General features: G+C 37.8%; 1 protein-coding gene and 3 pseudogenes across 1 annotated transcript; 3 read left to right on the top strand and 1 right to left on the bottom strand.

Moving 5' to 3' along the window:
- Positions 1 to 16,360: 16,360 nt before the first annotated feature.
- Positions 16,361 to 18,318, top strand: LOC115924517 (annotated as a pseudogene).
- A 4,141-nt stretch (positions 18,319 to 22,459) lies between these two features.
- Positions 22,460 to 36,811, top strand: LOC588909 (annotated as a pseudogene).
- A 1,238-nt stretch (positions 36,812 to 38,049) lies between these two features.
- On the bottom strand, positions 38,050 to 41,693 carry LOC115924681. Its single transcript, XM_030987411.1, has 4 exons — positions 41,615 to 41,693; positions 40,846 to 40,965; positions 40,197 to 40,304; positions 38,050 to 38,058 (listed from the first exon to the last, which is right to left on the bottom strand). The coding sequence occupies exons 1-4, from the start codon at positions 41,690 to 41,692 to the stop codon at positions 38,050 to 38,052; spliced, it is 315 nt and encodes a 104-aa protein (XP_030843271.1). The 5' UTR covers position 41,693.
- A 27,699-nt stretch (positions 41,694 to 69,392) lies between these two features.
- LOC586712 lies at positions 69,393 to 70,929 on the top strand (annotated as a pseudogene).
- The last annotated feature ends 1,160 nt before the right edge of the window (positions 70,930 to 72,089 follow it).

Genomic DNA, 72,089 nt, shown 5'->3' with positions numbered 1-72,089 from the left:
AGGCTTTATTACATGAAGTTATTTGTTTACATTTATTCGAGCATCCTTTTCTCAAGTTATCTTACCTTGACATCCACCACAATCTCTATCTGTCTCCCTTGGTGATCTGTAAACAACACCGAGGATCGCTGGCCTGGTTTGAGGGTGGTGGTGGTTTGGAAACTTAGACCACTTACTGACACTGATACCTGCCCAACATAACATAATTGAGAAAATATTAGGCAACTTCTCCCACAATATGAAAGCCTTACAATGGGAATAAGATACCCCCCCCCCCCCAATTGTTTACAAGAAAGTAGGGAGGTTTTCCAAGGGTATTTTCCACAAAAAGGATTCCCTCTAAGACAGTGTTGGCGAGCCCACCCCTATAACTCATCGAGTCTAAGAGTGCTGAGGGAATTCCCAAATATTCCCGAATAAAAAAATTGCTTCTACCCCCTCCCTCCGCACCCCCCCCCCCCCACAAAAAAAAAAAATAAAAAATCCAACCCTCGACGGCTTGCCCAAAGTGAGTGTCGAAGGACTAAAGGCTATTCCTAATGCTGGCAGCTGGTAGGATTATTTCCCCTTTCCGCTCTCCATTGCTTCTAATTTTTGACACCTCTCATTTTTACCTCGTATCTCTCCTCATGGTCGCTTCTGTCTATGTTACGGGATGAATCGCCCCTTCCTTGAAGCTTGGAGGTTGCCATTGTATGACTGAAATATAGAACATAATAAAGTTCAATCGATGATTATGTGATAGCAGATTTCATCAATAAAAAAATAAAATAACTAGCGGCGATTGACAAAATTGTATATTTTGTAACCGATTTAAGGTTCAGGACTTAGGCTGAAGCGGCGGAGCGTTATTAAAAGAAGGAAGGAGCACCGAACAAAAGTGTTTGTGTTTTTTTTTTTTTTTTGGGGGGGGGGGGAAGGAGCACCTGTATAAAAGAGCGAATATAAAGGAAATGAATGCTTTCTTCACAATCAGTGGAAAATTATCTGTTTTTGGTATGCTTTCTCTTGCTGCGTAGTAAGCTTCTTCAGACCTATGTCGTAGATGGCGCTGCTGTTGATGCAGTTTGACGAGGAAGTATATAGAATGGGACCGTAGTCAGTCTCTGTAATAGTATGTAAGTGTACATGTATATCTTTGTCACTTTCTGAGATTTTCGTTCTATCACATCATCGTGCTGCATCAGCAACAGCGCCAACCACGACAGAGTTGTGTAGAAGTTTTGTAGAAGTTTAGTTATTGGGTAGTATATTGTATCTAATGTTTATACCGTGTATACATGAATTACATAGGTATATAATAGTGTGTTTTTTTTGGTTTTTTAAATATTTTTTTTTAATGCCTTTTTATGTTCATGCCTTCTTTATGCATGGATGTTTCATGCTTTATTTGATGTAAATAGTAAAAGTTCTTTTGTATTATTTAGCTGTGAATGTAAAATCATATTCTACATAATAATATTAACATGCAGATTATTTTATGTATTGATTTTGTTATTGTTTATTATTATAATTTTGTTTGTGAAAAGCAATAGAGAAAATAAAATCTCATTGAAAAAAAAAAAAAACAAGGGAAGGAGGTTTCCACTGGTTATGAAGAAAACAATGATAAACCCTTTCAGTTATTTCGTTATTCAAAAAACATCTTTCATCACATCTCTCCATTTTGATTTGACACACTTCGGTAGTTTAAATGGACCTTTGGACTCTCCTACCCTAGACTCCATTGGTCTACAGTGTGATGAATAAAACACAGGAGCATGATAGGTAGACATAAGTAAGTGGTCCTAACAACAGATGAGAAGGACAGTAATAAAAGGGCAATTTTGGGGAAAATTGTAAAAACCACGGTGCACTGTGTCCCTTCGTCAAATAGGCTTATACATGTAGGTGGCGGAAATTTTCAAAATTTTCAACAAAAACACGTTATAAACGTCAGTGATTTTGGGATAAAATATTCTCTTTATGCGATGAGCAGAAATCGACATTTTCATAGTCATACTTGGGATCGATTCTCTGGATTTGAAACTTCTCCGAAATAGTGATTTAATAACCGTTTCAAGAGTGGATTCCATTATTTTAACACGGAATTATCCCAAATCTGTCTTCCCCAAAAGTGAATTTCAAGGACTGCATCTAAATATAAAATGTCCAAGATTCCAATGGCATGATGATCACTGGCGTATTGATGGGAGAGGGCAGGCGCGTACGCAGGGGGGGGGGGGGGGTCAAACCCCCCTTCATTTTTTTTTTTTTTTATTATGATAAAAAAAAAAAATATATTAATAAGAGCTAATGGGTGATCTAAAAAATGTGACCTAACTCCCCCCCCCCCCCCCCCCCCCCAACGGAACGAAATGTCGATCGGTCTTTCGCCCCCTTGATCCAACGACAATTAGTGACCTGCCCGTGTCACAATAGGTATCAATAATATGCTCATCTCACGTACCGTAATTAAATGCCTAAAACCCCTGTGCTTCCGGGGGCTCTGCCCCCTGGACCCCATTAGTGGCCCTAAGGCGGTCCCTGAATGCTCCTCTGACCGTAATACCCCTGGACCCCACGCCAATATACGCTCCACTCGCTTCGCTTGCTACGCTCTACCTGATCGTAAATATATAGCCCCCCCCCCCCCCCCCCCACAATGAAAAACGTCCCGTAGGGCCTGCACGAACATGTAAGATGCCGATGGTGATGCGGATTTTCGTTCAGCCCGCCCCCCCCCCCCCAACGTTTTTGCTCATTACGCCACTGTTGATGATATCATCGTCACATTTCCTTTTATTTTTGGCTTCCTGTTTCCAAAGACCAAAGTCCAAATTCACGAGCATACAAACTACAGCGCCACGTATTACATGTTATATGTTCAGGATACTTTGCGTTGCGATTCGTTGATACTTATCCATTTTATAGAGCTACACATTACTTTCTTCATTCCTTATCCAACATAAACCGGAGACATATATTGGAATACACAACAATGAAAGGTAATTAATTTTGGTGTATATCTTGAGTGTTATACATGTAGCATAGTATTGTAATCCGGAATCAGTTTTGCGTCACAGTTATGCAGTAGATAACTAGCTCTTTACGTGATCATGAATATAGTATCAGTTGCTTTCTGTATTGTTAGTACAATACTGATAGCCTATATTTTTTATATAAAGAATACTCGGCAGAGTCAAAATTTCGTTTTACGTAAATTCATTTGTAGGAAATTGATCAAATTATTGTTTAGAATTTTAGGAAAAGTCCACTGTTATTTTATCGGCACACTGCCTTCTATCCGTACCGCACCGTACCGTACCATATTTTCACCCCGGACAACTATCCCTAGTACAAGTAGGCCTAACCCCTAGGACAACATACTCACGGATAACTATCCTACAAAATAGAGGCCTATTATCAATCCCAGAACAAGTTTTTGGGGTGGAATTGAATTATGCGATAGTTTTTTTTTCCCGGGGTTAGCTCTCTGGGTGTAATAAGGGTAGTGTTTAAGAGGTAGACTATACGGACGACGATACCGCAGCAACCACTGCGTGCAACATACAGGAACCGAAGCGTGAGGAGAACTTCGGTCTGTTTTACGAGCGCTGACCATAGAGATTAAGTCGCTGACTACCGTTAATAGGGACTTTTAGATTCGCACGAACACAATGGGGATTGCTACGATCGACGTCCTTTTAAAGGGAAAGTCCACCCCCAAAATAAGTTTGTTTCGATAGAGGCAGAATAATAAGAAAATCAGGTGAGTGAAAGTTTGAGCAAATTCTGAATGAAAATAAGAAAGTTATGAATTATTGAAGTTGTGATCAATCAAATACAAATTGGCAACTCTGTGACTTATTATACGAGCTCTCCTTCATTTGCTTTGTGCATAATATTCCATAAAATCATGCTTTCTTCGTTATTGATGACGGAATATATATTTGTTCCTTGCAGGGGGAGTATAGAAACATATTTGCAATTATTATATTTAGGGTGCATGTATGGTTGCAATTTTTCTTGAGGGAAAATGAAAATTTTAGATTTTTTTAGTACTGAACAAATGGAAGTTGAGCTCGCATGATACGTCATAGAGTTGCCAATTTGTATTTGATTGATCACAACTTCAATAATTCATAACTTTCTTATTTTCATTCAGAATTTGCTCAAACTTTCACTCACCTGATTTTCTTATTATTCTGCCTCTATCGAAACAAACTTATTTTGGGGGTGGACTTTCCCTTTAATGCACTGCCTTGAATGGACGTCACACGTATCAGTCCACGCAAATCTAATGTCCCTATTCAAGTCCATTCGTTTACGTGCAGTTGTCCAGAAGGAGACGTAGATGGCGTTAACCAGTATTTGCCAAGCTACATACCTTTAAAGTCCAGGTGAGTGTTTCACAAAGATCCTAAGTTGGACTTATCTCTAAGATGGACTTAAAAATTATGGAAAGCCATTAGCATCTTTGAAAATATTTTGTAAAAGTTTTTTTTAAAGGCATAAAATGTGGATTCAAATCATTCATATTTTCTATGATCATGGGAGATTTCATGTTCTTGATCTGGAATTTATGAAAAGTCTAAATTACTTGTATTTTTACTTTTTAATATATTTCATTTTTAGGCTACAAATGGCTCTCCATAATTGTTAAGTCCAACTTAGAGATAAGTTCAACTTAGGATCTTTGTGAAACACCCCCCAGGAGTATGTAATTGTTCAAGACGATCTTTTCTCTCAAAGGATTCACTGTAACCACAAAATTAAGTTCATGGATAAATTGGAACTCTAACAATCTACGGGAAGCTAACACCCCTCCCCCACCCCCCCCCCCCCCCCCCCGGGCTCGTAGATATAGGCCGATTTATTTTCTTGCTTTTTTACACTACAAAAATTTTATTGAGGCACATTAAGGAGCAAATCAACGAGAATTGTACTTTTTAGTTGTTCAGGCAACTTGTTCTACAAAAAAGCGGCTGCATATGGAAAAGGCCTTTTCCTGTATGACTTTGTCATGGTTTGTGGAACACAAAGCAGAGACTTGGAACTGGAACGTAGCACTCTATCTGGTTTATATGGAGTTAGCGATTCGGTTAGATAAAAAGGAGCTAGTTGATGTAACATTGTTAGGTTAATAGAAAAACTTTAAACTGGATTCGAGACTTGATGGGTAGCCAATGTAAATCTCTTTTTAGACTGGAGTATTTATTGATTCATGTTTCTTTGTGCAACAAGTCGCGCTACAGAATTTTGAAGGAGTTGCAGTTTTTGAATTCGAGAAGAAGGGAGACCAGAAAGCAAACTATTACAGAAACCAAAATAGCACATTACAAAAGCATGAAATAATCGTTCAGTGGTTGATCTGTCTAATAAACTTGGAATTTTACCTATTTTGTGTAATACGATTGATGAGACAAAATTTTCAAGTGTGAACTTATCATCAAAAATAAATACCTAAATTTCTGCATGATTTAGTTGCATAAATAAGAGTGCCATTTATGTTCAAATACATTTTAACCTTCGTATTTAAGAGGGGCGCATAATTCTTAAAAAGAAATCCAACCTTAATAGCAAACTACTGAAGATGAAAGCAGAAAATTATCAATAAATCAATGCATTTTTGCCCCGGTCCCCAACAGGAAATATTCCTCTGTAGGGCCATGCATTATGGCTGAAGGCATGGCCACACAGAGGATTTTTTTTCTGTCGGGGATTGGGGCAAAATGCAATGAATTATTGATAATTTATTGCATTTTCTCTGTTATTTGTATTTGTTGGGGCGGTCTCGTACCCTAGCCCCCACTGCGTACAGTCATGATTCATTGGCTATTAAGCAATGGCCTCGTTACTGTGAGGCCCCAGGATAAAAATCGTGTCGATGTGCTATATTAGTGCCATTTTATGAGGCATTAATCCTCATTACTGTCAGTTATGAGTTAAGGACGTAGGTCCCCTAGTTGATTAGCATAGTAGCACACACATGCTTTAGCAGTCACGCAAAACAAATTATTATTCAACAATATCTGAGAATGTGTACTTTCTAGATCTATTAGGAATAAATCATTGTCAAAGTCATTCCATAAATTAGGGTGAGAATAATTATTCCACATTATGACCAACAGTGTATATTTGTTCAAAATAATTCAGAAAATGATTGTATTCTGAGCACAAATATTGATGAAAAGATGTTAATTTTAGTGATTTGAGTGTCAGCCTATTTTATACCTAATACTTAATAAGAACAAACGCATAAAAGTAATTAAAATACTTACATAATTATTGAATGCAGCGAGGATTAATAAAATAAATCAATGTGGCTCCAAAAAATGCTGTAAATGACTCTTCTTGATGAAGGTGTAAGAACAAGTGAAGTAAATTTCAAATCACGACTAAATACCGTGTAAAATCAAATACTAGGATCGGCCGGGTAGTAAACTTGCGTTCCATGTTGTCCCACAGCGAAAATAAATAAGTGAAAAATAAAAAGATAACGCCAAACAATAAAAGAAAAATGAGAAAGAATGTTGTCAATTGTTCCTCTTCATTGTTCAAGGTTAATCTACTTCAGTCATGCAAGATATATGTTCCGAGAGTGTTTCTGCATTACGACTAGTCTCTCATTTAACCCGTTTTAATATATATAGTACCACACATATTTATGCACTTTTTTCTGGTTAATGTTTATGGTCCAACACAAGCTCTGTTTCATAAAGCTTGATATCAATCATGAATGCTAAAGTTCTATAACAAATTTTCTTTTATTTATCAAATGCAAAACAATTAGTAGATAGATTGTAAGAACTATTTTACTTCATTATTGATAACAAATTTTATGAAACGTTTTTCCAAATAACTACATAATTTATGCTGTGTAATATTATAATCGATCCATAAATATAAATCCAATCGGTCATTGCGCATAATATAAGAAGAGATAATATGAGAAGATATACTTTTTGGATAACATTAATAATTGATCAAGGAAAGGAGCAACTGGTATATCATTTTTTTAATTCTGGTAAAGTATTTGATTTTCATGGGAAAAGAACGGAGTTTATCTATAACCGTGGATGAATTTAAACGCAGTTTCAAAGAAGATGAATTGGAGGATTTCCCCTGCACTTTGCATTTTGTTAGGCTTTTCGTAGAACTCGATTAAGAGAAAAACAAAAAAACAAAAGTAAAACTATCTTCTGCAGAAAAATCAACTACGAGTATCTCTAAAGGGTCTGAAAGTGACAACTACATAAGTGTCAATTCGACGGCAGGTTCGTTCTGTGTGTTCATTGGTTGGACGGCCTTTACTCTGGGCCTTTGCTGTGTGTTTTTGTTAAAGATAAAGTTGAGTTCTGGTTAAGCGATTGCATTGTGAAAGAAAAGGTGTGGGTTGGATCAGAAAAAGTTGATCATGTAGCATGTAAGTATTGGTGTGCACTGCAAGGTTCTGGAATCATCAAAATCATAATAATTTAGAAGTTAGGATTTTTGAAGTTGTGATCAATCAAACACAAATTGGCAACTCTATGACGTATCATGCGAGCTCAACTTCCATTTGCTCAGTACTAAAAAAATCTAAAATTTTCATTTTCCCTCAAGAAAAATTTCAACCATACATGCACCCTAAATATAATAATTGCAAATATGTTTCCATACTCCCCCTGCAAGGAACAAATATATATTCCGTCATCAATAACGAAGAAAACATGATTTTATGGAATATTATGCACAAAGCAAATGAAGGAGAGCTCGTATGATAAGTCACAGAGTTGCCAATTTGTATTTGATTGATCACAACTTCAATAATTCATAACTTTCTTATTTTCATTCAGAATTTGCTCAAACTTTCACTCACCTGATTTTCTTATTATTCTGCCTCTATCGAAACAAACTTATTTTGGGGGTGGACTTTCCCTTTAATTAAGTAGGTTACCAGTGAAGACTTTTTTTTTTTTGGGGGGGGGGTTGGGTCGTAGTACAAAATTTAAAACCTGTTCGTGTACTACCGATTAGTCTATTCCAGCTGGACTTCTATATCCACATGGTTTGATAACTATTTCGTCTACTTAGCTATTTGGTCTAATTTCCATTTGGTCTTACCTCCAATATGTTTACCAACCTTTTGCTCTAGTGTTCATTTAATCTAATTTCCAGTCCGTCTAATTCCCAGTTTGTGTAATGCCCATTTTGTCTTCTATCCATAAGATATAATATTCATTTGATGATTAAATGATTATTAGACCATGTACATGTATAGTAGACGGACTGGGTGTAGACCATATGGAGATAGACCGATTGGGTAGTAGATGAACCGGTTGTAGACCCAACGGCAATAAACCCCACAAACTAGCTACAAACGTACTTCGAAGCTGAGTCACGTCTTTCGGATGATGACGTTAAAGCTCGATCCCCAGATGTAAATATTTATATCTGATTGATACACATCTGTAAAAACCGAGTTACAAACACACACATGATAATAAAACAAATTAAGAAAATAAAGGGAAGATAAATTTGTCAGTGTCATCAATTTTTTTTTTAATAGATTCTACATAATAAGGTTTTGATATATTCATGAGGTGTAGAAAAGTGCCATGGACTCAATATTACATCATCTTAATCACAAACTCGTGATTGAGTATTTTACATCTTTTTCAGGGGTGTTGGCTATGAAAATATTCAACCTTTCATAATTTTATCAGCATATTCATACTTTGTAGACCGTTTTCGGCAAATCTTTAGATTATTCACTTTGATTATTTACTTGCTTATTTGAATTTGTTTGATGGAAAACTGTTAACATTTATCAACAAATTTGAAAATCTACCGATCATATATACATTTGCCGGCAAATTAGGTTCGACGTACCCATTCAAAATAATTTTATCTGACTTGCCTGTGCTTCAGAATTTAGATTGAATTTTATATTTTTTCTATTATCTTTATTAGAAAACTTCATTCACATGGAACATTTATATTTTGTTTGAAAACGTGTTACATTTGTTTTTTGTAATTTGTAATTCATTGTTATCCATTCCACTTATGTTATTTAGTAGAATTCTTGTTTGGCGTATGAATAGTTTTAAATCTATTTTTAGTTTTCATTTTAAGATTTGTCTTTGGCTCTGCCCCTTCTTTCACTGCCTATTTGAAAATATATAATCGGATCTATCAAGACAGTGTCCTGCCTGATAACAAGAAGAACACCAGCCTCAACAACTACAAGAACAAAAACTACAAGGATAAAACTACGGGGATATCTGGTTCAAACCGGTCCAAAGGGATTTCCCCTGATGTGACGTCAAGTAGACATAAAAGATATGACGTATCATTAGTTCTGCTGGGTTTGGCCAATCATCGTTTATATGCAAATTTAACGCTGGCTATCTTGAGCTAGCGCTACATTGGCGCTCGCTAACGTGCCCAATTTGACATAGAAATCTCTATGATTGGACAAGAAATGACGAATCATCTGTTGGGCCAATCATCGTCTATATGCAAATTTAACGCTGTCTATATTGAGCTTGGGTACATTGGCGAACCTATAGCGCTCGCTAACGTACATGCCAAGCTATATCTCATTTCAATTCAACGCATTGCTTAGAGTGGACAAGAGAAAAAGGCAGTCCTGTATTTCTACTTCATGGAGAAAATTTCGTTTTATGCATGTTCTTTTAGTGCAGTTTCACGTGGTGGGAGATAATGTTTTTCGTTAATTTTGACCATATTCTGTAGGCAGTGGAGACCTGGAATCTATACTTTGTGAAGATCTATTGACCTAGACCTAAATCTAAGTTGAATGTTAGTGTTATGGATTTGGATTGCCATGGAGTTTTTGATAAAGACTTCTCACTTGTAACATATGATCAAAAAAAGTAAGTATATCATTTAATTTTGAATATCTTAGAGGAAGTTTTGTCATTCGATGAAAGAACACAGTAATAAATTAATTGGTTAACATATATATTTCAGATTTACTACGCTCAATGGCACGAATCCACCATAATGCCTTTATTTTGAAGTGAACGGTTGTTGAAGGTTGATGAAAAAACTGCGTTATTTTTGTATTAAATGTTACTTATTATATTCCATCTACTGTACTAACTCCCCATCATGCAAACAATCCTGAAGAAAATTCTCAAACCAGAAAGATATTTATGGTTTTCTTAGAATTTGAAGGCGTTAACGTGTAGCCCCTTCAACAGTATATTTTCACAACCGTTTTCCATGAAAACATGACGTAAAACAGGCGTTTAAAAATCTGTCAACATTGAATTGTTTGGAATGGTTCATAGAGCCAACTCATTTCTCTGTGACGATTTACATTCACCTAAGATTAATATATAATTATAATAATATAGTTGGGAGAATTTAGGAATCGATCAGATCATTTTTGTTCCCATTTTTATTATCAATAATGGTCTCTATTCACTCAAACTCTAAAATTGAAGTCACTACCTTAGCACCATTGTCTCTCATCTGGGGGGGGGGGGGGTAATCATGGTAACAATATTTGAGAGGAATGTGTACAAGGGCAAATAGAGTACAGTTACATGTACATGTATATTAAAGTAAATCAGAAGGGACAGGGGGTTAAGGAAGAGAAAATAGTAAGAAAACAACTTTGAATACATGTAACTATGTATTCTCTGTGAGGATTGAACCATTTTACTATATTCAATATTTTTATTGTCGTTGTAATTACAGAGTATAATAGAGGCCTGAAATGAAATTATTTCTCTTCAAAATATGTTCATAGTATCGCTGCCGAAAATGTCTTTAAGACAAGAGTAGGGTACAAAGGTCCTATGAATTACTTACAAACTAATTTTGTAAAGTTAAAATGGAAAAACTGCGAAATAGGAGTATAACAATATTATTTCTCTGTCTTGAGATCAAGTAAACACAATTTGTTGATGTCATGGGACAGGTTCAAATCCTGTGAGATTCCGGTCAAATCGATCACTAAGAATCTTCTTTGGTGTCCATACATCATCATTATTGTATTTTATCCAATCATTATAAATCATTTATCTTCTAAATCTCGTGTCAAGTCAATCGTAGCATGGTGACATCTACATCAATGTCACTAAACCGTTCATGTTTTATCCTGGCAGCTCTACTATGGAATCCTTTAAAAAACGCTCAATACTGATATGTATCTCTTCAATTTGGAAAAAGAACTATGTTGATTTATAAGTAAAATGACTATTGGCTGAACAGTCGAAATTACTCGTGAGCGAGTCGCAAAGAAAGACAGAAGAAGAGAGCGAACCCCGAAAAGAAACGATTATTGTGAATTGTGAACGATACCGTATGCGCTTTTTGTAAAAATTAGACTTTGATAAATCCATACTCGCTTCGCCAAGCAACACGGTTATGAACTCAATGATCAATTCTTCCCAAATTTTGGTAAAACAGTGAAAAGGTTAGTATTACATTGCGTGTGAACATCACAACGATACATATGTATTATCAACAAAAGTCACAAAACCTTCATTATAATCACATCATAATATAAATTAGCCTTATTATTTTGATTTTTCCCCAAAATATTGCAGTTTTAAAAAAAATGCAAAGATCACTGTTCATAATAAATCATATTGCGAAGCAAATTAAATGAAAAGCAAGGGATTATATTATATATATACAGCTCATAGATTGTTTACAATAACCGTTTGATTTTGCAAAATTACAAAAAGTACACTTCTCGTCAGCTTCTACACCAAATTTTACCAAAGTATCCTTCGTATATAATATTAAGCATCTTGATTTGAAACCACCTCATGTTGATCGTTGTCATGTGTCGTCTATCGTTGACTGAAATGGAATTAGAGAGTATACCGACCCCAAAGTTCATGCTTTACATTTTTTTACTTTGTAATTTTGATAAATATGTGAACAGCCTAATTTTATTTTCACCACAAAACTTGGTAAGGCTATGAATGAACCAGTTGTTTACTGTGCATGTAATTATCATGGCTGCATACCGTTTTTTTCTTTTCATTTGCTGGCATGAGTTCCACGTTCATGCTTTATGCGAATTTTGGCGGTTGGTAGGCGATGTAGCTTCGCTTCAAGACAACAACAAAATTGGCAGCTGTAACCTCCAACATTGACTGTATATAAAATTATATTACATTTCTTGGGGGAAGTTAGTTCGTCTTCTTTTTGAACGGGTTCAGTGCGTTTGAAATTAGAATCAGAACAGTTCAAGGAGAATAAATCTGTTTGGGTAGGATTATTGGGGGGTTGGGGAGGGGGGGGGGACTCCATGCCCCTCCACGCCCCCTTCTAGAACCACCAATGGTTCGAATCAGGGTGATCAATGAGAACTAGACACAGTGGTTGAAACTTGACGGTACGAACTTTCATATATTCATATGTGATATAACATCATGTCTATGTATATACCAATTGGTGACACTGTAATACAAGTCATGTACTACCAGGAAGATACTGAAGCAATTCTAAAGTACACTATAGTAACACTACATAATAATCACTCTCACTTTTTACTGCACTGAGCAGAGATAATTCTATTGACTATAACATGAACGGTCCTTAAATCCAGGAATATATTCCTAAATAATATATAACTGTCTATGTACATGTAATATCAGCTAAAAACGCGCCACCCACCATGACTTGTATGTGTTGGGGAGGGGGGGGGGGCTGATATTTCTCCTTGTAGACAGACTATGGTTACATACCGCGTGCGTATCGAGGCCAGTTTGAATAAAATTATTATCAATAATGCATGGCCTTGAAATATAAACTGAAAAACAAACCGTGATAGTGAAAACGACTGCATTAGTAACAATACTGTGGTTTTTATCGCCAATGGGGAAACTGCGCAATCTAGAGTTAAACTGTAAGTATACATTTGGCTGATGTATCCCAGTTGCTGTTTTAGCTTTAGTTTTATGATACCAATCATCATAACTTCCTTTCTACCTCCAGCTGTCTGCCGAATGTCATTTTAAAAGTGGGGTGGGGGAGGGGGGCAAAAATTATATTGGACCATCTTCGGCGTGTTTTCTGGTTTTCTCGTGTTTGTTCCCGGATAGTCTCCAGACGCGCGGGTTCGGCTGCCTATGCCGGGTCTTTGTGTTTCTTTTGTCGGGGCTTGTTCGGTGCACAATACCTATGTTGCTCGTTGCTAGGCCAGACAGACCTTGAGCTTGAGCTACCAACGGCAGACTGATGTACGCTGAATGGATCTCAGTTTAATCAAGCAATATAAAATATTTTATCTTATTCTCAAACTTAAATGTATTCTGTAAACTTATTTTATTACGAACATACTTGTCAGTAGTTCGATACTTTTATAATTCATTTGTTCTATTATATATTGTAATACTGTATGGTTTATATATGTCATTTAAATTGGGGATATATTATGAGTGGAAAATAAATCAAATCAAATCAAAATCAAATTAAATCAAGTCAATGGCCTAAGGTTTTCTTTGTGAGTGAGCAAAAGTTTGACGATTTTATTGGGTGCAGAATGCAAAAGTTGCTCTTATCATATCGTTATGTCGTATGTAATTCTTCAAAATAATCTACTTGATGGAATTGAAATCGCAACGATCTTATCAAAGGAATAATACAAAAAAAGGCGTATTGTCGTTGTTTGTGCTATACTGAATGGAATACCAAAAGCTGGCAAGTGTTTCCCGTTAGCTTTGGTGGGGATAATTGTAAAGCTACTTTCGATAAAGCTCTTTTTTCGGGGGGGGGGGGTGATATTTTTGTCACAGAAGCCCCTAATAGTGCCCCTTTCCACCTGGTTGCACTGTAGTAGTTTAGAATTTTTAAACTTCTTATTTACATTGTTTTCTAAAAGGCACGTGATACATCAAGCTTTATATAATAGCGTTTAAAAAAAAGAAATATTCAGAAAGGCATTGTAACATAATATACATGCTTAGTACAACTGAAATGCGATGCAAATCCATGAACCTTCAAAATAGTATGTTTTAACTGTGTTATGGTGTCATTAAGTAAATACGCACTTTATTGCATATAAATATTTGTTATTAAGTCTTGTCTGTGGAAACTGATAACAAACATATCGTGATAATCATTTCCTATACGTAAAGTGGCCTACTCGACTTCAGCTGGCAGCTGGACACATCCTTTCGGTCCTTATATATGTTGTGTCCTTTCCTAACATAGCAACTTGAGCTCTATACTTTGTGCTCCACATGGCCGAACTAAATATCGATGATTCTGAACAGAGCCATCTAAACACAGAATTTGGTCAACTTGGTTTCACTGGGTCACAACATGGCGTATATTTTTTGTTTTGTGCTTGCCCAACAAAGCAGCAGTCGCCATATTGTGTCTAACTCGAACCGGATTGGCCAAACTATGTGTATAAATGGCTCTGATTCTGAGTTTACGAGGACGCCCTTGGATGATGGCAAATCATCTACGCTTCAAAATATTACCTTGCAGCGATCGTAGTACTAGATGGGAACAAACATATTTACATGTGCATAGCAGAAATAGATATAGAGAGGGGAGGGGAGAGGGAGAGGGGGAGAGAAAGAGAGAGAGAGATGAGAGAGAGAAAGAGAGAGGGGGAGAGAGAGGGGAGAGAGAGGGAGAGAGGAAGGGAGAGAGAGAGAGAGAGAGAGAAAGAGAGAGAGAGGGGGAGAGAGAGAGAGAGAGAGAGTGAGAGAGAGATATGAGGTATATCTTGGTCCATTGCAAATGGTGTTTCTATTGGTCTTTTGCTAGTTTGCCCTGTTGCACATAAGCTGCTAGAATACACACGATCATTCTATTTTCCGTTTTATTTCATTTCTGTGATGTTGACACAGTCAAAACAAAATACAAGTGCGTTGATCAGGACAGCACAAGGGGGCGCTCTTTAACATGACACAGCGTTCTAGAATGAGTCTGTTGTTTCACGTAATAGATGGTGTTCTACAGTTCTATTAGGTTCTCTTTATCAAGATCCTTTACCATAAATAATTGTAAATGTATAACTTTCGGATATTTGTAGAATTATCCGCTCTCTACTTAGAATGATTGTTAGCGGAGAAAACATTAATACAGGCTTCCGGGTGGTGATCAATTAATTTGTTTATTTCTGATGAATTTATTTTCACAAATGCTCCTTTAAACCTGTATTAGGCCCTCATAACTCAATAATGAGTTTCTCGTCGCATTTTTTGAGGTCATAATGAGGCGACTATTTCATTATTCATTATTTGCAAGATTCCTGTATTTTAACCTTTTTACGAACACTTATAATAATTAACTTGTGGTGGTTCAACTTGTGTATTTCCAGTTTGTTAACTTTAATGCGAGTATATCTTGCCTATTTTCATTGATAAACAAACATCAAATACTGTACAAATAACCCACACATATACATGCTATAAATCCAAATAGAACAGTAATTTAATAGTAACTAGTGTGACAAACCTTTCTACCATAATTTACACAATTTGTAAGTATTACTACTAGTTCCAAGATATACATGATGTACATGTAGCATACATGTACACACGACTTGAAAACTTAAAACATTTTGTGTTTTGTTTATATATAAATGGTTGCTTTCATTTTCCCAATTTCTTTATTCTTTCTCAAATTTTGATATTTAGGGGCTTTTGTTTTATAGGTAAATATCATGGTAAGATTCGTACATGATGAAGTCATTGAACACTGGTACATGGTATCATTATATCATCTATAACAAAATTAGAAAATGATCATAAATAAATAAAAAGTTGTAGTTATGTTGTGTTTGATTTGAGACCATTCAGTTTGTGACATCCAGCTGAGGAGGTCCCGGAGTCTCGGAAACAACCAGGGTCTCAAATAATGCAAGAAAGGGACCGAAACTGTACCGAGGAAGTAAAAGCTAGTAAATGCTGCAGTTATTGCGCAACCTTTTTTATATGCACGAACCATGATTTTACTGCTGCAAGTCATTGGCCGTAATGTTCGTAGATGGGGAGAAATGTTCCTTCATCATCTACATGTGCGATGGCCCAGGACATTGCCATCATCCTATACCCTACTATAAGCTCTAGCTCTAATGCTGATAATAATATTTTCTTTGGATTTTTCTATAATCAAGTGCACTCTGGTTTTACAAGTGATCAGGTGAATATTATTGGTTTCTTTAAATCTACCACTACCAAGTACTTGTATGAAAATGATAAAATCGTCTTTGCAGTTGAAGCCTAGTATATAATTTTATAAATTCTTAAACTTATTTGTAACAGTTAGTTGAATTCAATTGAAAATACGATTCGAATTTAAATTAGCATGATTCTCTACTCATTCCTCTTAACAACCCTTGTCTAGTTCTGGGAGGTGATCTCTGATGAACACGGCATTGACTCGACCGGTACTTACTAAAGCGACTCTGATCTCCAGCTCGAGCGTATCAACGTCTACTACAACGAGGCGGCAGGAGGACAATACGTCCCAAGAGCGATTCTTCTCGACCTCGAGCCAGGCACTATGGACTCGGTCCATTCTGATCCATTTGGTCAAATCTTCAGACCAGACAACTTCATCTTTGGCCAGAGCGGAGCAGAGAACAACTGGGCCAAGGGACACTTCACAGAAGGCGCTGAACTTATTCATTCTGTGATGGACGTTGTGCGAAAGGAGGCCGAGGGATGTGACTGTATTCAGGTTGGTTTAAAAAACTTGAGTGATTGTTTCGATCATAGTAATACATCCTTCACGAAGCATTACAAAACAACCTTCACTATATAAAGCATTATAATTTTGTTCTGATGCCTGAGTTGTGCAGTTGACTTTGAAAGTGTTTTAGGGCAATGCTTGTAATTATGTGTCCGTATATTTCGAATTGCTATTATGAATTTGTCGTCTAGCGACTGAATTAACAACAGTTCATCTCTTTGTTACAAATACTAGAATCTCTTATTTAATCCCTTGATTCGGATAATTTTGTCTGGTTTATGTTTCCTCATTATTTCTTTTTCAAATCATTCATTTAATATTTAATACTAGTTATTGGGGGTAGAGGCTCTCTGGCTTTTGTGATTCTTATTCAGATGTTGCATATTTCTTATAGTACCTACAATAATTATGCTCCAAAGCTTTTTGATAAATGTCGTTTCTTTTGAAATTAATAGACATTTTAAAATATTAACAGAAAGAAGCCACGAAACGATTTCAATATTTGTATTTTCTTTGATTAGGAAAGATATTGAAATTACTGCATTCAAGTTATTGTTTCCCTTTGCTGAATATTTCCATTTCCTATTCAATTATTATTTCAAGAATAGGTCACTCGGAACCGAATGCCTAAGAGTCTGGCTTAAACATGCGTGACCATTTATTTAATGTGTCTATGTCCACAGGGGTTCCAGCTTACGCATTCTATGGGAAATGGAACTGGCTCTGGTGTGGAAAACCTCCTGATCACCAAGATCCGTGAAGAATACCCTGATCGGATCATGACGTCCTTCAGCGTTGTTCCTTCGCCAAAGGTTTCAGACACCGTCGTCGAACCTTACAACCTTCCGTCCACCAACTGGTCGAGAATACCGATGAGGCGTTCTGCATCGACAATGAAGCACTCTACGTCATCTGCTTCGAAACCCTAAAGCTTACGACTCCGACCTACGGTGACCTAAATCATCTCGTGTATGCAACCATGAGTGGCGTCACAACTTGTCTCAGGTTTCCTGGTTAGCTGAACGCAGATCTTCGTAAGCTGGCTGTCAATATGGTGCCGTTTCCCCGTCTTCCCTTCTTCATGCCTGGATTTGCTCCTCTGACAAGCCGTGGTAGTCAACAATACAGGGCCACATCTGTTGCCGAGCTAACACAGCAGATGATTGATTCTAAGAACATGATGGCAGCCTGCGATCCTCGCCACGGCCGCTACCTCACAGTTGCCGCAATCTTCCGTGGTCGTATGTCCATGAAGGAGTTTGACGAACATAATATGCTCAACTACAGAACAAGAACACCAGCTACTTCGTCGAATTGATCCCGAATAATGCCAAGATTGCTGTCTGTGGCATCCCTCCCCGAGGTCTCAAAATGGCTGCCACCTTCATCGGCAACAGCACCGCCATCCATGGCCTCTTTAAACGCATCTCTGAGCAGTTCTCCGTCATGTTCAGACGAAAGGCCTTCCTTCATTAGTACACTGGTGGAGGTATGGGCGAGATGGAGTTCACTGAAGCTGAGAGCAACATGAACGACTTGGTGTCCGAGTACCAGCAGTACCAGGACGCAACTGTCAAAGAGGAGGATTTCGATGATGAAGAGGAAGAAGAAGACAATAAGATGCCTCGTAAATCTCTGTGAAGTCGCTTAACTTGATTCTTAACTGGGAACGATTGATAGGAACATCATAATTGTAGATCTTGTCAGTTATTTAACAAGATATGATGATAGAAAAGGATTTCTGAAATGATATGCGCCCATCCTATCCCTCCCGTTTGTTCAATCCCCCCCCCCCCCCACCTCTCTCTCTTTCTCTCTCAATGCACGTCCGTCTCTGTGTGTCTTTCTGTATGTATGTCCCTCTCTTTCTCATTCTCCCTCTCAGACAGATCTCTCTCTCTCTCTCTCTCTCTCTCAATGTATGTCTCTCTCTCTCTCTGTGTCTATGTGTGTGTGTGTGTCCCTCTCTTTCTCATCCTCCCTTTCAAACAGATCTCTCGTTCTCTCCCCTGTTCTGTATATCACCTTCCTTCATTTTACGAACGATGTAAGTTTTCTTTTAAGCCACCCAAACTATTTCCACTAATCTTGTTTGATATGCCCCCTGTTCTTTTTCTGCTCCCCTCCTTCTCAACCTTGATTCTTCCTCTTTTTCTCTGACTGGACTGTTTCCTTCATCTGCCACTTGGTGCAAGTCAAGTGTATTTCTCTTTCTATCGTGCTCTTTGAGTAAAGTTCTCAAGGTATCTGTTAGCAGAAATCTGCAGGTTCTTTTTGTTCTTTGAGGTCAGGATTTAAGAGCTAGAATTAGATATCATCATGTCATTTTGCACCATTTGCAATTAAAGCTGAGTGATTTTAGTTATTCAATTCATTAAAGAAATGAAAAAAGTTGGTCATTATCATTCAATAACAATATCTTTATTAATCGATTAATGAAACATTTTACAGTGAATGAAACTATATATAAATGACATAATAAACATGATGAAGAAAAAGATGAACATTCAATTAATCAGGTATGGAAGAAAGTTCGATAAATATATACATGTATGCTTGCTTATAAAGACTACGAATAAGAATAAATGACATTGTGACAGTACAAAAGAGTGGAAATGAGACAGACAAATATAAAACAGAGAGATAGAGAGGGGGAGGGGGAGAGAGAGAGGGGGAGGGAGAGAGGGGGAGATAGAGAGAGGGGGAGGGGGAGAGAGGGGAAAGAGATGTAGGTTAATTTATGGATAATGTCCATTTAATTTCTGATAAAAAGTAAGAACTTTTGGGGCTTAAAATACATCATCGGGGATCTCAATTTTGTTTTCCTTTCTCAACTTTGGGAGGGGGACCCCACCCAAACCCAACCCTAGTATATGCATTTCCAATCCATTTTCTAAAAGTGGGGATGGAGCAAACTCATGCTAAAAATGAGCACATTGATTAATGTCTGCATACCACGTGACCTCAAAAACACACCGCTTTATTTTACAAATTTACAAATATGAAGTCCCGTAAGGTATGTCCACCTCCCAATATCCACAGCGTTTGGAATCAATGATGCCACTGTTTGTTGGCTAATTCGGGTCGGAATCGCCCAGCATTTATACGTTTTGAAGCTTAGGGTAACAAATAAACACGATGAAACTAGAAATTAACACAGCGGAAAAGATCCTGTGGGAGTGTGTGTGTGTGGGGGGGGGGTATTAATAAGATACATGTATATACAATACTAAATTGCAAACACAGGTATGGGAGCGGCAAAACACTATGGGATCTCATTCCATAGTTGCCTCCCCCACCCCCCCCCCCCCCCCTCTCTTGGCCGGCCAATAGAATCATGGATCTGCTACTTTTATTAAACTGCAGCAAATCACGACTCTGGCAAACATGGTGCAAAGACAGAGGGAGACCGAGGTATGACGCTTATCAGCCTTCATCAGATCGCAGTTATCCCTAGAACAAAAACGAAAGGGGGAAAATGAGGTGAATAAAAGAAAAATTGCATATTAACCATTTAGTTAATGTTTACCTCTTTTAAACATTTGAATCGCTATCAATAATTGTGTTGATAGATAGGCCAATCTCATCCTAAAGCCATTGTGGCTCAAAGTCTAGCTTTGAACATCCCTGAACAAAATTATCAATAACCACCAACCACCATCAACGTTTTCACATGAACGATTCCTACAAACATAGCCATAGGAAAATGAAGCTAAGCTTTGCTTACAATCTCCATCATTTCTTCATCAGGTCTGTCCGACCATCGAATTTCTGGAGCAGTGTCCAGTCCCAATCTCTCATCGGTTGGTTGGACACCCATGGGTAGCACTTCTGGTGTATATCCTTCCTTCAGAAACGATAGAGAAAAATATTAGATTTGTATTATGATTTTTGTATACAAAGGTTTATCACAGTATATATATTCATGTTATTTATATTATGACATTATCATCCAGATCGATGCATATCATTATAATATTTCAAAGGTTCCAATATTATTTAGGGCTGGGGCTTGAGACCCCTCCACTAATCGAATGACTTAATCGATTAGCAGAAGCAACAATCCTTTTAGATCATTAAATTAAAATACATTTATAATCCTTGTCTGTCACGGTAATACTTTCACAAAATAATAATTATTGATGCAATAACAATTCATGACTATGATAGCAGACTCCTAGAATAATTAGTGTTTTTTTTTTACATGTACGATTCCTGCAAACATGCATGTAGCCACAGGAAAATGAAGCTGTGCTTACAATCTCCATCATTTCTTCTGGAGCAGTGTCCAGTCCCAATCTCTCATCGGTTGGTTCGACACCCATGGGTAGTACTTCTGGTGTATCTCCTTCCTTCAGAAACGATAGAGAAAAATATTAGATTTGTATTATTATTTTTGTGAACAAGGGTTTATAACAATATATATATTTATGTTATTTATATTATATATGACATTATCATTGAGATCGATGCATATCATTATAATATTTCAAAGGTTCAATATTATTTAGGGCTGGGGCTAAAGACCCCTCCACTAATCGAATGACTTAATCAATTAGCAGAAGCATCAATGCTTTTAGATCATTAAACGAAAATACATTTATAATCCTTGTCTGTCACGGTAATACTTTCACAAAATAATAATTATTGATTCAATAACAATTCATGACTATGATAGCAGACTCCTAGAATAATTAGTGTTGTTTTTTACATGTACGATTCCTGCAAACATGCATGTAGCCATAGGAAAAATGAAGTTGTGCTTACAATCTCCATCATTTCTTCTGGAGCAGTGTCCAGTCCCAATCTTTCGTCAGTGGGTTGGACACTAATGGGTAGCACTCCTGGTGTTTCTCCTTCCTTCAGAAATGATTAGATTTTGATAACGATTTGTGTATACGTATATATATAGGTACACTGTATATAACCCAAGAGTTAAACTTCATCTAGTTATCCGTTGGTGCATTGTATTCAACTGCTCTAACTTTATACAATTATTAAAGGTAACAAAAAGTTTTGGAAATTTTAATAATATGAAAGCCTTACAATGGGAATAAGATACCCCTCCCCCCCCCCAATTGTTTACAATTAAAGTAGAGAGGTTTTCCGAGGATATTTCCACCGAAACGATTCCCTCCATACAAATGTTTGCGAACCCACCCCCATAACTCATCTATAGAGTCTAAGAGTGCTGAGGGGATTCCCAAATATTCCCGAATAAAAAAATTACTTCTTTCCCTCCCTCCGCCCCCCCCCCCCCCCCCAAAAAAAAAAAAAAAAAAAAATCCAACCCTCGGAAGCTGGTAGGATTATTTTCCTTTTCCGCTCTCCAATCCTTCGAATTTTGACACCTCTCATTTCTTACCTCGTATCTCTCTTCATTGTCGCTTCTGTCTATGTTACGGGATGAATCGCCCCTTCCTTGAAGCTTGGAGGTTGCCATTGTATGACTGAAATATAGAACATAATAAAGTTCAATCGATGATTATGTGATAGCAGATTTCATCAATAAAAAAATAAAATAACTAGCGGCGATTGACAAAATGCTATATTTTGTAACCGATTTAGAGTTCAGAACTTAGGCTGAAGCGGCGGAGCGTTATTAAACGAAGGAAGGAGCACTGAACAAAAATGTTTGTTATTTTTTTTTTGGGGGGGGGGGGAAGGAGCACCTGTATAAAAGAGTGAATACAAAGAAATGAAGTGCTCTCTTCACACTCAGTGGAAAATTATCTGTTTTTGGTAAGCTTTCCCTTGCTGTGTAGCAAGCTTCTTAAGACCCATGTCGTAGATGGCGCTGTTGTTGATGCAGTTTGACGAGGAAGTAGAATGGGACCGCAGTCAACTCTATGTTCAGTATGTGAGTTTATTTCTTTGTCACTTTCTGAGAGTTTAATTCTATCACATCGTCTTGCTGCATCAGCAACAGCGCCAGCCACGACAGAAGCTTGCAGCTCAACAAGGGAAGGCTTATCCAAAAAAAGGAGGTTTCCACTGGTTATGAAGAAAACAATGATTTTCAAGTTTCAACTCCAACCAGATGAACCTCTTCAGTTTTTTCGTTATTCAAAAAACATCTCTCGTCACATCTCTCCATTTTGATTTGACACACTTCGGTAGTTTAGACGGACCTTTGGACTCTCCTACCCTAGACTCCATTGGTCTACAGTGTGATGAATAAAACACAGGAGCATGATAGGTAGACATAAGTAAGTGATACTAACAACAGATGAGAAGGACACTACCCATTAAAGAAAAGGCCAATTTGAGGGGAAATTGTAAAAACCACGGCGCACTGTGTCCCTTCGTCAAATAGGCCTATAGGTGATACAAATTATCTCAAAATTTTCAACAAAAACACGTTATAAATGTCAGTGATTTGGGGATAAAATATTCTCTTCATGCGATGAGCAGAAATCTACATTTTAATAGTCATACTTGGGATCGATTTTTTAGGTTTGAAACTTCTCCGAAATAGTGATTGAAAACCGTTTCGAGATTGGATTCCATAATTTTTAGAGGATTTCCACTCAACACGGAATTATCCAAAATCTGTCTCCCCCAAAAGTGAATTTCAAGGATTGCATATAAATATTAAATTTCCAAGAGTCCGATGGCATGTGATGATCACTGGCGTACTAATGGAGGGGGGGGGGGGGTATTTCTTATTTGATACCAGTGATTTACAAATGTTGCTAAATTGACATGAATTTTCGGGATTTATACTCACTTTTTGGTAAATCATACTTCTCAATGCGTTTGTTGGAAAAATGTCAAATTCTCAATTTTACAGTCAGGCAAAAATTAGAGTTATTTTTTATTTGTTATTTTATTAATTGGTATATAATGATCTACCAGCAGCATAAAGCTGAAAGGGTCAATTAACAAAAGCCTAAGTGCTAGAGCCCGCGAATCGGTGGGGCTCCACCCCTCCCCCAAAACAAACTTTTTAAAAAAGATGTTATACAGAGAAATAGAAAGACAGAAAGAAAAAAGAATAGTACTCTATTTCTTATTTGATACCAGTGATTTACAAATGTTGCTAAATTGAAACAAATTTTCGGGATTTATACTCACTTTTGGGTAAATCATAATTTTTAGTGCGTTTGTTGGAAAAATGTCAAATTCTCAATTTTACAGTCAGGCAATAATTAAAGTTATTTATTTTTTATTTTATTTTATTAATTGGTTTATAATAATCTTCCAGCAGCATAAAGCTGAAAGGGTCAATTCTCAATACTCACTTTTTGGTAAATCATACTTCTCAATGCGTTTGTTGGAAAAATGTCAAATTCTCAATTTTACAGTCAGGCAATAATTAAAGTTATTTATTTTTTATTTTATTTTATTAATTGGTTTATAATAATCTTCCAGCAGCATAAAGCTGAAAGGGTCAATTTACAAAAGCCTTAGTGTCAGAGCCCGCGAATCGGTTGGGCTCAACCCCTCGCCCAAAACACACTTTTTAAAAAAGATGTTATACAGAGAAATAGAAAGACAGAAAGAAAAAAAGAATAGTACTCTATAAGTTTCACAAATAAGGTTTTAAAATAATGCTCATCTGACCGTTATCTAAATGTCTAAAAAGCGTGAGCTTGCGGGGGCCCTTATATGCCCCCTGGATGATGATCTGTCCGTAATTTAATTCCTCAAACCCCTGAGCTCCTGGGGGCTTCGCCCCCTGGACCCCACACCAATTAGTGACCTGCCAGTGCCAGGTCACTAATAAGATATCAACTTGAATGCTTCATATCAGACCGTAATTAAATGCCTAAAACCCCTTTCGCTTCCGGGGTTCAGCCCCTGGACCCCATTAGTGGCCCTAGGGCGGGCCCCTGAATGGTCATCTGACCGTAATGCCCTTGGACCCCACGCCAATTTACGCTCCAATTGCGGCTTCGCTTGCTACGCTCTACCTGATCGTAAATATTTGAGCCCCCCCCCCCTGACCCCCCCCCCCCCCCGCCCCCTTTGAAAAACGTCCTGCAGTGCCGGTATGTAACATGTTATAAAGAGGCGGTTGGTGATGCGAACGTTTGTTCTGCACCCTCCCCCTCCCCCCTAACGTTTCTGCTCATTACGCCACTGGTGGTGATATCATTGTCAACATAATTATTATGTCCTTTTATATTTCTGTTGACGATCGAACTGCATTGTCACATTTCCTTTGTCTATTTTTGCTTTCTGTTTCCAAAGACCAAAGTCCAATAATTTAGGAGAGTACAAACTACATCGGCACGTATATTATATGTTGTATGTTTAGGATACTTTGCATTGCAACTTATTATTTATAGAGCTACATATTAGTTTCTTCATTCCTTATCCAACATAAACTGGAGACATGTATATTGGAATACACAACTGAAATGAAAGGTAAGACATTTTGGTATATATCTTGAGTGTAGCATAGTCATGTAATCCGGAATCAGTTTTGCGGCACAGCTATGTGCAGTAGATAACTTGCTATTTACGATCATGAATATATATCGTTTAGTTTGCTTTGTGTATTGTAAGTACAATACTGATACGAATTTATGAGGCTTAAATGCGAAAAAGGAGGAGTTATTTCATGGAGGATACTCAGTAGGGGCAAAATTTCATTTCAGGTTAATTGTAGGAAATTGATAAAATTATTGGTTAGAACGTTTGGAAACATCCGTTGTTGTTTTATCGGCGCACTGCCTTCTATCCGTACCGTACCATATTTTCATCCCGGTCAACTATCCCTATGACAAGTAACCCCTAGGACACCATACTTCCGGATAACTATCCTACAACATTTAGGCCTATTATTATGCGATATTTTTTTAGTCCGAGGGTTAGCTCTCTGGGTGTAATACGGGTAGTGTTTCAGAGGTGAGTTGTCTACGGAGAGTTTTCTGTGAGCGTATGCCTGTGATTTAAAGGGCGTGTAGCCTGACGAGACTAAGTGTCTTTCCTGTGGCCTGACTCGGGAGCCAATCGGGTATAATACGACAACGGACGACGATACCGCAGCAACCACGTGCGTGCAACATACGCGAAACCGAAGCGTGATGAGAACTTCGGTCTATTTTGCGAGCGCTGACCATAGATATTAGGGACTTTTAGATTCGCACGAAGACTATGGGGATTCCTACGATCGACGTCCTTTCAATGCACTGCCTTGAATGGACGTCACACGTATCAGTCCACGCAATTAAATCTAAAAGTCCCTAATACGACTATACGGACGACGATACCGCAGCAAACACGTGCGTGCAACATACGCGAAACCGAAGTGTGAGGAGAACTTCGGTCTGTTTTGCGAGCGCTGACCATAGATATTAAGTCGCTGACTACTGTTAATCAAGTCCATTCGTTAACGCACAGTTCTCCAGAAGGAGACGTAGATGGCGATTAACAAGTATTTGCCAAGCTACACTACCAGGAGTATCTAATTGTTCAAGACGATTCACTGTATCCACAAAATTAAGTTCATGGATAAATTGGAACTCTAAAAATCTACGGGGAGCTAACACCCCCCCCCCCCCCCGGGCATGTAGATATAGGCCAATTTATTTTCTTGCTTTTTTACACTACAATAATGAGCCACAATAAGGAGCAAAGCAACGAGAATTGTACTTTTCACTTGTTCAGGCAACTTGTTCTACAAAAAAGCGGCTGCATAAATTATGGCAAAGGCCTTTCCCCGTATGACTTTGTCATGGTTTGAGGAACACAAAGCAGGGACTTGGAACTGGAAAGTAGCACTCTATCTGGTTTATATGGAGTTAGCAATTCGTTAAGATAAAAAGGAGCTACTTGATGTAAACATTGTTAAGTTAATAGAAGTACTTTAAATTGGATACGATATCTGATGGGTAGCCAATGTAGATCTCTTATTAGACTGGAGTATTTATTGATTCATGTTTCTTTGTGCAACAAGTCGCGCTGCAGAATTTTGAAGGAGTTGTAGTCTTTGAATTCGAGAAGAAGGGAGACGAGAAAGCAAACTATTACAGAAATCAAAAAAGCACATTACAAAAGCATGAAATAAACGTTCAATGGTTGATCTGTCTAATAAACTTGGAATTTTACCTATTTTGTGTAATACGATTGATGAGACAAAATTTTCAAGTGTGAACTTCAGTTATCATCAAAAATAAAAACCTACATTTCTGAATAATTTAGTTGCATAAACTAGAGTGCCATTCATGCTCTAATACATTTTAACCTTCATACTTAAGAGGGGCGCATAATCCTCAAAAGAAAATCCAACCTTGATAGCAAACTACTGAAGATGAAAGCAGAAAATTATCAATAATTCATTGCATTTTTGCACGGGTCCCCTACAGGAAATATTCCTCTGTAGGGCCATGCGTTATGGCTCAAGGCATGGCCACACAGAGGATTTTTTTTTTTATATCTGTCGGGGATCGGGGCAAGATGCAATGAATTATTGATAATTTATTGCATTTTCTTTGTTTTTTGTATTTGTGGGGGCGGCCCTGTACCCTAGCCCCCGCTGCGTACAGTCATGATTTGGTGGCTAAGCAATGGCTTCATTACTGTGAGGCCCCATGATCAAAACCGTGTCGATGTGCTATATTAGCGCCATTTTGTGGGGCATTAATCCTCATTACTGTCAGTTATGAGTTAAGGACGTAGGTTCCCTAGTTGATTAGCATAGTAGCACACACATGCTTTAGCAGTCACGCAAAACAAATTATTATAGAATAAAATCTGAGAATGTGTACTTTTGAGATCTATTAGGAATAAATCATTGCCAAAATCATTCCGTAAATTAGGGTAAAAATAATTATTCCACCATTATGACCAACAGTGTATATTTGTTCAAGATAATTCAGAAAATGATTGTATTCTGATCACAAAATATTGATGTCGATTTCATTGATTTCAGTGTCAGCCAATTTTATACTTTATAAGACGAAAAAAAAGACAGAAAAGTAATCCAAATACTTACATATTGAATGCGGCGAGGAATAATGAAATAAATCAATGTGACCCCAAAAGATGATATAGATGACTCTCCTTGTTGAAGGTGTAAGAACAAGTGAAGTAAACTTGCGTTCCATGTTGTCCCACAGCGAAAATAAATAAGTGAAAAATAAATGGCAGGGAGAGTACTCATGTTGTATGAAGTAATGCGCATGCGTGCACCATTGTTTTTTCTATTGTTACGTGCAGCGAGCTTTCCTAAATAACAACTAGTCTAAGTTTAAACCCGTTTTGATATTTATAGTACAACACATATAGATGTACTTTCTTCCAGTTAATGTTTGTGTTCCAACACACGTTCTGTTTCATAAAGCTTGATATCAATCATGAATGCTAAAGTTCTATAACAAATTTGCTCTCATTTATCAAATGCAAAATTTTAAGTAGATTGTAATAACTATTTTACTTTATTATTGATTTTTTTATGATACGTTTTTCCAAATAACTTATTATGCTGTGTAATATTATAATCGATCCATACATTTAAATCCAATCGGTCATTGCGCATAATATAAGAAGAGATACTATGAGAAGAGCACCGATCTTTTGGGGATAACATTGATTGATCAAGAAAATGAGCATTTGTTATACCATTTTTTAATTCTGGTAAAGTATTTGATTTTCATGGGAAAAGAACGGAGTTTACCTATAACCGTGGATGAATTTAACGCAGTTTCTAAGAAGATGAATTAGAGGAAAACAATTTGGCCTTTATGAAAAATAATTTAACCTGCCTCTGCATTTTGTTCGGCGTAAGTGAGAAATACTGTGTGTGTGTGTGTGTGTGTGTGTGATTGTCAAGTCGACGTGATTGTTCGTTCTATGTTCATTGGTCGGACGGCCTTTAGTAAAAACCCTCGGAAAAGTTTAGTGGGTTTACAGTGAAATAGTATTTCGGAGGAAGAAAGAAAATCGTAGTACAAAATTTAAAACCAGTTCGTCTACTACCCGATAAGTCTATTCCCATATGGTCTACAGACATTACACGCGGCCGTTCCACTTTCCACATGGTTTATTAACCATTTCGTCTACTCATCATATAGGCTAATATAGGCTAATAGCTTTTGGTCTAATTTCTATTTGGTCTTTTCTCCAATGGTTTATGAAAATATGTTATTATATTTAGTTTACCGTGATTATTAAGACACTTTTAAATGATCTGTCATTCTTGGGAACCTACAAAAAAAACAAGCTATGCTTTCCAGTAGGCTCCTGTTTCATTTCATGATTTTTAACTTAATACTTCGTCAACTATGTTTTTTGTGTGCAAACAATTGATATGAAATGGAATTAATTCGAAACAATAAATCAATCAATGCCCATGAATCCGTCCAATTCCCTTTTTGTCTAATGCCAATTGTGTCTTCTATCCATAAGATATAATAATTATTTGATGATTATTCTTATTTATGATTGAATGATTATTAGACCATATGGTTAGTAGACGGACTGGGTGTAGACCAAATGAAGATAGACCAATTGGGTAGTAGACGGACTGGGTGTAGACCAAATGGAGATAGACCTATTGGGTAGTAGACGGACTGGGTGTAGACCAAATGGAGATAGACCAATTGGGTAGTAGACGGACTGGGTGTAGACCAAATGGAGATAGACCAATTGGGTAGTAGACGGACTGGGTGTAGACCAAATGGAGATAGACCAATTGGGTAGTAGACGGACTGGGTGTAGACCAAATGGAGATAGACCAATTGGGTAGTAGACGGACTGGGTGTAGACCAAATGGAGATAGACCAATTGGGTAGTAGATGAACCAGTTGTAGACTAAACGGCAATAAACCCTACAAACTATAGCTACAAACTTACTTCGAAGCTGAGTCACGTCTTTCGGATGGTGACGTTAAAGGTCGGTCCCCAGATGTAAATAGTCATATCTGATTGATACACATCTGTAAAAACCGAATTACAAACACACACACGATAATAAAAGAAATTAAGAAAAGAAAGGGAAGAGATAGTTCTCAGTATCATATAATTATTATAGATTCTAGATGGGTAAATGTTGATGAGGTGTAGAAAAGCGCCATGGACTCATTGTTCACATTACATCATCTTAATCACAAACTCGTGATTGAGTATTTCATCTTTTCCATGGTTGTTGGCTATGAAAACCTTCAACCTTTCATAATTTTATCAGCATATTCATAATTTGTAGACCGTTGTCGGCAGATCTTGAGATTATTCACTTTGATTATTTACTTGCTTATTTGAATTTGTTTGATGAAAAACTGTTAACATTTATCAACAAATTTGAAAATCTACCGATCATATATACATTTGCCGGCAAATTAGGTTCGACGTACCCATTCAAAATAATTTTATCTGACTTGCCTGTGCTTCAGAATTTCGATTGAATTTTATATTTTTTCTATTATCTTTATAAGAAAACTTCATTCACATGGAACATTTATATTTTGTTTGAAAACGTGTTACATTTGTTTTTTGTAATTTGTAATTCATTGTTATCCATTCCACTTATTAGTAGAATCCTTGTATGGTGTATGACCAGTTTTAAATCTGGTTCAAACCGGTCCAAAGGGTCTTCCCCTGATGTGACGTCAAGGACCCATTTGACATAGAAATCTCTATGATTAGACATAATAGATATGACAAATTATCTGTTGGATTTGGCCAATCATCGTCTATATGCAAATTTAACGCTGGCTATCTTGAGCTTGGGTACATCGGCGCTCGTTAACGTGCCAAGCTAGCTCATTTCAATTCAACGCATTGCTTAAAGTGGACAAGAAAAAAAGGCCGTCCTGTATTTCTACTTCATGGAGAAAATTTTGTTTTGTGCATGTTCTTTTAGTGCAGTTTCACGTGGTGGGAGATAATGTTTTTCGTTAATTTTGACCATATTCTGTAGGCAGTGGAGACTTGGAATCTATACTTTGTGAAGATCTATTGACCTAGACCTAAATCTAAGTTGAATGTTAGTGTTATGGATTTGGATTGCCATGGAGTTTTTGATAAAAACTTCTCACTTGTAACATGATAACAAAAAAGTAAGTATATCATTTAATTTTGAATATCTTAGAGGAAGTTTTGTCATTCGATGAAAGAACACATTAATAAATTAATTGGTTAACATATATATTTCAGATTTACTACGCTCAATGGCACGAATCCACCATAATGCCTTTATTTTGAAGTGAGCGGTTGTTGAAGGTTGATGAAAAAACTGCGTAATTTATGTATTAAATGTTACTTATTATATTCCATCTACTGTACTAACCCCCCATCATGCAAACAATCCTGAATAAAATTCTCAAACCAGAAAGATATTTATGGTTTTCATTGAGTTTGAAGTCGTTAACGTGTAACCCCCTTTAACAGTAAATTTTTTCACAACCGTTTTCCATGAAAACAGGACGTAAAACAGGCGTTTAAAAATCTTTCAACATTGAATTGTTTTGAATGGTTTATAGAGCCAACTCATTTCTCTGTGACGATTTACATTCACCTAAAATTCAATATAATTATAATAATATGGTTGGGAGAATTTAGGAATCGATCAGATCAATTTTTCCCATTTTTATTATCAATAATGGTCTCTACATTCACTCAAACTCTAGCATTGAAGTCACTACCTTAGCACCATTTTCTCTCATCGGGGGGGGGGGGGGGTAATCATGGTAACAATATTGAGAGGAATGTGTACTTGTATATTAGAGTGAATCAGAAGGGAGAGGGGGGGGGGGGTAAGGAAGAGAAAGTAGTAAGAAACCAAATTTGAATATATGTAATAATGACTTCTCTGTAAGGATTGAACCAATTTACTATATTCAATATGTTTCTTGTCGTAGTGATTACAGACTATAATAGAGGCCTGAAATGAAATGCATTCTCTTCATAAAGTAGTGAATTTTTCAATATTTGAAAGAATGTTCGGCTATGAAAAGGATATGTTTTGACGTATTTATTTCTTATGCCTAAATACTACATTTATTCATGCAAATTTCAAAGTAAAATACCCAATTTTCAGGGTTTCAGAAATTACATTACTATAATAAAGATCTTGAATATCGTATTGCAAAAAAGAAAAACAAACACCCTTGTACTTTACAAAATGGAAATTTGTTTTATAATGTTCGATCGGTACATGTACATGTAAAAATTGCCTGCATCTTAGCGTAAATTTACTTTTCGTGAGGTTTTGATCTACGTTTTACTGCTTTTTTGTAATATTTTTTATAATAACTTGTAAATATTGTGATTGTTTTTTTATTTTTCAATAAAACACATGAAGAAAAAAAATGCATTCTCTTCCAAATGTGTTCATAGTATCGCTGCCGAGAATGTCCTTAACACAAGAGTAGGATACAAAGCTCCTATAAATTATTCCTTACAAAAAATTGTCAGTTGAAATGGTCAAATTGCGAAATAGGGGAACAAATCTCTGTCGTGTGATTAAATAAACACAATTTGTTGATGTCATGGGACAGGTTCGAATCCTGTGAGATTCCGGTCAAACCGATCACTAAGAATCTTCTTTGGTGTCCATACATCATCATTATTGTATTTTATCCAATTATTATATATCATTTAGGTTCTAAATCTCGTGTCAATCGTAGCATGGTGACATCTATGTATCACTAAACCTTCCATGCTTTATCTTGGCAGCTCTACCATGGAAACCTTTTAAAAAACGCTCAATACACATCTCTTCAATTTGGAAAAAGGAGTATATATTCTGATTTATAAGTAAATTTACTATTTGCTCAACAGTCGAAATTACTCTTGAGCTAAACAGTGCGTCCCAGAAAGAAGAAGAAAAGAAAAAACGAACCCCGAAAACTAACAATTATTGTGAACGAACTAGGCCTACTATGCGCTTTTCATCAAAATTATACTTTGATTGAATTAATTCCGGCAAACTTGTACATAGTACATGTGCACATGTGATACTAAGTTACTAACTACAAAGAAATGTAATAATACTAGTAGTGGATAAATTGCAAGGTACCCAATGCGCTCCAATATTACCCCGGCTCTGCTAGGCTACCGATTTGGGCACCCACAGCATTCAATGAATTCTTTCCTACCGTTACCCATTTAACACCTGGTAAATAATAATGATAATAATATTCAGTTCTTGTATAGCGCATAATACGTTATGAAATAACATCTCTATGCGCTTCCAAAGAGCTTTGGAAACTATTAACCTAGCATCAACTCCGGCAGCCGTATTCAGTGCACAGTGCATTTCAAGGAATAATCCTACCAGGTACCCATTACCTCGTGTGGCAAATGTAGATTAATGCCTTGCTTAAGGACATAAGTGCCGTGGTGGGACTCGAACCGCAGACCCTGTGATCCACAGTACGACGACTTATCCACTAGCACACAACACCTCTACGGTGTATACAAATAGACGTTTTGTTTTACCCCTTATCGCCGTACCGCGCGGACTACGCCCAATCTTTAAAAAAAAAAACCACTTTATACGCGTTTTCTTGGTCACACATGCTTACAGTATTTATATTTGACTGAGATCCCTTGGATATATACGTTTCTTATACTTCTTATCTGTGGAAACTGTCTTTAAAGAATTAGTGATAATCATTTTCTATTTCAACAACATCGCCACCGTGAGGCATACATGTCTCACTCGGTTTGAGCTGGCAGCCTGGCACACCCTGCCGGTCATTATTGTTGTCATTTGCTTGCCTTACATAGCAATTTGAACTCTATATTTTGTGTGCTCGACTTGGCCGAACTAAAATATCGATGATTCTGAGTTTACGAGGACGCTCTCGGATGATGGCAAATCATTTACGCTTCAACATAATTCCCTGTAGCGATGTAGTACAAGATGGGAACAACAATATTTACATGTGCATAGCAGAAAGAAAGAGATAGAAAGATAGAGAGAGGGGAGAGAGAGAGAGAGGGGGTGAGAGAGAGCGAGAGAGAGAGAGAGAGAGAGAGAGAGAGAAAGAGAGTCGGCCGATATATATGAGGTATATCTTTGTCCATTGCGAATGATGTTTCTATTGGTCTTTTGCTAGTTTTGCCATTATTGATGTGGCACATAAGCTGCTAGACTATACACACGATCATTCTATTTTTTCTTCGATGTTGACACAATCAAAAAAAATTACAAGTGCGTTGATCAGGACAGCACAAGGGGGCGCTCTTTAACATGATACAGCGTTCTAGAATGATTCTGTTGTTTCACGCAACAGATTGTGTTTTAATGTTTTTATTAGGTTCTCTTTAGCAAGATCCTTGCTTTACCCTAAATAATGTGAATTTGTAACTTTAGGATACTCGTGGAATTATCCGCTCTCTAGTTCTTACCAGATCAAAAACACGAAATCTTAGTATGTTTGTTAGAGGAGAAAACATCGATAAGGCTTCCGGTGCTCAATTTTTTTGTTTATTTTCACAAATGCTCCCTTAGTTTTTGAACCTGTAATAAGTTCCTCTGGTGCTGATGATAATACTATTTCTGGGATTTCCTATAATCAAGTGCATAATGGTTTCACACGTGATCAGGTAAATATTATTGATTTCTTCATGTGGTTAACTGTATGATTTAAATCTACCTTTACCAAGTACTTGAATGAAAATGATGAAATCGCATCTCGTCCTCGTCAATTATGTCTACTTTCCTGTCTTTGCAGTTGAAGCCTGTATATAATTTTATAAATTTGTAAACTTAATTGTAAAAGTTATTTGAATTTAGATTGAAAATATGATCACAATTTAACATAGCATGATTCTCTAATCCTTTCTCTCAGTAAACGACTATACTTGTCTAGTTCTGGGAGGTGATCTCTGATTGATTGATTTTATTTATTCATTTCATATAACAATTGTTTGCACAATAAAGAATATAGTTGACAAAGTAAGATCAAGATCATGAAATGAAACAGGAACCTACTGGAAAGCATAACTTGTTTTTTGTAGGTTCCAAAGAATACGGTATCGGCCCGACCGGTACTACCAAGACGACTCTGATCTCCATCTCGAGCGCATCAACGTCTAGTACACTGAGGCGGCAGGAGGACAATACGTCCAAAGAGCGGTTCTTCTCGACCTCGAGCCAGGCACTTTGGACTCGGTCCGTTCTGGTCCATTTGGTCAGCGTTTCAGACCAGACAACTTCATCTTCAACTTCATCACAGCGCAAAGAGAAACTTATGTTTATTTTGCGCTATATAAATATTGTATTATTGTATTATTATTTATCTTTGGCCAGAGCGGAGCAGGGAACAACTGGGCCAAAGGACACTTCACAGAAGGCGCTAAACTAATTCATTCTGTGATAGACATTGTACGAAAGGAGGCCAAGGGATGTGACTGTATTCAGGTTGGTTTAAAGGTAAAGACCAGTATTGGAAACGCCCCAATTTCAAAAAATGAAATGGAAGCTCTCATTACCAATTATGTGAAAGAATATGTTTTGACTAATACATGATGATAACAAATTTGCCGGGAAACCGCCTACTAATTCATATATTTGGTAAATTTGTTTCTCTCATGGTCTGTGAGAGATATAGGGTAGTCCCATATACATCTTTCTGTGTATAGTGCTTGTAACTTTACGAAGAATGGGCCAAATTTCTTATCATTTTGATGATTCCAGAACCTTGCAGATGCTAGATGCTAGATGATCAACCTTTTCTGATCGATTCCACAACGTTTCTTTCACAATGCAATCTCATGACCATAACTGGTCTTTACCTTTAAAAAACTTGAATGACTGTTTCGATCATAGTAATACATCCTTCACGAAGCATTACAAAACAACCTTCACTTTAATTATAAAGCATTACAATTTTGTTCAGATGCCTGCGTTATGCAGTTGACTTTGGAAGTGTTTTAGGGCAACACTTGTAATTATGTGTCCGTATTTTTGAATTGCTATTATGATTTTATCGTCTGGCGACTGAATTAACAACAGTTCATCTGTTCGATACAAATATCAGAATCCCTTATTTGATATCTTGGTTTGAATAATTTTGTCTGGATTATGTTTACTCATTATTTTATTTTCAAATCATTCATTTAATATTCAATATTTGCCATTATCGGGAGTAGTGGTTCTTTGGCTTTTGTAATTATTATTCAGATGCTGCATATTTGTAATATAGTACTTAACATAATGCTCCGAATCTTTTGATAAATATCCTTTCTTTTGAATTGATAGAAATTTAAAGATATTAATAGAAAGAAGCCACGAAATGAATTCAATATTTGAAATTGTTGCATTCAAGTTATCGTTTCCCCTTAATGAATATTTCCATTTCCTATTCAATTATCATTTTAAGAATAGGTCACTCGCACCAAATGACTAAGAGCCTGGCTTAAACATACGTGACCATTTATTTCATGTGTCTATGTCCACAGGGGTTCCAGCTTACGCATTCTTTGGGAGGTGGAACTGGCTCTGGTGTGGCCACCAAGATCCGTGAGGAATACCCTGATCGGATCATGACGTCCTTCAGCGTTGTCCCTTCGCCAAAGGCTTCAGACGACGTCGTCGAACCTTACAACGCTACCCTGTCCGTCCACCAACTGGTCGAGAATACCGATGAGGCGTTCTGCATCGACAACGGAGCACTCTACGACTTCTGCTGGATTTGCTCCTCTGACAAGCCGTGGTAGTCAACAATACAGGGCCACATCTGTTACCGAGCTAACGCAGCAGATGTTTGATTCTAAGAACATGGTGACAGCCTGTGATCCTCGTAACGGTCGCTACCTCACCGTTGCCGCAATCTTCCGTGGCCGCATGTCCATGGAGGAGGTTGACGAACAGATGCTCAACGTACAGAACAAGAACAGCAGCTACTTTGTCGAATGGATCCCAGATAATGTCAAGACTGTTTTCTGTGACATCCCTCCCCGAGGTCTCGAAATGGCTGCCATCTTCATCGGCAACAGCACCGCCATCCAGGAATTCTTTAAACGCATCTCTGAGCAGTTCTCCGCCATGTTCAGACGAAAGGCCTTTCTTCATTGGTACACTGGTGAGGGTATGGACGAGATGGAGTTCACTGAGGCTGAGAGCAACATGAACGACTTGGTGTCCAAGTACCAGCAGTACCAGGACGCAACTGTCGAAGAGGAGGATTTCGATGAGAAAGAGGAAGAAGAACAAACTGTAAAGATACCTCGTAATTCTCTGTGAATTCGCTAAAAGGGATAGTTGAGTTCTTGTTTAAGACTGCAAATGCCTTCAAAGTGCATGGTTATTGCTCTTATTCTTCTTTATGACATTTCTAGTGCACTTTTATGACCTAAAATTGCTATGAAGTTAATTTTAGACCCCAAAATGTGTGAAATTTAGATTAAAGACGATCATACCAATTCAACTCCAATTTCAAATAAATACAGTGACCGTATTAATAAATAATAATATCTCGTTTTTTAACGGCTGGTCCAAAATTACCGAATATATGTGGGGCACCACAAATATTAGAAATGTTTATATTCATGGATATTTCAGCTGTCTATGAATCGATAATTGTATCATTCAAATTGTATATTCTTTTAAATTCGACACTCAGTTTTACATTATCTTACAAAAAAAATATTTTGTGTAGCTCACTCTCTGCAACAAAACTCAACTATCCCTATATTCATAACTGGGAACGATTGATAGGAACATCATAATTGTAGATCTTGTCAGTAAACAGGATATGTTGATAGAAAAGGATTTCTCAAATGATATGCGCCCATCCTATCCTCCCTTTTTGTTCTCTCTCCCCCGTCTCTCTCTCTCTCTCTCTCTCTCTCTCTCTCTCTCTCTCTCTTTGTCTCTCAATGTATGTCTCGCTCTCTCTGCGTCTCTCTGTGTCCCTCTCTTTCTCATCCTCCCTCTCGGATAGATCTCTCTTTCTCTCTCCTATTCTCTATTTCACCTTCCTTCCTTTTTCTACGTACGATGTGAGTTTTCTCTTGAACTACCCAAAGTAGTTTTACCAATCTTTTTGAATCTGCCCTCTGTTCTTTTTCTGCTCTCCTCCTTCTCATCCTTGATTCTTCTTCTTGTTCTCTCACTGGACTGTTTCCTTCCTCTGCCACTTTGGTACAACTGTATTTCTCTTTCTTTCGATATCTTTGTTCAATTTTGAATAAAGTTCTCGAGGTATCTGTCAGCAGAAATCTGCAGTTTTCTTTTTTTTCCTTTAAGGTCAGGGTTTAAGAGCCAGAATTAAAATGTCATTTTGCACCATATGTAATTAAAGCTGAGTGATTTTAGTTATTCAATTTATTAAAGAAATGAAGAAAAAAGGTTTGTCATTATCAATCAATAACAATATCTTTATTAATCGATTAATGAAATATTTTACAGTGAATGAAAGTATATATAAATAACATAATAAACAAGATAAAGAAGAAAGTTTGATGAATATATATGCTTGCTTATAAAGACTAAGAATAAGAATAAATGACATTGTGACAGTAAAGAAGAGTGGAAATGAGACAGACAAGTATAAAGCGGAGAGAGAGAGAGAGAGAGAGGGGCGGAGCTAAGGGGAAAGAGATGACGGTAAATAGGATGGTTAATGAGGCCGATATCTGAAGAATATATTGGAGAAAAGGAGAGAAATATGGGGATGTCTAGAGAAGAGAGAAAGAGAAAGGGAGCGAGAGAGAGATAGAGAGAGAGAGAGAGAGACTGTGTGTTTTACAAAGTAATAAGATATCAAACATCGGTCATGAATAGAAAACAGGAATCATGATTAAATGAAGCCACCATGATTGAATACCAAGATTGGTCGCTCTTAAATCAGTGATTTTCTTGCAGTAATCCATGATCACCATCATGACCAGGCACCTTGGTAGCTGATTCTCTATGATTTGTTTTATCTTTTGTTGGAAACTATTATTTTATCACATATTTTGTTGAAAACACAGTTGAATAAAATGGTGCACGTAGATTTGAATAAATGGAATATGCATTAATATCTACTCAGAAATTACTGTTAAGAATCACCTTACACTCGGTAATGTAGGAATCAAAGTCAGTCAAACAAAACTGAAGAGAAAAAACTCTAGTGCGTTATAAATTTTAAGGAGCATATATACACCGATTTATTCGGTTCAATGCTAATCATCATCCACAATAACATCAGTGACAGTATAGAACATATTTATCAATACAGGGTTATGGTATATAAACAACAAAAAAGAGATTCTAGTAATAGTCCAAACGTCATGTAGCTCATCGAGTCTACCTTGCCCATTATATACTCATACACATGTCATGTTCAGACGATAATCATAAATTCAACATATCAATAGTATACATATTAATATGTGACATAAATCAAACCAAGTAGCAAGCTGGGAAATGAGAGACAGTGGAAGAAGAAGGCATTGTACAGACAACATTGTGTGAACATTGATCCGTAACTGAGAAACTTCGGGGATTTTAAAATCTCAACATTTTATTTTATTATATAGTCACTTATCCAACATTAAGACTTTTTAGCATTATAGGTCTAATATACATATATTGGGATTCAAAATTTCAAAATTTCCTCAGTTTGGGAGCTTCCAAGCTTAAAGTGACACATCCATTAATTTTCGATAACAAGTAAGAAGATTAATTTGGGGCCTTATAATGCATCATCGGGGATCTCAAATTATTTGTTTTCCTTCTCACCTTTGGGAGGTGGATCCCACCCAAACCCATCCCTAATATATGAATTTTCCATTTTTCCATTTTATAAAAGTAGGGACGATCGTTCAAACAAAGCGAATTATTAATTTATCCATCAACTTTATTTAAACAAAAATGAGAACATTGATTTGTCTACATTCCATGTGACCTCAAAAACACACCGTAGTCCGGTCACCCACAGCGTTTGGAATCAACGATGCCCCGTTTGTTGTCGAATTTGGGTCGGACTCATTCAGCATTATACGTTTTGAAGCTTAGAGAAACAAATAAACTCAACGAAACTATAAATTAACACAACGAAGTAGATCATGTGTGTGTGTGTGGGGGGGGGGGGGTTGTAAGAAGATATATATATATATACAAGACTAAACTGCAAACCATGTAGGTCTGGGAGCGGCAAAACAAGATGTGGCCCCATTCCATAGTAATGTTGTCCCCCCCCCCCCCCCCCCCCCGGCAAAGAAAATCCTGGATCTGCCACATTTATCACTCCTCTGGCATGCCGGGTGCACAGCCAGAGGGAGGCCGGGGTCTGACGGTTACTGCCGTGCGCATGTACAGGTTGGACAATGCACTTCTCTCCCATCCAAGCCTTCATCAGATCGCAGTGATCCCTAGAACAAAACAAAATGAGAGGGGGGGGGGATTAGTTGAATACAAACAAATCAATACAGACCATTTAGGTTTAATGTTTTGCTTTTATGAAAATTTGAATCGCTATCAAATGTTGTGTTGAAAGATCTTATCATGAAGCCTGTATTGCTCAAAGTCTAGCTTTGAGCATCCCTGAACATAGTCAACAACCAACCACCCACCACCATCAGTTATTTCACATGAACGATTATTGCAAACTTCGAAATGTTAAAAATGAAGCTCTGCTTACAATTTCTGTCATTTCTTGATCAGGTCTGTCCGACTCCACACCGCTGTTTCCATCATGATGATCCGTAGTCTGCACACTCAATGGCGGTATCTCTGAGGTATCTTCTTCCTTCAGAAATGATAGAATAAAATGATTAAATGTGGGTAGGTCCATGATATAACCCAAGAGTTAATCTTCATTTAGTTACTAACCGACACCTACGGTAAGACAGACAACCTTTTGTCAAAGAGTTAGATGGTCTTAAATAACTTCGAGGGGCCAAATCTTATGGGTCAAATTGTATGACTCAATGTGCGACTATTTCGGGACAGGCTCAACACTAAAACATAACGACATGCACATTATCATCGAGATCAATGCATATCATTAGATCATTACATGTCGTTATCTCTCCACTAATTGAATGACTATTAGCAGAAGCAACAATCCTTTCAGATCATTGAACGCAAATAAATTAATAATACTTGTGTGCCTCGGTATAACTTTCACAAAATAATGATTATTAATTTAATATCAATTCATGACTATATTTATGATTAGCTGACTCCTAGAATGATTATGCACCTTTACATTTAATCTAGTTTTTTTGCATGAAGTTATTTTCGAGTGTATACATTTATTCGAGAATCCTTTTCTCCAGTCATATTACCTTAACATCAACAACGATCTTTGTCTGTCTCCCTCCACGGTGATCTGTAACCAACACCGAGCATTGATTGGAACGATAGAGGGTGCACTCTATGTGGAAACTTGGACCACTCACTGATACCTGCCAAACATTTAACAGAATTACGAAAAAATTAGATAACTTCTTCCCCCTCCACAATATGTAAGCCTTTCAATGGCAATAAGATACCCCCCTCCATTGTTTACAAGAACGTAGGGAGGTTTCCAAGTGCTGGCGAACCCACCCCCATAACTCAACGGGAGTGCTGAGAGGATTCCCGAATATTCCCGAATTTAAAGAAATGCTTCAGCCATCCCCCCCCCCCCCCCCTGGGGAAAAAAAACGTGTAAAAACACGTGATTTTTTACCTTTTTTGAACGATGCCCTGACCCCCCTGGGGCCCAAGGGGGGGGGGGGGGTTGCAAATTTTTAAATTTCCGAAGGCCCCCCCCCAAAAAAAAATAGAGATTACTACACCCCCCCCCCCCCCCCCTACTGAGCGACTTTTCGGTCGGCGCGATTTTCAATTTTCGGGAGCAAAAAAAAATTTGGGCCCCCTCCCCTAAGAAATCCTGGATCCGCGCCTGCCCCCCCCCCACCCCCCCCCCCCCCTAATTTCAACCATGCATCGAAGGCTCGCCCAAAGTGAGTCTCGAAGTACTAAAGGCTAATCCTAATGCTGGAAGCTGGTAGGATTATTTCACCTTCCCACTCTCCAATCAATGGAACGTTGACACCCCTCATTTCTTACCTTGTATCTCCCTTCATTGTCGCTTCTGCCATTGTTAAGGGATGGAATGTCTCTCTCTTGATGCTTGGAGGTTGCCATCGTATGGCTGAAATTTAGAACATAATAAAGTTCAATCAATGATTATGTGATAGCAGATTTCATCAATAACAAATTAAATAACTAGAGGCGAGTAATGAAAATGGTATATTTTGTAACCGATTTAGAGTGCAGAACTTTAGCCTGAAGCGGCGGAACGTTATTAAAAGAGGGAAGGATCACTAACCACATGTTATTTTGTTTTGTTTTGAAAACGAGCACCTGTAAAGAGTGAATTCATAGCAAATTAATGCTTTTTTCACAATCAGTGGAAAATTATCTGTTTTGGTAAGCTTTCACTTCACTTGGCCGCCATTTTTTAAGCTTACCGCTCATGATGGCGGTCTCCTGCATTTTCTGTAATTTATCTTTTTTTTTGTCATTGAAATTATATTTGTGTTTGTATGCATCTTATTCTATGTACTTAAAAATGTATAATTATGTAAAATGAAGAAATATTTGTTACTTTATGTATATGATTATGTTTAATTTTTGAAAATGCAGAAATAACAACAAACATACAAACTTGCTGTGTAGCAGCAGGCGCGTACACAGGGGTGGAGGGGGTTTAGGGTGTTAAACCCTCCCCTTTGGTATTTTTATGTGTGTAAACCCCCCCCCCCCAAAAAAAAAAAAAAAAAAAAAACCCTAAAACCCCCCTTCCCCCCCCCCTTATTTTTTATTTTATTTTTTTTATTTTTTTTATTATTAAAAAAAATATATATATATATATTCACCTGGCTGACCTAAAAAAGGTGACCTTACCCCACCCCCCTGCTGGCTAAGTCGTTGCGAAATTTTGGCCCGATTTATAAATGTTAACCCCCCCCCCCCCCCCCCCCCCTTGAAAAAATCCTGCGTACGCGCCTGTGTAGCAGACCCATGTCGTAGATGGCGCTGTTGTTGATGCAGTTCGACGACAAAGTAGAATGGGACCGTAGTCTCTGTTTAGTATGTGAGTGTACATGTATATCTTTGTCACTTTCTGAGATTTTCGTTCTATCACATCGTCTTGCTGTATCAGCAACAGCGCAAACAACGACAGAGTTTTGTAGAAGCTTGCAGCACAACAAGGGAAGGCGGTTTCCGCTGGTTATGAAGAAAACAATGATAAACCCCTTCAGTTATTTCGTTATTCAAAAACCATCTCTCATCACATCTCTCCATTTTGATTTGACACACTTCGGTAGTTTAAATGGACCTTTGGACTCTCCTACCCTAGACTCCATTGGTCTACAGTGTGATGAATAAAACACAGGAGCATGATAGGTAGACATAAGTAAGTAGTACTAACAACATTATGAGAAGGACACTCATTAAAGAAAAGGGCAATTTGGGGGGGAAGTTGTTTAAAAAAAACCGCCCCCCCCCCACTCAGTGTTATGTAGGGTACGCATTATTTTTTAAACTTCCATGATGACCTAGTACATTGTATAATGCTTTACCTAGTAAGATGCATTAATCGAGGTAATTTCAGGTCTTACATATTGATGAGCTGTTTGAAATTAACTAGGAGGTATACGCGTATTGGGGAATGTGGCTTGCTGCTCTACTTAAAAAAAAAAACTTCCCATTTCATGTTATGAGTGTTTAGTGTGCATTATATGGGACGTACAGTGATAGATGGAAAGTTATTTCAGTATATTCGAAATGACTTTTAGGTAACTCCTTTTTCCTTCCACATCATCAACATTCAGAAAATGAAGGGAAAAAAAAGAAACGAAAATAACCCGTGAAAAAAAAATATTGTCGGCGAAGCATATGTCGTTGTACTATAATAGTAGCATTTTGTATTTAATGGGACATTTTTTTGGACGGAGCAAATGTCGTCGGAGCAAATGTCACCGGAGCAAGTGTCGCTTCATGCGGAGCAAATGTCGTCGGAGCAATTGTCGGCGGAGCAAATGTCACCGGAACAAGTGTCGCTTCAGGCGGAACAAATATCGGCGGAGCAACTGTCGGCGGAGCAATTGTCGGCGGAGCAACTGTCGGCGGAGCAAGTGTCGTTCGAGGAGCATTTGTCACCGGAGCAATTGTCGCGTTTTGCGGAGCAATTGTCGGCGGAGCAATTGTCGGCCGAGCAAATGTCGGCGGAGCAATTGTCGGCGGGGCAATTGTCGGCGGAGCAATTGTCGGCGGAGCAAATGTCGCTGAGCAAATGTCGCGGAGCAATTGTCGCGTTTTGCGGATTAAATGTCGGCGGAGCAATCGTCGTCGGAGCATGTGTCATGGAACCGCACGAACAGGCCGATGGTGATGCGGATTTTCGTTCTGCCCCCCCCCGCTCCACTCGCTTCGCTTGCTACGCTCTACCTGATCGTAAATGCTTTAGCCCCCCCCCCCCACCCACACTTTGAAACACGTCCCGCAGGGCCTGCACGAACAGGCCGATGGTGATGCGGATTTTCGTTCTGCCCCGCCCCCGCTCCACTCCCTTCACTTGCTACGCTCTACCTGATCGTAAATACTTTAGCCCCCCCCCCGCCCACTTTGAAACACGTCCCGCAGGGCCTGCACGAACAGGCCGATGGTGATGCGGATTTTCGTTCTGCCCCGCCCCTAGCCTCTTGTCGATGCCCTCGCGCTGTTGGAGTCTCTAAATTCTGACGAGCGAAGCGAGTCAGAGAAACCGAGGCGCCTCGGTTTCTCTGACTCGCTTCGCTCGTCAGAATTTAGAGACTCCAACAGCGCGAGGGCATCGACAAGAGGCTACCCCGCCCCCCGCTCCACTCACTTCGCTTGCTACGCTCTACCTGATCGTAAATGTTTTAGCCCCCCCCCCCTCCCCCACTTTGAAACATGTCCCGCGGGGCCTGCACGAACAGGCCGATGGTGATGCGGATTTTCGTTCTGATCCCCACATTACGCCACTGGTGATGATATCATTGTCACATTTCCTTTTATTTTTGGCTTTCTGTTTCCAAAGACCAAAGTCCAAATTCACGAGCGTACAAACTACATCGCCACGTATTACATGTTATGCATGTGTTTAGGATACTTTGCGTTGCGATTCGTTGATATTTATCCATATTTATAGAGCTACATATTACTTTCTTCATTCCGTATCCAACATAAACTGGAGACATATATATTGGAATACACAACAGAAATAAAAGGTAATCGATTTTGGTTTATATCTTGAGTGTTATACATGTATGATAGTATTGTAATCCGGAATCAGTTTGGCGTCACAGCTATGTGCAGTAGATAACTAGCTCTTTACGTGATCATGAATATAGTATCAATTGCTTTCTGTATTGTTAGTACAATACCGATAGCCTACGAATTTATGAGGCTGAATTACGAAAAAGGAGGAGTGATTTTATGGACAATACTCAGCAGAGTCAGAATTTCGTTTCACGTAAATTCATTTGTAGGAAATTGATCAAATTATTGTTTAGAAATTTTGGAAAAGTCCACTGTTATTTTATCGGCACACTGCCTTCTATCCGTACCGTACCGTACCGTACCATATTTTCACCCCGGACAACTATCCCTAGGACAAGTAGGCCTAACCCCTAGGACAACATACTCCCGGATAACTATCCTACAAAATAGAGGCCTATTATCAATTCCAGAACAAGTTTTTGGGGTGGAATTGAATTATGCGATAGTTTTTTTTTCCGGGGTTAGCTCTCTGGGTGTAATAAGGGTATATGTTTTAAAGGTAGACTATAGTCTATACGGACGACGATACCGCAGCAACCACTGCGTGCAACATACAGGAACCGAAGCGTGAGGAGAACTTGTCTGTTTTACGAGCGCTGACCATAGAGATTAAGTCGCTGACTACCGTTAATAGGGACTTGACCCACATTCGGCCAAAAGATCAACGAGGCATTTTGTGTACCTCCCACACAGACGACGAACGTTCGAGTGCACTAGAGCATAACACCAAGGTACCGGACTCGTCGATATTTATGAAACAGGGGTTTATCGTAGAAAACTCGTGAGAGTGTGAATGTCAACACCGCTGTGCGAGCGTGACTTGTCAACTCTCTCTCTCTGTCTCTGTCTCTGTCTCTCTCTTCCCTCTTCTTCTCCCGAAAAAAAGAAAACAAATCAGGAAACTGTATATTGTTAGTCTAGTAGATGCAGATGCACATCACAATGCATAAGTCCATTGTCATCCCTCCATCTAAGATGGGCGGGATCCCCCTGCAATATGAATACGCGATTCCTTCACTAGCAGATCGACCATGAATATTTAGATCTGCTCATAAAGCGAGTTCAGAGTGCCAATAATTTGCTAAATTTCAGGAAAATTAAAGAATTCAGTGTCTCGTGAGAGATATAATCTAATCCCTACACATTTTTTTTGTAAAAGATCGTCAATAATATCTAAATTCCCTTCAGTAAATTGCTGAAATCAAGTTTGTCTTTTCCATCGCCACGGAGCTGAGTCAAATTTGATGGTCGAAATACGCACGGCTGCGAGCACGGTGTGTAAGCCTCATTGTCCGCTGTGTAAAAACCTCGCTTACGCACAATGCATAAATTACGGAGGTCGATGCGTAAATTTCTATAAGCTTCTTTTTATTGGATTGAAATTGGCCCTAATTTCTCGACAACCAATCAAATTATGTGTTTCATCAGACGACACGGGATTATATACCCTATGATTTGGCGCCCGAGATGGCCCAATAACAAGTCGCAGTTACGAGCATTAGCTCCTTGAAGTACACAACCCCAGTGAAAAAGACGAATTTTCCTGTGACCTCCATAGAGAAATCACAAATTGAATGATAATTGTCCATTTTTGAAGACGAAAAGGCCCTATTTTCCGGTATTCAAATCAGTTCGAAATTGGTATCAGTGGAAAGAACAGTATTTGAATATGTGATTTCCACCCGAGATGGTGTGTAATCAAAGTTTGTTTACCTCGTAGGAGCATTTCTTTGCACACTTAGCGCATTTTCAAAGACTATTTCACGTGTTGTAGACCGCGGAGCGAGACCGCGTGAGCAGATGCCCAAAATTTGTTCATATATGTCCCTATTCAAGTCCATTCGTTTACGTGCAGTTGTCCAGAAGGAGACGTAGATGGCGTTAACCAGTATTTGTCATGCTACATACCTTTAAAGTCCAGGAGTATGTAATTGTTCAAGACGACCTTTTGCCCCAAAGGATTCACTGTATCCCCAAAATTAAGTTCATGGATAAATTGGAACTCTAAAAATCTACGGGGAGCCAACACCCCCCCCCCCCCCCCCGGGCTCGTAGATATGGGCCAATTTATTGTCTTGCTTTTTTACACTACAATATATTGAGGCACAATAAGGAGCAAAGCAACGAGAATTGTACTTTTCAGTTGTTCAGGCAACTTGTTCTACAAAAAAGTGGTTGCATATGGAAAAGGCCTTTTCCTGTATGACTTTGTCATGGTTTGTGGAACACAAAGCAGAGACTTGGAACTGGAACGTAGCACTCTATCTGGTTTATATGGAGTTAGCAATTCGAAAAAGGAGCTACTTGATGTAAACATTGTTAGGTTTTAGAAGTACTTTAAAATGGATACGAGACTTGATGGTTAACCAATGTAGATCTCTTATTAGACTGGAGTATTTATTGATTCATGTTCTTTGTGCATGTAACAAGTCGCGCTGGAGAATTTTGAACGAGTTGTAGTCTTTGAATTTGAGAAGAAGGGCGACCAGAAAGCAAACCTTTACATAAACCAAAATAGCACATAACAAAAGCATGAACTAATCGTTCGGTGGTTGATCTGTCTAATAAACTTGGAATATTTCCTATTTTGTGTAATGCGATTGATGAGACAAAATTTTCAAGTGTGAACTTATCATCAAAAATAAAAACCTAAATTTCTGCATGATTTAGTTGCATAAATTAGAGTGCCATTTATGTTCAAATACATTTTAACCTTCGTATTTAAGAGGGGCGCATAATTCTTGAAAGGAAATCCAACCTTGATAGCAAACTACTGAAGATGAAAGCAGAAAATTATCAATACATCATTGCATTTTTGCCCCGGTCCCCAACAGGAAATAGTCCTCTGTAGGGCCATGCATTATGGCTCAAGGCATGGCCACACAGAGGATTTTTTTTCTGTCGGGGATCGGGGCAAAATGCAATGAATTATTGATAATTTATTGCATTTTCTCTGTTATTTGTATTTGTTGGGGCGGTCTCGTACCCTAGCCCCACTGCGTATAGTCATGATTCATTGGCTAAGCAATGGCCTCGTTACTGTGAGGCCCCAGGATCAAAACCGTGTCGATGTGCTATATTAGTGCCATTTTATGAGGCATTAATCCTCATTACTGTCAGTTATGACTTAAGGACGTAGGTCCCCTAGTTGATTAGCATAGTAGCACACACATGCTTTAGCAGTCACGCAAAACAAATTATTATTCAATAAAATCTGAGAATGTGTACTTTTAGATCTATTAGGAATAAATCATTGTCAAAATCATTCCATAAATTAGGGTAAAAATAATTATTCAACCATTACGACCAACAGAGTATATTTGTTCAAGGTAATTCAGAAATGATTGTATTCTGAGCACAAAATATTGATGTTGATTTCATTGATTTCAGTGTCAGCCTATTTTATACTTAATACTTAATAAGAACAAACGCATAAAAGTAATGCAAATACTTACATATTGAATGCAGCGAGGAATAATGAAATAAATCAATGTGATGTAGATGACTCTTCTTGATGAAGGTGTAAGAACAAGTGAAGTACATTTCAAATCACGACTAAATACCGTGTAAAATCAAATACTAGGATCGGCCGGGTAGTAAACTTGCGTTCCATGTTGTCCCACACCGAAAATAAATAGGTGAAAAATAAAAGATAACACCAATCAATTACAAAATACTGTCGGGATTCATTTCGTTCTATCAAGCGTATACAACATTCGACTATGATTGATAATCGGACCTTATTAATAGAACCCAGCAGATTTGCAGCGGGGGAATTCAATATGTTATATACAATATTTGTCTATGAAAAGAACCCAGCAGATTTGCAGAGGTTTTCTGCATAAACAACTAGTCTTTGCAGTAACTCGTTTTTATATTTATAGTACAACACATATTTATGTACTTTTTTTCTGGTGAATGTTTGTGTTCCAACACAAGCTCTGTTTCATAAAGCTTAATATCAATCATGAATGCTAAAGTTCTATAACAAATTTGATCTTATTTATCGAATGCAAAACAAATAGTAGATTGTAAAAACTATTTTATTTCATTATTGATAATATAGTATTAATGACTGCTTTGAGAGAAATAGTTGTTTTATTACGCTCAAGGGAAGGTTAGAATTGTGCTATTCCCCGAGGCTTGCCGAGGGGAATAGCCCAATTGTAACCTTCCCGAGAGCGTATGAAAACAACTATTTCTCGAATATTAAAGCAGTCATTAATACTTTTATATGCCGAAAAAAAATAGACTAAAAAATAAAAAATAAAAAATAATTTACATTTTTGTCGAAGACGGGAGTCGGACTCTTGCGTATAACAAGAGGTGTATCGAAAACCAACGCTTAGACCACTCGGCTATCGCGCGCCTTTAACATGCTTGGCAGTTTTCTCCAATATATACATTAAAATGGATTGAAAACGGCTCCGCGTGAGGGATGCTTCGCAAAAGCTCCATGAAACGGACCCTTCTTTTACTTTTGCAATGCATATTGGCACGAACTTAGATCAAGATCTATCGGCAGATGTTGTTTTTTTGTTTTTGAGAGTTAATTTTCGTCTTCATGTCAACAATGCAAGATAAAATTGTCGGTAAGATCGATCGAGATTCAATTGTATTGAAATTGCCGACCAATTTTTCGCACACGTATGGTATCCTCCATCGCTCAAACCATTTTTTAACATGTAAACCTATGGGGTAACCATGGAGACTGACCTATTTTTTTAATAACCATGGTTATTAAAAATATTGAAATGTTTTAAGCATGGTTACCGGGAATTTTACAGGAACAGTTGAAGTTTATGAATGCAATTCGACCAATCAGATGGCTGGATTTCTTAAGTGAGGTATATAACAAGTTTTATGAAACGTTTTTCCAAATAACTTATTATGCTGTGTAATATTATAATCGATCCATACATTTAAATCCAATCGGTCATTGTGCAATGTGCATAATATAAGAAGAGATAATATGAGAAGAGATATTTTTTGGATAACATTAATTGATCAAGAAAATGAACTTTTGGTATATCATTTTTCAATTCTGGTAAAGTATTTGATTTTCATGGGAAAAGAACGGAGTTTATCTATAACCGTGGATGAATTTAAACGCAGTTTCAAAGTAGATAAATTGGAGAAAAACAATTTGGCCTTTCTGAAAAATAATTTCCCCTGTATCTGCATTTTGTTCGGCTTTTCACAGAACTCGATTAAGAGAAGAACAAAATCCTAATTTATTTCGCTCACCCCCAAAAAGAGGAAAACTATCTTCTGCAAATAAATCCACTACGCATTTCTCTAAAGGGTCTGTTAATGAGAACTATGTGTGTGTGTCATAGTCGTTCTGTGTGTTCATTGGTAGGACCGCCTTTACTGTGTATTTGTGTTAAGCATTGTGATGGTAAAAACCCTCGGAAAAAGTTGAAAAGGTTTTAATACAGTGAAGAAGTAGATTTTCGGGGGAGAACAGTGGTATAGTACAAATTTTAAAACCAGTTGGTCTACTACCCGATTAGTCTATTCCCATATGGTCTACACGCAGCCGTTCCACTTTCCACATGGTTTATTAACCATTTCGTCTACTTATCATTTGGTCTAATGACAATATAGGCTAATAGCTTTTGGTCTAATTTCCATTTGGTCTTATCTCCAATGGTTTATGAAAATATGTTATCATATCTAGTTTACCGTGATTATTAAGACACTTTAAAATGATTTATAAAAATAATGTTCATATTATATCTGTTCTTGGGAACCTACAAAAAATATGCTTTCCAGTAGGTTCCTGTTTCATTTCATGATTTTGAACTTACTTTGTCAACTATGATCTTCATTGTGCAAACATTTGATGTGAAATGGAATAAACTATAATCAATCAATCAATCAAGTCTATTAACCAATTATTCTATTGCCCATTTAGTCTAATTTCCAGACCGTCCAATTTCCAGTTTGTCTAATGCCCATTTTGTCTTCTATCCATATTCATTTGATGATTATTATTCATGAATGAATGATTATTAGACCATATGGGTAGTAGACGGGCTGGGTGTAGACCAAATGGAGATAGACCATTGGGTAGTAGACGGGCTGGGTGTAGACCAAATGGAGATAGACCAATTAGGTAGTAGACGGACTGGGTGTAGACCAAATGGAGATAGACCAATTGGGTAGTAGACGGACTGGGTGTAGACCAAATGGAGATAGACCAATTGGGTAGTAGATGAACCAGTTGTAGACTAAATGGCAATAAACCCTACAAACTATAGCTACAAACTTACTTCGAAGCTGAGTCACGTCTTTCGGATGGTGACGTTAAAGGTCGGTCCCCAGATGTAAATAGTCATATCTGATTGAAACACGTCTGTAAAAACCGAGTTACAAACACACACACGAAAATAAAACAAATTAAGATAATAAAGGGAAGAGATAATTCTCAGTGTCATATAATTATTATAGATTCTAGATAATAAGGCTTTGATATGGTTAAATGTTGATGAGGTGTATAAAAGCGCCATGGATTCAATGTTCACATTACATCATCTTAATCACAAACTCGTCATTGAGTATTTTACATCTTTTTCAGGGGTGTTGGTTATGAAAACCTTCAACCTTTCATAATTTTTTCAGCATAGGCCTATTCATAATTTGTAGACCGTTGTCGGCAAATCTTGAATTATTTTACTTTGTTTATTTACTTGTTTAAATTTTAATTTGCTTGTTGGAAAACTTTTATCAGTAAATTTGAAAATCTACCGATCAATTTTACACTTGTCGGCACATTAGGTCCGACATACCCATTCAAGATAATCTTACCTGACTTGCCTGTGCTTCAGAATTTCGATTGAATTTTCTATTATTCTTTTATCTTTATTAGAAAACTTCATTCACATGGTACATGAATATTTTGTGTGACAACTTGTAACCATTTGTTTTTGTATTTTGTAATTCATTGTTATCCACTTATGGTTATTTAGTACAATTCTTGTATGGTGTATGACCAGTATTAAATCTAATTTTTAGTTTTCACTTTTAGATCTGTCTTGGGCTCTGCCCCCCTTTTTTACTGCCTATTTGAAATGATAAATTCGGATCCTGCCTTATAACAACAAGAACACCAGCCTGAACAACTACAAGAACAAAAACTACAAGGATAAAACTAAAAGGGTATCTGGTTCAAACCGGTCCAAAGGGTCTTCCCCTGATGTGACATCAAGTATACACCCACTTGACATAGAAATCTCTATAATTGGACATAACAGATATGACGAATCATCTGTTGGGCCAATCATCGTCTATATGCAAATGTAACGCTGGCTATCTTGAGCTTGGGTACATTGGCGAACCTATAGCGCTCGCTAACGTACATGCCAAGCCAGCTCATTTCAATTCAACGCATTGAATAGAGAGGACAAGAGAAAAAGGCCGTCCTGTATTTCTACTTCATGGAGAAAAAAATAATTTGTGCTTGATACGAAAGATTTCGCCTTCTTGTAGTGGAGTTTCGCGTGGTGAGAGATAATGTGATTCGTTAATTTTTGACCAGATTCTGTAGGCAGTGGAGACCTGGAATCTATACTTTGTGAAGATCTATTGACCTAGACCTAAATCTAAGTTGAATGTTAGTATTATGGATTTGGATTGCCATGGAGTTTTTTGATAAAGACTTCTCACTTGTAACATGATAAAAAAAGTAAGTATATCATTTAATTTTGAATATCTTAGAGGAATTTTTGTCATTCAATGAAAGAACACAGTAATAATTGGTTAACGTATATATTTCAGATTTACTACGCTCAATGGCACAAATCCAACATAATGCCTTTATTTTGGAGTGAATGGTTGTTGAAGGTTGATGAAAAAACTGCGTAATTTTTGTATTAAATGTTACTTATTATATTCCATCTACTGTATTTAATAATAATAGCCTAATAGTCCACTCCAAATTTTATTAAACCGAAACGGAAATTCTTTTTGCCCAATTGATCGTGAGCCCGGCAGCCACTGAGCAGCGCCAGATCGACGTTGCTCTATCCCTTACTGTTGAACGCCTAACAAGGTAGCAACAACTCCCATCTTTTAACGTCTTTTGGTATGACGCGGCCGGGGTTCGAAACCACGACCTCCCGGTTGTGCGGCGGACGCTCTACTGACTGAGCCAACACTCCCCATCATGCAAACAACCCTGAAGAAAATTCTCAAACCAGAAAGATATTTTTGGTTTTCATTGAGTTTGAAGGCGTTAACAGTACATTTTCACAACCGTTTTCCATGAAAACATGACGTAAAACAGGCGTTTAAAAGTCTTACATCATTGAATTGTTTGGAATGGTTTATAGAGCCAACCCATTTCTCTGTGACGATTTACATTCACCTAAAATTAATATATAATTATAATAATATATTTGGGAGAATTTAGGAATCGATCAGATCAGTTTTTCCCAATTGTTAGTATCAATAATGGTCTCTATTCACTCTAACTCTAGAATTGAAGTCACTACCTTAGCACCATTTTCTCTCATCTGGGGGGGGGGGGGGGGGGGGGTGGTAATCATGGTAACAATATTTGAGAGGAATGTTTACAAGGGCAAATAGAGTAGAGTTACATGTACATGTATATTAAAGTGAATCAGAAGGGACAGGGGGTTAAGGAAGAGAAAGTAGTAAGAAAACAAATTTGAATACATGTAACTATGAGTTCTCTGTGAGGATTGAACCAATTTACTATATTCAATATGTTTCTTGTCGTTGTGATTACAGACTATAATAGAGGCCTGAAATGAATTCTCTTCAAAATATGTTCATAGTATCGCTGCCGAAAATGTCTTTTAAACAAGAGTTGGGTACAAAGGTCCTATGAATTACTTACAAACTAATTTTGTATAGTTAAAATGGAAAAACTGCGAAATAGGAGCATAACAATATAAAATCTCTGTCATGTGATTAAATAAACACAATTTGTTGATGTCATGGGACAGGTTCGAATCCTGTGAGATTCCGGTCAAATCGATCACTAAGAATCTTCTTTGGTGTCCATACATCATCATTATTGTATTTTATCCAATCATTATAAATCATTTATCTTCTAAATCTCGTGTCAAGTCAATCGTAGCATGGTGACATCTACATCAATGTCACTAAACCTTTCATGTTTTATCCTGGCAGCTCTAGTATGGAATCCTTTAAAAAACGCTCAATACTGATATGTATCTCTTCAATTTGGAAAAAGAACTATGTTGATTTATAAGTAAAATGGCTATTGGCTGAACAGTCGAAATTACTCGTGAGCGAGTCGCAAAGAAAGACAGAAGAAGAGAGCGAACCCCGAAAAGAAACGATTATTGTGAATTGTGAACGATACCGTATGCGCTTTTTGTAAAAATTAGACTTTGATAAATCCATACTCGCTTCGCCAAGCAACACGGTTATGAACTCAATGATCAATTCGTCCCAGATTTTGGTTAAAACAGTGAAAATGTTAGTATTACATTGCATGTGAACATCACAACGATACATATGTATTATCAACAAAAGTCACAAAACCTTCATTATAATCACATCATAATATAAATTTGCCTTATTATTTTGATTTTTCCCTAAAATATTACAGTTTTGAAAAAATGCAAAGATCACTGTTCATAATAAATCATATTGCGAAGCAAATTAAATGAAAAGCAAGGAACTATATTAATACAGCTCATAGATTGTTTACAATAACCGTTTGATTTTGCAAAATTACAAAAAGTAAACTTCTCGTCAGCTTCTACACCAAATCTTACCAAAGTATCATTCGTATATAATATTAAACATCTTCATTTGAAACAACCTCATGTTGATACCTATTGTTGACTGAAATGGAATTAGACAGTATACCGACCCCAAAGTTCATGCTTTTAATACATTCTTTTACTTTGTAATTTAGAAAATATTGATAAATATGTGAACAGTATAATTTTATTTTCACCCCAAAACTTGGTAAGGGTATGAATAAACCAGTTGTTTACTTTACATGTAATTTATATCATGGCTGTATATACCTCACCGTTTTTTCTTTTCATCTGCTGGCACGTTGTTGTTGTTGGTGATAGTTTAATGGCGTTCATTCAGTATTGAATATATACGCCATATCTTCAGTTTCATAAGAAAATCAGTTATCCATAAAGAAAACTGAAAATATATTTTTTTAATGATTTAATTAATTAACCAGTATCGCAATTTATTAGGAGTCTCTGGGTTGTTTGCAACTTCGTATTTCTGCTTTTTGTATCTGCTGGCATGAGTTCCACATTGATGCTTAATGCGAATTTTGTCGGTTGGTTGGCGATGTAGCTTCGCTTCAAGACAAAACAAAATTGTATTTGGCAGCTGTAACCTCCAACATTGACTGTATATAAAATTATATTACATTTCTTGGGGGAAGTTAGTTCGTCTTCTTTTTGAACGGGTTCAGTGCGTTTGAAATCAGAATCAGAACAGTTCAAGGAGAATAAATCTGTTTGGGGAGGATTATTGGGGGGTTGGGTGGGGGGGGGGGACTCCATGCCCCTCCACGCCCCTTCTAGAACCGCCAATGGTTTGAATGAGGGTGATCAATGAAAACTAGACACTGTGGTTGAAACTTGCTGGTACGAACTTTCATATATTCACATGAGATATAAAATCATGCCTTTGTATATATATATATATATATACTAATTGGTGACACTGTAACACAAGTCATGTAGGCCTACTACCAGGAAGATACAGAAGCAATTCTGAAGTACACCATAGTAACACTACATAATAATCACTATCACTTTTTACTGCACTGAGCAGAGATAATTCTATTGACTATAACATGAACGGTCTTTAAATCCAAGAATATATTCCTAAATAATATATAACTGTCTATGCACATGTAATATCAGCTAGAAACGCGCCCGCCACCATGTGTGTGTGTTGGGGGGGGGGGGGGGCTGATATTTCTCCTTGTAGACAGACTATGATTACATACTGTACCGCGTGCGTATCAAGACCAGTTTAAATACAATTAATATCAATAGTGGATGGCCTTGAAATATAAACTGAAAAAGATACCATGATAGTGACAATAACGACCGCATTAGTAACAATATCCCCATCATGCAAACAATTATCCTGAAAAAAATTCTCAAACCAGAAAGATATTTATGGTGTTCTTTGAGTTTGAAGGCGTTAACATAATTATGTTTTTCACAACCGTTTTCCATGAAAATAAGACATAAAACAGGCGTTTCAAAATCTTTCAACATTGAATTGTTTTGAATGGTATATAGAGCCAACTCATTTCTCTGTGACGAATTATATTCACCTAAAATGTAATATAATCATAATGATATAGTTGGGGAAATTTAGGAATCGATCAGATCAGTTTTTCCCAATTTTTAGTATCACTAATGGTCTCTATTCACTCTAACTCTAGCATTGAAGTCACTACCTTAGCACCATTTTCTCTCATCTGGGGGGGGGGGGGGGGGGGGGGGTGGTAATTATGGTAACAATATTTGAGAGGATTGTGTACAAGGGCAAATAGAGTACAGTTACATGTACTTGTATATTAAAGTGAATCAGAAGGGAGAGAGGGGGGGTTAAGGAAGAGAAAATAGTAAGAAAACAAATTGGAATATATGTAATAATGAGTTCTCTGTGAGGATTGAACCAATTTAATGTATTCAATATCTTTATTGTCGTTGTGATTACAGACTATAATAGAGGCCTGAAATGAAATGAATTCTCTTCAAAATATGTTCATAGTATCGCTGCCGAAAATGTCTTTAAGACAAGAGTAGGGTACAAAGGTCCTATACATTCCTTACAAAAATGATGTTAGTTGAAATGGAAAACTGCGAAATAGGAGTATAACAATATCAAATTTCTGTCATGTGATTAAATAAACACAATTTGTTGATGTCATGGGGCAGGTTCGAATCCTGTGAGATTCCGGTCAAATCGATCACTAAGAATCCTCTTTGGTGTCCATACATCATCATTATTGTATTTGATCCAATTAATTTAACCATTTAGGCTCTAAATCTCGTGTCAATCGTAGCACGGTGACATCTGCGTATCATTAAACCTTCCATGCTTTATCATGGCAGCTCTACCATGGAAACCTTTCAAAAACGCTCAATACACATCTCTTCAATTTTGAAAAAGGAGTATATATTCTGATTTATAAGTAAATTTACTATTGGCTCAACAGTCGAAATTACTCTTGAGCTAAACAGTGCGTCCCAGAAAGAAGAAGAAAAGAAAAAAACGAACCCCGAAAACTAACAATTATTGTGAAAGAACTAGGCCTACTATGCGCTTTTCATCAAAATCATACTTTGATTGAATTAATTCCGGCATACTTGTACATTGTACATGTGCACATGTGATACTAAGTTACTAACTACAAAGAGAAATGTAATAATAATACTAGTATTGGATAAATTGCAAGGTACCCGATGCGCTCCAATATTACCCCGGCTCTGCTAGACTTCCCAATTTCGACGCCCGCAGCATTCAATGAATTCTTTCCTACCGGTACCCATTTAACACCTGGTAAATAATATTCAGTTCTTGTATAGCGCATAATACGTTATGAAATAACATCTCTATGCGCTTCCAAAGAGCTTTGGAAACTATTACCCTAGAATCAACTCCGGCACCCGTACTCAGTGCACAGTGCATTTCAAGGAATAATCCTTCCAGGTACCCATTTACCTCGTGTGGCAAATGTAGATTGATGCCTTGCTTAAGGACATAAGTGCCGTGGAGGGACTCGAACCGCAGACCCTGTGATCCACAGTACGACGACTTATCCACTAGCACACAACACCTCTACGGTGTATACAAATAGACGTTTTTTTTACCCCTTGTCGCCGTACCGCGCGGACTACGCCCAATCTATAAAAAAAAAAACACCACTTATACGCGTTTTCTTGGTCACACATGCTTACAGTATTTATATTTGACTGAGACCCCTTGGATATATACGTTTCTAATACTTTTTATCTGTGGAAACTGTCTTTAAAGAATTAGTGATAATCATTTTCTTTTTCAACAAAATCGCCACCGTGAGGCATACATGTCTCACTCGGTTTGGGCTGGCAGCCTGGCACACCCTGCCGGTCATTATTGTTGTCATTTGCTTGCCTTACATAGCAGTTTGAACTCTATATTTTGTGTGCTCGACTTGGCCGAACTAAAATATCGATGATTCTGAGTTTACGAGGACGCCCTCGGATGATGGCAAATCATTTACGCTTTAAAATAATTCCTTGTAGCGATGTAGTACTATATGAGAACAAACATATTTACATGTGCATAGTAGAAATAGAGATAGAGAGGGGGAGGGGAGGGAGGGGGAGAGAGAGAGAGAGAGAGAATGATGAGGTATATCTTGGTCCATTGCTTGGCCATTATTGCTGTTGCAAAGCTGCTAGAATACACACGATCATTCTATTTTCGTGTGATTTAATTTCTGTGATGTTCACACAATCAAATAAAGTTACAAGTGACGTTGATCAGGACAGCACAAGGGGGGCGCTCTTTAACATGATACAGCGTTCTAGAATGAGTCTGTTTCACGCAATAGATGGTGTTCTCCTGTTCTATTAGGTTCTCTTCATCAAGATCCTTTATCATAAATAATGTAAATGTATAACTTTCGGATATTAATTATCCGCTCTCTACTTCTTACCAGATCAAAAACACGAAATCTTTAAACTAGATTCATAACTGGAAACGATTGATAGGAACATCATAATTGTAGATCTTGTCAGTTCTTTAACAGGATATGATATGTCGAGAACAAAAGGGTTTCTCAAATGATATGCTCCCAACATATCCCTCTCTTATGCCCCCCCCCTCTCTCTCTCTCTCTCTCTCTCTCTCTCTCTCTCTCTCTCTCTCTCTCTCAATGTCTCTCTCTCTCTCTCTGTCCCTCTCTTTCTCATCCTCCCTCTCAAACAGATCTCTCGTTCTCTCCCCTGTTCTGTATTTCACCTTCCTTCATTCTACGAACGATGTAAGTTTTCTTTTAAGCCACCCAAACTATTTCAAATAATCTTGTTTAATCTGCCCCCTGTTCTTTTTCTGCTCCCCTCCTTCTCATCCTTGATTCTTCTTCTTGTTCTCTCACTTGACTGTTTCCTTCTGCCACTTTGGTTCAATTGTATTACTCTTTCTCTCATTCTCGGTGTTCAAGTTTTAGTAAAGTTCTCAAATATCTCGTAGCTGAAATCTTTAGGTTTTTATCATTCTTTGAGGTCAGGGTTTAAGAGCCAGAATTAGACATTATGTCATTATGCACCATCTGCAATTAAAGCTGAGTGATTTCAGTTATTTACTTTATTTTAGCGATGAAATAAAGTGGGTCCTTATCAATCAATTACAATTTTGTATTCATTGATTTTATTTATCAAAACGCCAATCCTTTTTTTTTTTTTTTTTTTAAACATAGTTTATACAAAACTGCAAAATAATTACAACAAAACTTTGTTATCATTTGATAAACAAACATAATTACAACACAATTCCATAGTTCATTATTTCCCAATGTATAGGACGAAAATATATCACAATCACATAAAAAGATATAACCGCAACACACAGTTATTTCAACCCCAAAACTAAAAAAAGACTGAATATTTAGTTTATAAATATAACAAATTATGAGTTTCATATTTCTCAACATATATTTATACAGAATTGGAATTTTCAGTTTTCTTTTTATTAAAGCACGACTTAGAATTATCCAAACCTCCCCATCCCTTCTACTTGTGTGGATAGGGAACGCATTCTGGTACAGGTTTCTTTACAATGTCGAAATGACTTAAGTTGTTGACTTCGTTCCACCTCTACCTCGCTCTCCCTTAATATCTTTATTAATTGATTTGTGAAATATTTGACAGTGAATGAAAGTATATATAATTGACATAATAAACATGATGAAGAAAAGGATGAACATTCAATAAATCAGGTATGGAATAAAGTTCGATAAATATATACATGTATGCTTGCTTATAAAGACTACGAATAAGAATAAATGACATTGTGACAGTACAGAAGAGTGGACATGAGAAGGACAAATATAAAACAGAGACGGAGAGAGAGGGGGGGGGGGGGAGAGATGGGAAAGATGGGAGAGATGAGGGGAAAGAGATGTAGGTAAATTTATGAACAATATCTATTTAATTTCCGATAAAAAGTAAGATCATTTGGGCCTTATGATACATCATCGGATATCTCAAATTTAATTTTGTTTCTTGACTTTGGGAGGGGGACCTCATCCGAACCCACCACTAGTGTATGCATTTCCCATCAATTTTTTTATAAGTATAGGGCGTTCGAGCAAACTCACGCTAAAAATGAGCACATTGATTTGACTGCGTTCCACGTGACCTCAAAAACCGTATCCGGACACCTACCCATGGACATCCATCCCCCGGATAACGACCCCCAGTCAACTACCCACTAGGACAACTATCCCCTAGGGCAACCACCCTCTCGGACGACTACCCATCGGAATAACTACCCCCAGACAGCTACCCCCGGACGGGGTAGTTGTTCTAGAGGACGGTTGTCGTAAGGGGTAGTGAGTTGTCTGGGGCTAGTCGTCCGGGTGGTAGTTGTCCGGGCGGTAGTTGTCCCTTGGAGTAGTCGTCATTAAGGGTGGTTGCCCTAGGGGGTAGTTTCCCTAGGGGTATTTGTCTTGGGATAGTTGTCCGGGTGGTAGTTGTCCGGGCGTTTGCAGTCACCGGGGTAGTCGTCCTAGATAGTGGTTGCCCTAGGGGTAGTTGACTGGGTGTGGTTATCCCGGGATAGGTGTCCTAGAACCCATCCACACCACTTTATTTTACAAATCTGAAGTCCCGTCAGGTATGTCCACCTCCCACTATCTACAGCGTTTGGAATCAATGATGCCACTGTTTGTTGGCGAATTCGGGTCGGACTTATTCAGCATTTATACATTTTGAAGCTTAGAGTAACAAAAAATCACAATAAAACAAAAATTAACACTGCGAAAAAAATCATGTGCGTGTGTATGGGGAAGTTTTTTTTATATAAGGTATATACAAGACTATAAAATTGAATTGGAGAGGCAAAACATTATGTGACCGCACTCCATTTTATAGTTCCCCCCCCCCCCACCCCCCGGCAAGAAAATCCTGGATCTGCTACTTTTTGTTAATCTGCAGCACATCATCCGTCTGGCAAACATGGTGCAAAGACAGAGGAAGACCGAGGTATGACGCTTATCAGCCTTCATCAGATCGCAGTTAGCCCTAGAACAAAAACGAAAGGGGGACAACAAGAGGTGAATAAAGAAAAATTGCATATAAACCATTCAGTTAATGTAAACCTCTTTTAGATATTTGAATCGCTATCAATAATTGTGTTGATAGATAGGCTAATCTTATCCTGAAGCCATTATTGCTCAAAGTCTAGATTTCAACATCCCTGAACAAAATTATCAATAACCACCCACCACCATCAACGTTTTCACATACATGACCGATTCCTGCAAACATAGCCATAGGAAAATGAAGCTGTGCTTACAATCTCCATTATTTCTTCTGGAGCAGTGTCCAGTCCCAACCTCTCGTCAGTGGGTGGACACTAATGGGTAGCATCTCAGGTGTATCTCCTTCCTTCAGAAACGATAGAGAAAAATATTAGATTTGTATTACGATTTGTGTATACGAATAGATGTATACAAGATTATATATACATATATGACATTATCCTCGAGATCGATGCATATCATTATAATATTTCAAAGGTTCCAATATTAATTAGGGCTGGGGCTAGAGACCCCTCAACTAATTGACTGACTTAATCAATTAGCAGAAGCAACAATCCTTTTAGATCATTAAACGAAAATACATTTATAATCCTTGTCTGTCACGGTAATACTTTCACAAAATAATAATTATAGATTCAATAACAATTCATGGCTATGATTAGCTGATTCCTAGAATGATTATGGCAGAGTTTAAATTTCAAAAAGTACCTGGTTTCGATTTTATATCATACTTCTTTAATTTCAACTTTTTAATTTCTGCTCCTTGTATAATTCGTTCCTTTTTCTTTGTTTTAATGTTAACTTGTATTGGTTCAATAAGCAAGTCGTCGATATAACCATTTCCGCGAACCTTTATTTTTAATCTATATTGCATGAAGTTATTTTCGATTGTTCACATTCATTCGAATATCCTTTTTTTCCAATAAGCTTACCTTGACATCCACCACAATCTCTATCTGTCTCCCTTGTTGATCTGTAAACAACACCGAGGATCGCTGGCCTGGTTTGAGGGTGGTGGTGGTTTGGAAACTTGGACTACTCACTGATACTGTTACCTGCCCAACATAACAGAATTAAGAAAAGATTAGACAACTTCTTCCACAATATAAAAGCCTTACAATGGGAATAAGATACCCCCTCCCCTCCCCCCATTGTTTACAAGAAAGTAGGGAGGTTTTCCAAGGGTATTTTCCACAAAAAGGATTCCCTCTAAGACAGTGTTGGCGAGCCCACCCCTATAACTCATCGGGTCTAAGAGTGCTGAGGGATTCCCAAATATTCCCGAATAAAAAATTGCTTCTACCCCCTCCCTCCGCCCCCCCCCCCCACAAAAAAAAAATAAATAAAATCCAACCCTCGACGGCTTGCCCAAAGTGAGTATCTAAGGACTAAAGGCTATTCCTAATGCTGGAAGCTGGTAGGATTATTTCCCTTTTCCGATCTCCATTCTTTCGAATTTTGACACCTCTCATTTTTTACCTCGTATCTCTCTTCATTGTCGCTTCTGTCACTGTCACGGGATGAATCGCCTCCACCTTGAAGCTTGGAGGTTGCCATTGTATGGCGGATGAAATATAGAACATAATGATGTTCAATCAATGATTATGTGATAACAAATTTCATCATTACAAAATTAAAATAACTAGAGGCGATTAATAAAAATGGTATATTTTGTAACTGATCTAGAGTGCAGAACTTAGGCTGAAGCGGCGGAGCGTTATTAAAGAGGGAAGTAGCAATATTAAACCAACAGTTCATTTTGGGGAAAGGGAGCACATGTAAAGGGAAAATGAATGCTTTCTTCCCAATCAGTGGAAAATTTTCTGTTTTGGTAAGCTTCCACTTGCTGTGCAGCTTCTTCAGACCCATGTCGTAGATGGCGCTGTTGTTGATGCAGTTCGACGGGGAAATAGAATGGGCCGTAGTATATTGTCCTAAATAGGCTCTGGTTAGTATGTGAATACAGTATTGTCTTTGTCACTTTCTGAGAGTTTCGTTCTATCACATCGTCTTGCTGCAACAGCGCCAGCCACGACGGAGTTTTGAAGAAGCTTGCAGCACACCAAAGGAAGGCTTATCCTCAAGAAGGAGGTTTCCACTGATTATGAAGAAAACAATGATTTTCAAGTTTCAACTCCAACCAGATGAACATCTTCAGTTATTTCGTTATTCAAAAAACATCTCTCATCACATCTCTCCATTTTGATTTGACACACTTCTGTAGTTTAAATGGACCTTTGGACTCTCCTACCCTAGACTCCATTGGTCTACAGTGTGATGAATAAAACACAGGAGCATGATAGGTAGACATAAGTAAGTGGTCCTAACAACAGATGAGAAGGACAGTAATAAAAGGGCAATTTTGGGGAAAATGTAAAAACCACGGCGCACTGTGTCCCTTCGTCAAATAGGCTTATACATGTAGGTGGCGGAAATTTTCAAAATTTTCAACAAAAACACGTTATAAACGTCAGTGATTTTGGGATAAAATATTCTCTTTATGCGATGAGCAGAAATCGACATTTTCATAGTCATACTTGGGATCGATTCTTTGGATTTGAAACTTCTCCGAAATAGTGATTTAATAACCGTTTCAAGAGTGGATTCCATTATTTTAACACGGAATTATCCCAAATCTGTCTTCCCCAAAAGTGAATTTCAAGGACTGCATCTAAATATAAAATGTCCAAGATTCCAATGGCATGATGATCACTGGCGTATTGATGGGAGAGGGCAGGCGCGTACGCAGGGGGGGGGGGGGGGGGGGGGGGGGGGGGGGGGGGGGGGGGGGGGGGGGGGGGGGGGGGGGGGGGGGGGGTGGGGGGGGGGGGGGGGGGGAACCCAAACCCTTCATTTTTATTTTTTTTTATTATGATAAAAAAAAATATATATATTAATAAAAGCTAATGGGTGATCTAAAAAATGTGACCTAACCTCCCCCCCCCCCCCCCCCCAACGGAACGAAATGTCGATCGGTCTTTCGCCCCCTGGATCCAACGACAATTAGTGACCTGCCCGTGTCACATATAAGGTATCAATAATATGCTCATCTCACGTACCGTAATTAAATGCCTAAACCCCTGTGCCCAAAAAAAATATATATATATTAATAAAAGCTAATGGGTGATCTAAAAAATGTGACCTAACTCCCCCCCCCCCCCCCCCCCCCCCAACGGAACGAAATGTCGATCGGTCTTTCGCCCCCTGGATCCAACGACAATTAGTGACCTGCCCGTGTCACATATAAGGTATCAATAATATGCTCATCTCACGTACCGTAATTAAATGCCTAAAACCCCTGTGCTTCCGGGGCTCTGCCCCCTGGACCCCATTAGTGGCCCTAAGGCGGTCCCTGAATGCTCCTCTGACCGTAATACCCCTGGACCCCACGCCAATATACGCTCCACTCGCTTCGCTTGCTACGCTCTACCTGATCGTAAATATATAGCCCCCCTCCCCCCCCCCCCCACAATGAAAAACGTCCCGTAGGGCCTGCACGAACATGTAAGATGCCGATGGTGATGCGGATTTTCGTTCAGCCCGCCCCCCCCCCCCCCCCTCCCCCAACGTTTTTGCTCATTACGCCACTGTTGATGATATCATTGTCACATTTCCTTTTATTTTTAGCTTCCTGTTTCCAAAGACCAAAGTCCAAATTCACGAGCATACAAACTACAGCGCCACGTATTACATGTTATATGTTCAGGATACTTTGCGTTGTGATTCGTTGATACTTATCCATTTTATAGAGCTACCTATTACTTTCTTCATTCCTTATCCAACATAAACTGGAGACATATAATATTGGAATACACAACTGAAATAAAAGGTAATCAATTTTTGTTTATATCTTGAGTGTTATACATGTAGCATAGTATTGTAATCCGGAATCAGTTTTGCGTCACAGCTATGTGCAGTAGATAACTAGCTCTTTACGTGATCATGAATATAGTATCAGTTGCTTTCTGTATTGTTAGTACAATACTGATAGCCTACGTATTTATGAGGCTGAAATACGAAAAAGGAGGAGTGATTTTATGGAGAATACTCAGCAAAGTCAGAATTTCGTTTCACGTAAATTCATTTGTAGGAAATTGATCAACTTATTGTTTAGAATTTTTGGAAACGTCCACTGTTATTTTATCGGCACACTGACTTCTATCCGTACCCGTCGGTAGTTTCAGGATAACATCCGTGCACCCCGCCGGCCGCCCCCCCCCCCCTAAACACCATATTTTCACCCCGGACAACTTTCCCTAGGACAAGTAACTCCTAGGACAATATACTCCCCGATAACTATCCTACAAAATATAGGCCTACCTCAATCATTATGATAAAACCCAGGACAACTACTTGCAGCTAAATTGAATTAGTTTTTGACCGGGTTTAGCTCCTAGGACAATATACTCCCCGATAACTATCCTACAAAATATAGGCCTACCTCAATCATTATTATAAACCCCAGGACAACTACTTGCGGCTAAATTGAATTAGTTTTTGACCGGGTTTAGCTCTCTGGGTGTAATTGTTCTAGCTCCGAAGGGTAGTTTGTCAGAGGTTAGTTGTCTATGGACAGTTTTCTGGGAGCGTTTGCCTGTGAGTTAACTTCCATTATATCCTGCATCAAAAATTTGTTGGCTTTTGATTGGTTGAGAGCTCGTCACATGACCAAAAATATTCGACCTATTTTTAGATAGTACTATATGAGAGTACTATTTGGGGTTACTATTTGGGAGTTGAAAACAAAAATTGAATGGGATCAAATTTTTTCAAATCTTAATTTAATGAAAACAAAATATTTTAAATCTTTTTAGATAAAAATTGACATTTTTTTTGTTCCTAAATTTATTTTCCCCAATTTTTTTTAAATTTAATTTTTTTTTTTTTTTTTGTAATGCAGGATATAAAAACAAATATACCATGCCTTCTATTCGAGGTACTGGTTAAACTATGGGCCTCGGTGACTCCAAAAGTAGCAAATAGTACTATTGAAGTCACCTCTTGCGCATAGTTTTAACCAGAACCTCTCAAAGCAGTGTATATTAATTTGTATACTATTCTATCATTTTCAACCTTCATAAGAGGGGCGCATAGTCCTTAAAAGAAAATTCAACCTTGCTAGCAAACTACCGTGGATGAAAGCAGGAAATAATAAAAGTAGACTGGTGAAAGTTTTGAATTTATGAAAGTTGTAGTCACTTTAGGAATGGGCTCTTCCAATTGGCGAATCGGCAATGTCTATATAATGTAGTGACGGAGAAGTTTTCCATTTGCTTGAACACACAAAATGACTAAAATGTCAATTTCTGAAAAAATGAATGACTCAGGAGGGTCTCTTCTCTTTAGAGGACCTATAATAATATGCTATCCATACTATACTAATCTTTGAGTAGTGCCCCGAGGGAGAAGGCACTTAGGAGAAAAATATAAATTAATGATATTTTTTGTACACGACAAGCGGGAGATTAATCCGCGACGACGTCACAATCCAATGGCCAAACTGCCAATTTTGAGATTCGCATAGATTTAGTGATCTCATATTTAAATCATTCATAGCTTTCTTATTATTGTCTGATTCATTTGTTTCGCTATTATGTTTATCTTATTTTTCTACTTTCACACAAATGAATTTGTTATCAAAGGGTTGGATCGCCTTTATTAATGTTCTCCCCTTTCTCTTCCTCTCATTTTTGGGGGCATTTATTGCACCCCCTTTCTTTTCCGTTTTTGCGCCCCCTTCAACTGTCACCCGGGACACGTACCCCCTTGCAATACTTGTAATGGATATATACTTCCGTGTTAATACCTCGGAATGATTTGGAATAGTTGTAAACAAAATCGAATTTGAAAATAAAGTTATTTGATTTCAAACATAAAAAATAATAATTTGAAGGCAAGTGGTATTTTGCACGCGTCCGTGTCTATGTACATGTAGCATATTTCAGACAATTTTCTAATGCAATTTTCATGCATTTCTTGTGACTACTTAATAGATCTTATCCATATAAGTGCTTAGAGACTTCGGTGGTAAGCGCTTTATAAGCAACGTTTGTATTATTATCATTATTATATCATTATCGGTTTGGGCTATAGAAACTAATGCAATGGATATAGTTAAAATATTTGTATGAAATATAAGTGTTGTTTTTTAGGCCAAATAACAAAAAATTAGTATTTCTCGACCCCGCCCGCCTCCTTTTTTTGTTTTTCTACTACTCAGAAAAAAAGCCCCCTTCCCCCTCCCAAAAGAAAAAGAGCCTGTGATATAAATTTTGTTTAAAGGTAATTCAAAATTGTGGGATGTATAGTGATTCTTTAAAAAATTGATATATTTGGATGCCCCTGTGGATGTATTATAAGCACTAGAAAATTTAGCCCCTAAAATATTTCTGCTTTCAAGAAATTGAATAATCGAAATTCACCTGTGCTCCCGGTAAATTTCAAATATTTCAAATAGCGCCTCGACCACGACAATCTGCATATTCTGAGATTTAATTTCCAAACAGGAATAGAAAATCAGTCGATTGTAGTCAAGTAAAATGTTTTAAAGCTAATCTATGGCGTTTCATGTGTTAGCTATCTTCTCGAGGCATACATTCATTTTCTTATATAAGTAAGTTTGTTCATATTTGCCAACATTCGTTATAGCTAATGCACATTCATTCATTCATTCATCATTGATTTCGGTTTATATAGAAAATTCCATGTTAAAAAAAAAGTCCAAAGACAGAAACGTACAAAGACATCAACTGCACTGTTTGAAATTTAAAAATGATTTTTATACATTCACCCAAACTGACAGGGAACAAAAGTTGAGGTTAGAAGTAAAAAAGAATTGTTCAACATATTGCACGTCAAACCCAAAACAAACATAAACAAATATTTCAAATTTCAAAGAAGGAAAAAGAAAAATGAGAAGGAATCAACAAGCTGGAGAAGAAGACAGAGAGAAGAGAGGTGAAGAGAAGGGATCTGTTAAGAAAATGAAAATATTAGATAATTAGACCATAGACCTAAGACCTTTATCTATATTTCTGCAAGATAATTCAGATAATGATTGTATTCTTAACACAAATATTGATGAACTGATGTTGATTTCAGTGATTTCAGTGTCAGCCTATTTTATACGTTATACTTAATAAGAAAAAAGGCATAAAAGTAACCCAAATACTTACATATTGAATACAGCAAGGAATAATGAAATAAATCAATGTGGCTCCAAAAGATGCTGTAGGTGACTCTCCTTGATGAAGGTGTAAGAACAAGTGAAGTACATTTCAGTTTTATGTTTCATATAATTACTATATACCGTGTAAAATAAAACATGAAACATAATTATATGAAACATAAAACTGATTTAAAATGAGTTTGTAAGGATGTTCGATGTACATACCATTTTCTGTCTCAAGTTTGTAACGATTTTCGATGTTCGATGTACATACCATATCCTGTCTCAAGTTTGTAACGATTTTCGATGTTCGATGTACATACCATTTCCTGTCTCAAGTTTGTAAGGATTTTCGATGTTCGATGTACATACCATATCCTGTCTCAAGTTTGTAACGATTTTCGATGTTCGATGTACATACCATATCCTGTCTCAAGTTTGTAACGATTTTCGATGTTCGATGTACATACCATATCCTGTCTCAAGTTTGTAACGATTTTCGATGTTCGATGTACATACCATTTCCTGTCTCAAGTTTGTAACGATTTTCGATGTTCGATGTACATACCATATCCTGTCTCAAGTTTGTAACGATGTTCGATGTTTGATGTACATACCATTTCCTGTCTCAAGATTGTAAGGATTTTCGATGTACGATGTACATACCATATACTGTCTCAAGTTTGTAACGATTTTCGATGTTCGAAGTACATACCATATCCTGTCTCAAGTTTGTAACGATTTTCGATGTTCGATGTACATACCATTTCCTGTCTCAAGTTTGTAAGGATTTTCGATGTACGATGTACATACCATATCCTGTTTCAATTGATATACAAGTGCTTGAACAATATTATTGTGGGACAAGGTTGTGACACAATTGCAGCGAAGTTTTCCTCGTGAAGGCTAGTCTTGAATACAACCCGTTTTGATATATATAGTACAACACATATTTATGTACTTTTTTCCGGTGAATGTTTGTGTTCCAACACAAGCTCTGTTTCATAAAGCTTAATATCAATCATGAATGCTTAAGTTCTATAACAAATTTGCTTGAGCCAGGCACTATGGATTCGGTCCGTTCTGGTCCATTTGGTCAGCTTTTCAGACCAGACAACTTCGTCTTTGGCCAGAGCGGAGCAGGGAACAACTAGGCCAAAGGACACTATACAGAAGGCGCTGAACTCATCCATTCTCTGATGGACGTTGTAAGAGGAGGCCGAGGGATGTGACTGTATTCAGGTTGGTTTACAAAAAATTGTGTCATTGTTTCGATCATAGTAATACATCCACCATGAAGCATTAAAAAAAAAAACCTTTGAAAGTGTTTTAGGGCAACGCTTGTAATTATGTGTCCGTCTATTTCGAATTGCTATTATGACTTTGTCGTCTAGCTACTGAATTAACAACAGTTCATCTGTTCGTTACAAATACCAGAATACTTTATTTAATCTCTTGACTAAGGGCCTGGCTTAAACATGCATGAGCATTTATTTCATGTGTCTATGTCCACAGGGGTTCCAGCTTACACATTCTTTGGGAGGTGGAACTGGCTCTGGTATGGGAACCCTCCTGATAACCAAGATCCGTGAGGAATACCCTGATCGGATCATGACGTCATTCAGCGTTGTCTCTTCGCCAAAGGCTTCAGACACCGTCGTCGAACCTTACAACGCCACCCTGTCCGTCCACCAACTGGTCGAGATCACCGATGATGAGTTCTGCATCGGCAACGAAGTACTCTGTCGGCTGTCGGAGTCGGCTACGACATCTGCTTCCGACCCCTGAAGCTTACGACTCCGACCTATAGTGACCTGAATCATCTTGTGTCTGCAACCATGAGTGGCGTCACAACTTGTCTCATATTTCCTGGCCAGCTGAACGCAGATCTTCGTAAGCTAGCAGTCAACATGGTTCCATTTCCACGTCTCCATTTCTTCATGCCTGGATTTGCTCCTCTGACAAGCTGTGGTAGTCAACAATACAGGGCCACATCTGTTGCCGAGCTAACACATCAGATGTTTGATTCTAAGAACATGATGGCAGCCTGCGATCCTCGCCACGACCGCTACCTCACCGTTGCCGCAATCTTCCGTGGCCGTATGTCCATGAAGGAGGTTAACGAACAGATGCTCAACGCACAGAACAAGAACAGCAGCTACTTCGTCGAATGGATCCCGAATAATGTTAAGACTGCTGTCTGTGACATCCATCCCCGCGGTCTCAAAATGGCAGCCACCTTCATCGGCAACAGCACCGCCATCCAGGAACTCTTTAAACGCATCTCTGAGCAGTTCTCCGCAATGTTCAGACGAAAGGCCTACCTCCAATTGTACACTGGTGGGGTATGGACGAGATGGAGTTCACTGAGGCTGAGAGCAACATGAATGACCTGGTGTCCGAGTACCAGCAGTACTAGGACGCAACTGTCGAAGAGGAGGATTTCGATGAGGAAGAGGAAGAAGACCAACAGTGAAGATGTCTCGTAAATCTTTTTGAAGACGCTAAAAGGGATAGTTGAGTTCTTGTTTAAGACTGCAAATGCCTTTTAAAAGTGCATGGTTATTGCTCTCATTCTTCTTTATAACATTTCTAGTGCCCTTTTAGGACCTAAAATTGCTATGAAGTTAATTTTAGACCCCAAAATGTGTGAAATTTAGATTAAAGACGATCATACCAATTCAGCTCCACTTTCAAATAAATACGGTGACTCTTAATTAACTAATAATAACAATACACGGACCGGCTGGTTGTGCATATTATAACCAACCCGAAAAAGCCAACAAAAAGCAAATATTGGTATTGGCTGGAATAAATCGGATAAGGCACTATTTCGTATTTTAACGACTGGTTCAAAATTACCGAATATTTGTGGGGCATACCAAATATTAGAAATGTTTATATGCATGGATATTTCAGCTGTTGTCTGCACCGATAATTGCACCATTCAAATTGTATATTCTTTTAATTTTGACACTCAGTTTTTCATTATCTTACCAAAAAAAATTATTGTGTAGCGCCCTCTGCAACAAAACTCAACTATCCCTATATTCATAACTGGGAACGATTGATGGGAACATCATAATTGTAGATCTTGTCAGTAAACAGGATATGTTGATAGAAAAGGATTTCTAAAATGATATCCGCCCATCCTATCCCTTTTTTCTGCTCTATTCCCCTCTCTCTCTCTCTTTATCTCTTTATGTATATATCTCTATGTGTGTCTATTTGTGTGTGTGTCTCTCTCTCTTCCTCTCTCTCTCTCTCTCTCTCTCTCTCTCTATCTATCTCTCTCTCTCTCTGTCACCCCTCTCTCTCTCTCTCTTTCTCTCTCTTTATCTCTCAATGTATGTCTCTCTCTCTCTCTCTGCGTCTCTGTGTGTGTATCCCTCTCTTTCTCATCCTCTCTCTCAGACAGAGCTCTCTTTCTCTCTCCTATTCTCTATTTCACCTTCCTTCCTTTTCTACGTACGATGTGCGTTTTCTTTTGAGCCACCTAAAGTAGTTCTACCAATCTTTTTTATCTGCCCTCTGTTCTTTTTCTGCTCCCCTTCTTCTCAACCTTGATTCTTCCTCTTGTTCTCTCACTTGACTGTTTCGTTCCTCTGCCACTTTGGTACAAGTGTATTTCTCTTTCTCTCGTTCTCGTTGTTCAAGTTTGAGTAAAGTTCTCAAGTTATCTGTTAGCAGAAATCTGCAGGTTCTTTTTGTTCCTTGAGGTCAGTGTTTAGGAGCTAGAATTAAATACCATTTTG

This window comes from Strongylocentrotus purpuratus, unplaced genomic scaffold (genome assembly GCF_000002235.5).
Source record: "Strongylocentrotus purpuratus isolate Spur 01 unplaced genomic scaffold, Spur_5.0 spur5_scaffold_16, whole genome shotgun sequence".
Taxonomy (NCBI): domain Eukaryota; kingdom Metazoa; phylum Echinodermata; class Echinoidea; order Camarodonta; family Strongylocentrotidae; genus Strongylocentrotus; species Strongylocentrotus purpuratus.
The sequence above is the reverse complement of the archived record's forward strand: the minus strand, read 5'-3'. Positions and strand labels throughout refer to the sequence as shown.

Coding starts and splice junctions, on each gene's coding strand:
- LOC115924681 (XM_030987411.1), bottom strand. CDS start 41,692: ATGGCAACCTCCAAGCATCAAGAGAGAGACATTCCATCCCTTAACAAT. Junction 40,966..41,614: donor ACAATGAAGGGAGATACAAG/GTAAGAAATGAG, acceptor AATGTTTGGCAG/GTATCAGTGAGTGGTCCAAG. Junction 40,305..40,845: donor AGATCGTTGTTGATGTTAAG/GTAATATGACTG, acceptor TCATTTCTGAAG/GAAGAAGATACCTCAGAGAT.